The sequence below is a fragment of the Marmota flaviventris genome, chromosome 18 (genome assembly GCF_047511675.1).
Source record: "Marmota flaviventris isolate mMarFla1 chromosome 18, mMarFla1.hap1, whole genome shotgun sequence".
In the NCBI taxonomy this organism is placed as follows: domain Eukaryota; kingdom Metazoa; phylum Chordata; class Mammalia; order Rodentia; family Sciuridae; genus Marmota; species Marmota flaviventris.
The window spans coordinates 2,516,637-2,580,425 of NC_092515.1; the positions used below are offsets into that span (position 1 = coordinate 2,516,637).

Consider the following 63,789-nt stretch of genomic DNA (forward strand, 5'->3'; position numbering starts at 1 on the left):
TGGCCACAGTCCAGCCACACCTGGTCCCGTTAGAGGAACAACAACAATTCTCTTCCCTGAAACTGAAGGTGGACACTATGTCAGTCCCACGGCCCTGATGTCCCTGACTTCTGAGGGCCTCATGCTTCGTGAGGCTCATAAACTGGCCTCTATATCTTGACTTTTCTTACTTCTCAAACTGACATTTTACCCCACAACCAACTCTGCCCACTCCAATAACAACACACACCTGACAAGAGCGCCACATCCTTCCTTCCTCCTAGGGCTGAGGCCACGCCCGGGTCAACACAGGAGCCGAGGGTTAGGAGCCTCCCGTCAGCACAGGTGACTATGGATATCCAGCAGGTCACTGAGGAGGGCTCACTTTTCAGACTTGGGTAGACTCCCTGGACGCCGTGGCCCTCCCCCATCGATGGCCGGCAAAGAGGGAGACACGGCTGCACAAATAGTTAAAGGGTCACTCCTCCTGGGGGGGCCGAGGGTGCTCCTGGCCCTGGGCAGCCCCCATCGGGCCTTACGGGTGACCCCTTAGTCCTCCTTACAGGTCCTTGCACTTTCAGTGGCCTCCTCAATGTCCTGATGGACCTCAGGATGCAGATCTTCCCCAATGGAACGGTCAACGAAATGGTCCTGGTGACTCCAGGGGACCCAACCTGTAAGCGATTGCAGAGTGACCATCTGGTGACTTCTAACCTCCTTAAATGCCACGACCCCTCGGCCGTAATAAAACAAAAGGGGGGGATAACGGGGTGTCCTAGACATTCAGAACTCCATGATGGTTCTGGGACCCCATCTTGACCCCAAACCAAAACTAATAAACTGCCAGGAAAAAACCTCAGACCCCCTGTTCTTGTACACCACCCGCCAAGGCCCCTGAACAGAAAGACCTTTGTGACCCAACCACCTGCACCCAAGGTCCATTCCAGCTCGCTCTTGTTCTTGTCCAAAGATATGCCATCTTCCATTCAGGTGACAGTGGCTGGGTACCACCTGGCGGAGAGCCTGGAGGACTTCCTGTCAATAGACTTTGCTCACTGAGCTTGAGGCCCTGTCTCAGAGATTTCCTTGAGGATTTGTCCCAACAACTGTAGTTCATGGTTTTTTGCTTTTTTTCTGTTTTGAGAGGTTTGTGTGTATGTGAGTGGGTGTGCGTGTGGGGACGTGTGCTCACACTGTGCTGATAGGTAATGCACACACATAGGATGGAATTTCACTTCCCCTAACTGCCCTCCTCTAGGCCTGATGGCTCCTGTCACTGCCTTTAAATCCGGGCCTCCTAGGGTGACGGACTGTGAAGCCCTGCGTGGTCACGAGGCAGCGGGGGATTTGCACATGAGCGTCCCCCCTAGAACTCTCAGCTGGGCCTGGGCCCGACACGCATGGCCTCCCGGGGTCTTACTGCTCTTTCCCTTAGGGTCACTGTCCCTTGTGACAGGAGAGCTCCCATCAGCTCTGCCCCCCCCCCGCATTGAAGGTCGCTGGGATGAGGTCTTCTAGTCCTCCAGGATGGTTCCAGCTCTGGGCTCAGATGCCCCAGCCTGTCCTCTTGGGGGGCTGGACCTCAGATGGGCAGCACCACAGCTGGCAGGAACTCCAGGTATCAGGACAGGGCTGTCACTTAGAGACCCTGTGCCACCTGGTGGCCTTCTAGGACACGATCCCCTGGCAGGGCTGAACTGCACCCTGGGGTGGCCCTCTGCCCCCTGTCCCGGCCTCTGGACACCTCACACCCCTCCTGCTGAGGTCTGAGGATGCTGTGTCCACTCTCACTCCAGCTGCCCCTGCCGTCTCCCTGTGCCTGCCTCCTTCTCTCTCTGGTGCATAAACAGCCTGGGACTAGGGACACCCCAACCCCTGCCCCTCCCACCTGAACTAGGTCACCTGCAACTTCCTGTTCCCAGCGGAGTTCACGCTCACGCACGTGTGGCCAGGACCTCAGCGTATCTTTCCAGGACACAACACCCTCAGCACGTCCTGGTCATCGGCAGCTGTGGGACTCCTGCCCGAGTCTTCCCAATTCTGGAGGAAGACGACTCAGGACAGCAGGACACGTTTCCCCCTGCTGCTGTACGGGGTGAAGAAACCAAAGGAGAGGGAGGTCAGGCCTTGGGTCTGCAGCAGGCCTTCTCCATTCCATGGTGACGGCTTCCCTGGGGAAAGAGGACCGTCCAATGCAGGATGTCCTGAAGCCCAGGACAGAGTAAAGGTCACTAAGTGCCCCTGGCAGGATGGGGAAGAGACCCGGTGTCGGGCTCTGTGTCAGCGCCTCAGCCCACACGTCCACCTGTCCAGAGGCACACATCACCAAGGCTGAGGTCTCCTGTGCCCTAGGCCACCCAGCACCTCAGCAATGCCCTGCAGCCGGTCATCACAGGAAGGATTCCTAGGGGGCAGGAGGTGGGGACGGCCAGGTCCAGCTGCCGGCATTGGTGTCTCTGCCTGCAAGATGTCACTCTTACTGCACAAGGTGGGAGGGAAGAGCTCCCCTCAGCACCATGTCCTCGTGAGGACGCCAGCCCCAGGCACGGGGACACGGTCCTGCCCTCAGTCACTCCCTCAAGTCCCCCCCCTCACCCCCCCCATGGTGACCACTTACCACATGGGTTTGGAGGGACCTTAGATATTAAGACCCATACGTCCTGCCTGTGTCCACTGCTACATCTGGGCCTAGTTCTGTGTGGAGAGAGAGCCCCACAGAAGGTGACACTGCAGGGGACCCCTCCAGGCTGCTCGTCACCCATGCTCAGGACAGCAGCCACACCCGGCAGGGGAGGTGACCCTGGAGCAGCTCACTGCCACATCAGGTGTGCCCATGTCCTCACCCAGGGTGGCATGGCCGCCTGACCCATCCACTGAGGGGCAGCCGGGTCCCTTTAAGTTAGCAGGACATTCTGGGTCCTCACACAGGAGCTGAGGGCTGTCACACCCGTGCTCAGCCCAGGAAGGGGCCGTGCTGCCACCTCCTGGTGGACCTGCTCTGTGCATCAGGACCCCCAGGTGGCGGCAGGTCACCCAGCAACACCCAGCCAGGCCTCCCAGCTGCTCACAGGTTGTGTTTACAGCAATGTTGGTGGCCCGAGGCTACCTCTGTGTGGGGGTTTGGAGAGGGATTTCCTGGTGTCCTCCCCCACCCAGGGGACAGACCTGTAGTGCTGTTGTCTGGGACACAGGACAGTTCCCTGTGACAGCTCTGCCTGCCTTTGTCCTGGTGGGTGGGATTCTATCTTAAATCATTTGACTCTTAAGAGCCCACTCCTGTCACACGGTGACTCTATCTGGATTTGAGTGGGACACTCTCCCCAGGGCTGATTCCTGAGCCCCAGGACCCTTCTCCTCCTGTTAACCAGCCAGCACCAGCACCCTCTCTTGGTCACCTAGGCCAGCCTCACTCTCCACAGAGTGCTGGGACATCACAGCCCCCATTCTCACCCCACAAGGCGGCTGCTGCCTGGCTCCTGGTCTCACGGATGTTGGCATCACAATTTTATTGAAATGCACCAACTAATTGGGAGAACAATTATCACGACCTCTACGTGAAGGCAGCGTAGGTGCCCGGTACACGCTGACGCCAGCCTGGTTGTGGCAGAGTGGGCTCCCCGTCCCTCATGACGTCCCACCCACGGCCTCCCACCCATATCCAAGAGGAAGACTGGCACCAACAGTTGGCTGGCAGGGAGTGTGCACCCTACGGTAACTAGCAAAGGAACAACTTGGGACGCTCTTCATTTCACAGGGCAATGGACCAGCACCATCCGGCTGTCCCTCCAATACCGGGTGCCAATGTCAAGCAACGGTGTCTCTGGGGAATCAAGAGTGACACGTGGTGAAGTTCAGGGCCTCTGGGCCCACGGCGGGTGCCACATGTGAGCGTGGACTCCTCTTGGGAAGTCAGGCATCTTTCGCTCTTCTGTTCAGTTACTACAAACCCATGCTGAGAGAGAGAGGATGAAGACTTCATAGCAGGAGGGGACTGTGGTCATTAATATTTAATGATGTTTCACAGGATCATGGCCCAGAGACTGAGGACAAGAAACATGTGGGGGTCCTGGGCTGTGGGTGCACCCAGTGTCCTGGGGTGAGAGGAGGAGGGGGCAAGGCAGGCTCTACCCCCACCTCCTGGAGGAGGACCCCACGCCTCATTCCAGACGTTCCCTTGGAAGCCACGTCCACCCAGCGTTCAGCCAACCCTCCTGATGCACACCCGACTTCCTCCCTGTCTCTTGGGAGCATCAGGTGTGTTTCCCCAGCTCCGTTTTGCAGGGAGATGCACTGCTCCCTCCATGTTCACCTCCTGCCTGCATCTTGGGTCCCTCTCTGGCTGTGCCGAGTCACAAACAGCAGGATCCCGAGGACCAGCAGGACCAAGCCAGCCAGGCCCATGCGGATGACGTTCTCCACGATGTGGTCCCTGTGGGGTGAGGCTGCAATGGGGACCAAGGGGTCACGGAGGTCAGTGCAGACCCAGGTCACCCCAGGGACCCCTGCAGGTCCACAGATCGCCCACCCATCTTGATGGGACTGACCCCTGAACACAGCCCATAACCCAGTGCCCCTTACTCCCCAGTGCTGGGGTCTGACAGGATGTGGGAGGGGCTGGTGGCACCAGCTGCTTCTAAGAAACAGGAAAACAGCAGGGGGTTGAAGGGTTCAGAGAGCTGAGCCAGCACCCCTGGGTCTGCTCACTGCCTCCACTGCTCATGGCCACTAGGTGGTCCACCCCAGGGTCACAGACACACATGCAGCTTAAATGTGTATGTTCCCAAATGACATGTGCTCCTACAGAGTGTAGATGTTTAAATATTGGTGTATGAGTCGATTCCTATGTTTGTACATGGAATGAGAACAATGTGACTTAGAGATCCATAAATAAACCTTCCATTTTCCCAGAGTCAATCATGCTTCACTGATAAGTAAGAAGATGAGGTCCAGAAATGAAACCAAGAATCAATAAGTAGAACGGTATCAGATTTTAACCTTCCCATGAAGTGAACAGTGAAGAGCACGAAGAGAGCCTACGGAGTACGGGGAGTCTTGCCAGCTGCTCCTTCAGCTGGGCTTCAGCATCCAGAGTGTAGGGAGAACCCCAAAGACTTGAACCAGACAGACACGTGGAGGCCCAAATAACGGAGCAGGCACCTGTGACAGTGAGAAACGCAAAGGGACAGAAGACTATGAATAAAAGGTTGAACGTCTCCAGAAATCATGAAGATCCTATTAAAACTCCACTGAGATTCCCCCTCGCTGCAGACAGAAAGGCCGGTATGAGGAGCGCAGTGATCATCTGTGCTGGGAGGAGGGTAAAGTGCACTCGCACACTGTTGTGGGGCTGAATCAGTACGACCACTTTGTAAAGTCTGTGGAGACGCCTCCAGACTAGAATGGACCCCGTGTGACCAAGTCACGGGATGGAGCAGCCCAGGTGCCCGTCCACAGCTGCATGGACAAAGAAAATGCGCCATCACATACATGAGCTCCCCTCAGCCGTAAGGAAGAGGAAATTCTGTCATTTGCTGGTGAACGGGTGGGAGGGGAGAAGTCATGTGAGTGAACCAGCCTGACTCAGAAAATCAAATCAAAACCTGGTCTCTCCCCCGTGGGAGCTAGAGTTAAAAAGGGGGAGAAGGGGAGACTCATAAACACAGAAGGGAGACCAGTTGCCGTGAGGGACGGCACTGGTGGAGGGCAGGAGGGACAGGAAGAGGGAGGAGGGGGAAGGAATTGGCCACATCATGCAGGTACTCATGACCTGACCCAGGGGGTGTCACCTTGTGCAGATCCATGAAGAATGACTTACAGAGCTCTGAAGGAACAGGAGGGGGAGCAGGGAGCAGCAGGGGGCGGGGGGAGAGGGAGCCCTGGGCCTGAAGTGCAGCGCGGTACCGTCCACCCCTCACCGTCCACCCCTAGGGCCCTGTCAGAGGGAGCTCCAGCAGACCGCCCAGCCAGGATACACACCACAACAGAGTGGGCAAGGCCGACCTCACCTGGAGGGGCATCAGGGAGCATCCTAGGAAGTAACAGCAGACGATGTCAACACCCAGGTCAGTCCCTTTTACCTCCTTGTCAACTATTTTAGAAGATGGGAAGGAACAAAGAACCGACTCATGAATCATTAAAGCAGAAACTTTGTTCAGAGTGGCCGCGGATGGACACATTGTACGAGTAAGACGACAAAGAAGGGCTGGATTTTCCACGTTTGAGGCTGAGGCAATACCAACAAGAAGTCGTCGGTGTTGGACCTTAGGTTCTGTGTAGAAAGAGATCGCAGCTGTTCACAAATGAAAAGAAAGAGGAAGGAAGTGGGTGAAACAGAGGCCCTCCAAATCACAAGGGAAGACGGGAGGGTGGGCGAGAGGAGCCGAGGAACATGACCAGAGGTCAGAGCCGGCCTCAGCACCGTGGTGACCTGGAGTTCATGGAAGGGACTCTCCAGTTAAAAACATGGAGGGTCTAGGTGGACCACAGCAAGGCCCGAGTGTGTGCTGCGTACAGGACACTCGCCTCACCTGAGGACACAGGGGGTGACAGCCAGGGCATGACCGTGGTGTCCCTGCAAACAGGAGCCACGGAAAGCAGGGACTGTCACCTCAGGGTTAGAATTCAGACTTCAAGGTAGAAGGGGTGGAAAGGGACAGAATGACCACTGCCACAGCCCAGGGGTCTCTTCCACAAGATGTGGTTGTGAAAACATCTCCCAACTGCAGAGCACCCTTCCCTGTGAAGGAAACATGGCCGGAGCAAGGTGAGACCCTGAGTGGTGAGAAGAGGGGAGTCCAAGCCCTGTCCCACAGTGGACTGGTCATCCGTGCAGAAAGCAGCCAACAAGCAGGGATTTCACGGAACCTCAGCCAGACGGACGTCTCAGCATTCACAGGATGCTTCACCCAACAGAGTGCACGTTCCTCTCAACTGCGCATGGCTGGTCTCCAGGAAGAGCATGTTGGGCCCCAAGGACAGCCTCAGAGATGGAGGAGACAGAGATCCCAGCACCAGCTGCTGCACACAGTGGGACAACATGAGACCTCAGGTCAGGAGGAACTTGACGTTTTACAAATACAGGAACCAGACAGCAGGCTGCTGAATACCCAGCAGTCAAGGAGGAATTGAAAAAGGGAAATCCAAGTCCTTCGAGAGAAACCCCAAATGGATGCCCAGCCTACGCAGCTGCGCCTTGCATCTCAGGGGCGCTTACAGGACCAGCACCACGGTCAGCCCTCGGCCACGCCATCGGCCACCCACCTCAAGAACCAGAAAAGAGGAGCAACTAAAGCCACAATTAGTAATGGGAGGAAACTGAAATCAGGGAGAGGCAGATGAGTCAGACCACGACAACCTACACACGGGGAAGAGTCAGGGCGTTGGGAAGCACACTGGGCCCACCCCAGTAAGCTACGTAGGGAAACAGCAGACATCAACCCATGCCAATGAGCTGTGAAAAAGGGGACCAGGAGGACCCCCCAGGATGCAAAGCCGAGACGTGCACCTGCAGGACGGGCTCTCTCCCACACACGTGCACCTGCCCAGGCTCAGTCAGGACCAATATGGGAGACGGGGCCGGTCCTTGCTGAGGACACTGATTAGCCATGTGGACATCCCGTTCAGATAACAGGACGGTCGGGATGGCTTCGCTGCTACCTCCCAGACATTTAGAGAGCAGCTAGAATGGCGTCTCCAGCTATTCCAGAAGAGAGGAGAGCAAACACCTCAGGGGCATTCCACGAGGCCAGCGTCACCCTGCTGCAGAGGCCACACAATAAAAGGAGAGTGAGGAGCAGAGGCAGAGTGGACAGTGAGCCCAGGGTCCCCCAGGGAGCAGGTGCAGGACCTTCCCACGTCCCAGGTGGGCAGTGAGATGGGCCACCAGGTGAGCTCAGCTGGGCCCTGCCAAAGGCCACCCTAGCCTGGGTCTGGTGGCCATAGGAGTGGGTGCTGGGGGTGGACACCCTCAGGTTTTGATTCTGAGATGGAGACTCACTCAGGAGGGGAGGGTGGGGTCTCTCTCCTATCCCCAGTCTCCATCCTGCCCCCTCTGAGGGTCACCAGGTCTCCTTCCATCCCTCCTGCTCCTAGTTCTGCCTGACCTTGAGCAGTGGACATGCCACAGTGGGAGGTCCCCACTCTCTACCTCCTCTGAGGGCAGGACCCTCCCCCGGGATCCTCCACTCTCCTCCCCTCTTGTCTTCATGTCACAGAGCTGTCCTGGGCAAGGCCCAGAGGGAATCCTTGAGCTCACAGAGGATGGGGTCAGGGGTCACTCACCTGAGACCACCAGGTCCAGGGGGTCACTGGGCCATGACAGCAGGTAGGGGGATGAGCTGTGAGAGCCATAGCACCTGTAGGTCCCCCCGAGGGCTGGGGTCACAGCTCTCATGGAGAATTCTGCCTGGTACCATGGGGCTCGGTACTCTGCTCTCAGACGCAGGGGGGGATCAGCTGCCCCCTCCTTGCACAGGAGGAAAGTGTCCATCTTGATAAGTGACTGACACAGCAGGGTGACGGTCTCCCCTGAGGACATTGTGGGACCAGGCTGCACTGAGAGGGAGGGTGTGACAGGGGGCTGTCCTAGAGAGAGGAAGGAGGGTGAGGGTGGCCCCAGCCTGTTCTGAGCTGAGACCTCCCCAGGGCCTCTCTCTGAGGACCCTGTGCTCTCTGTCTGTCTCATTGTCTCTGATTCTTCCTGTCCCTGTGTCCCCCTGTCTCTGTCCTCTCTGCCCCTCCCTGTCTGTCTCCCTCCTGAGACCCCACACCTCACCCTGGCCATCACCTCCTGGGGCTCCCCAACAGGGCTGTGCAGCGTCTTGTCCCTGACGGCACCCTCTGGGCTCTTCACTTGTGACCCAGATATACAGGGGGTCACTGGGGGCTGACCACTCAGAGGAGAGGCCTTGTCCACCGTAGCACCTGTACCGACCACCAGGGGATATTGCTGAGAGGCCCAGCCTGAAGTGGGCCTGATAGAGCCGCGCCTTGAGCTGTTGGGAACAGCATTTGGGGGTGCTGTCTCCCTCCCTGGACAGAGTGAATCTGCCATAGGCGACTTCTGAGTGACACTCGAGCCTGTGCTGTTTGTCCTTAAATTCTCAAGACGCAGGCCTGGAAATTGTGTTGTCCCCCAGAGCTGCAGTCTCTACAGGTGGGTGACAGTCCCTGGCCAGGTCAGTAAAGCTCTTTGATTTGAGCTTGGACTAGAGTGTTTTCGGAAGCGGCTCCTCATAAGAGACCCCTCCCTGCCTCCTCGGCTCCAGTCTCCTTCCAGGGGACGCTCTTCCCACCCGTGTCCTGCCTTCCACCTGAGGGACGATGATTGGGTCCACATCTGATTCTGGAGGCAAGCTGGCTTCATTTAAATGTCCATCTATTGTCCCCTGCCTGTGTGACCTTGAGCAGGGCCTTCCTTCCCCGAGAGCTCACGTGTGGAGACACACAGCTCTGCGAGTGCTGAGCACCTCCTGGGTACATAGGACCCTCCCTCCCTGAAGGACGGGGCCCGTGACCCTTGCTCCAGGTGTCTCCCCTCAGACCCACGTGCAGGGCTGTCCCACAGATCCCAGCCAGGGCCGCCAGGCTGGACCCCGCCCTGAGAGGCTCCCAGGAGGGAAGGAAGAAGAGACCCCCCGAGGCCTTGTCTGTGGAGATCCCTCAAGACTCCGTCAGAAGGACCGTAGACCTGGCCAACAGCTCAGAGAAGGGCAGGTGTGGGGTCGACGCAGCGCACACGCATCCTTCCCTGTCTGCGTTGCTGGGATCCCGCCCGGGCTCAGGTGCGCTTGGCGGACCCTCTGCAGAGCCACGGCCCCATCCTGAGCAGGGAGACTGGTGCACACCAACAGGAAGCTGTCCAAAGGGACATCAAGGGGACCACTCCATGCACAGTGGTGTCAGAAAGGAAAATGCGAGGACATTTAACACAGGACGAAAAACAGGTGTCCGCTGAAAGCCTCAGAGTGCCCTGGCAGAACCGAAGAGGACACAGACGTCCAGAGGTGCCCAGGCCCAGGGACTGCAGGAAATGAGGTGGAAAGGCCACAGTTCCCAAAGCCATGGACAGAACGTGCTGTCCCCGCAGGAATGCCAAGATTTTTTGTTTTCACAGAAATAGGAAAACTGTTTAAAATTCTCCTGGAGTCACAAGAATAGCCAGACCCCCTGGAGCAAGGGGAGGGAAGGTGGAGGCCGCGCTGGCGGGCCTGGCCATCGGCAGGGCTGTGCGACAGGAGCTGCTGTGTGACACGGGCACAGAAACAGACCCTCGAGCCCAGAGGTGGGGCCATGCGGTGGGGACGGAGTGACTTTTCCAGCCCTGGGATTGGCCCCAGGGTCCCATGACCACCGAGCCACATCCCGGCCTTTTATGATGGTTTGGAGAGAGGGTCTTGCTAGGACGCTCACATCTCGCTAAGTTGCTGAGGCTGGCTTTGACCTTTGGATGCTCCTGCCTCAGCCTGACATTGATTGACTCTTGACCAAACTGGCAGGAACTCACAGTGGGGGAAGGACCTCTTCATTAATGGTGCTGGGAAAGCTGGACACCCCACGCAGAAGAATGAGCCAAGCCCCCGAGACTCCCCGCACAGATCTCCTTCTCCACACACATCCCAGAGCCACACAGAAGGGCTGGGCCGGCCGCAGTGGCTCCCTGGGGGCTGAGGCAGGCGGACCTCAAGTCTAAGGCCAGACTGGCCACGCAGCAAACTCCGTCTCAAGGTACAGAATAAAGGGGGTGGGGCTGCGGCTCAGTGCAGACCCCCCTGGATTCAGTGCCAAGCATCGAGGGCAAGATCTGCACTGCAGGACTCTTGGGTGAACACGTTGGGAAACTGCGGGACAGGGATCTGGGTGGGGACGCCTTAGAGGTGAGCTCAAGGGCGCAGATGACATGAAAACACACAGGCAGGGTGACATGAGATGAGATCAAGCACAGCAAGGAATCAGCCAGCAGAGGAGGGAGACACCCAGGGTCTGAGAGAAAAATATCTGCCTGCAAACATTTGCAAAGGGGTTAATTTCCAAAATATGTGAAGATCTCAGACAATTTAATAGCAGGAAACCAAATAAGTGAAAATTAGCTGAAGAACCTGAAGAAACATTTTTCAGGGGAAGACGTACAATGATGGATGGCACATGAAAATGCTCAGAGAGGTTTGCTGGCACCTACTGATACCGCAGTCTGGCTGGGCACAAAATCACGAGCCACCACACACCTTGTAGATTCAAACAGCAACTCTATTCCCGAACTCACACCAGCCGTCTACAATCACGTTCTGGGGAAATCCACGTTCTCTGCCCAAATCCACCCCCACTGGGCTTCTGTCTCCCAAAAAATACTGTCTGAATCCCGTGAGAACTCAAGGGGAACTCAGGCAGCAGGATATGCCCTATTCCCAGCAGGAATAATCTTAAACCTGGAACCACCCTAAACCCGGATAGTCCTAAACCGGGAACGCCCTAAACCCGGATCTGCCTTGGTCGTTGAGCAAGGTCACCTACATGCAATGTCACTGCAAAATGTCCTATTTCCACGAGTCCTTCCACTAAGCAACATGGGGTACGCTGGCAAGGAAATTGTCATACCTACTTGGCTAATGGCTCCCAGCATCTCCCCCCTTCTGATTAATTAAACAAAAGCAATGTGGCTTAAGGACCGTGCCTGGTAGGTTGTCCAATTCAACATACGGTTCTTACCCATCATCGGAAAACTGACCTTTAGGCGTCAGCCTCCTGTCTTAGGTTGATACCACTGCAATTGGATCATACCCGTCACTGACTACCGGTCCAGCATACAGCCATACTTGTGGATAGGTCTATGCACCAGTGTGTGGGGGGGGTGAGGTTCTTTGCCTCACCTCTGTTGGCCCCCAAATTTGGCCTTGGTGCCATTGGGGGAGTGAGGTTAATGTGGCTTAAGGACCGTGCCTGGTAGGTTGTCCAATTCAACATATGGTTCTTACCCGTCATCGGAAAACTGATCTTTAGGCGTCAGCCTCCTGTCTTAGGTTGATACCACTGCAATTGGATCATACCCGTCACTGACTACCGGTCCAGCATATAGCCATTGGCCCCCAAATTTTAGAGCATCACAGGCAGAAGGGAGGAGGATACAGAAATGCCACGACACCAAGCCAATTGACGGCTCCTTGGGAAAAATTGCATCACTGGTGACACCATCAGCAAAGATATGCCAGCATTACCACAATTCACTGCACCAAACGATAGTTACATAGTCCAGGCAAGTTCTGCAAGCAGTTCAAAGCGGAGGAATCTATCAATACGTCCATTTCCTCCCCAAATCCGTTTCCTCTCAAAGTAAGTTGACTCCTTGATTGAGCATTACTTGTTGAGTTATATTCATTGATGCATCAGTTTATACAGTTTACTGTGATAGCTATCATAGAAGCTGTAGTTTGGTTTTATCTTTGTCTTCACCGGCACTGGGATGAAGATAGGAATTCTGGCAATGATGCTAAATAGACATTATCCTGAACAGAATTATTAAATATAATGAAAAGGAAAGGTGAAAGTAAACAAACAGATCTGTTAACCTACTTTAAAAACAATCCTTAACAGCTGTTTACCTAATTTAAATTAAACCATTTAAATCACGTGAATAAAAAATAATAATAATAATTCGGATCCATTTTTTCATGAGCGCTCCTCATGTAAGAAATATGGACATACGCACATACAGACATACAACACAAAACACAAGAGTGCACACAAACGTACAACACATAAGAAAATAGTAAAGGCCTTGTAGCTTTACCTAGGTGAAATCTCCATTGCAATGTTTAAAAACTCCACAGTCAAAAAATAAAACTGATCAGAAAAACATTAACCTAGGTTTGTATGAGCTCAAAAAATAAAAATAGAACCTTATGATGTGGCCTGGTTAATCACTGTCGCAGATGTAAGAATGGCCAAGCTGGAGCTCTGGATATCAGCTGTTATGGATTTGAGTCAAATCATCTTCTTTTCGATCTGTAGAAATTGTTTTAGTTAATCTCTCTGGAATCCAAATCGGCTGCTGTTCTCCCTGTGGAAAAACACAAACAGACCCCCGACTCCAGACAATCACTGGGTCAGGACCTTTCCATTGTCCTGTCAGAATATCTTTCCAAAGTACCTTAGGCTTATGTACATTTTTTGGATACATATGCCTTTCTGCAGCACTAAGTCCTGATGAATCCAAATTTAAAAAGTTTAGAGTAAAAAGCGTTATTTTAAGTTTATCTTTGGGGGATATATATCCCCTTCCAATTCCCTCTTTTTGCTTTAATAAGTATATGTCTGTATCTAATAGTTGTCTTAGCTTTTTGCATTTTTTATCTGAAATACCTTTATTTGACATTTTTAACCATTTTATCTTGTTTCTATCTTCTAGTTTTCCTTTAAGGTTAGTACATTCACCCTTAGTTGCTTTTTTTCCTCCTATTTTTATTTTTTTTTATTTTTGGGGTTTAAAATTCTTGTCTTTCTACATCTTTTTTATCTTCCTACATCTTTTCTACCTTTTTTTCTTTTTAACTTTCTATACTTCTGTCTTTAAAGTTTTTCACTTCAAATTTTTAATCTTCTTTATCTAAGTATCTTTTATCCTATTATCTTCCCATTTTTTTTAAGTAATGCCTTTACGATTAACTAGGCTTCGAATGACGCAATCTTTCCTCCGTCATGAAGGCATTTTAACCACCTTCAATTTAGCCTTTTAAAGCCTTTTGCAACTTACTTAGACATTTTACAACTTTTTACTTTACCACACAAAGATTATCTCATCTAGAAACATTTCTTTTTCTTTTAACCTTCCATATTAAAATATATTTCCACATCTTGAATCTTTTTATATCTCTTTTTTCTTTTTTCCGCCATGAAGGTATCTCGACCACCTTCAATTTAACCTTTTAAAGCCTTTTAATTATCATCTGTACTGTACTTTTAAATATACTTTTTCACCACCTACAACTTCACTCTTTTAAACGAGGCTTAGATTCTGTTTAAATCTCTTTAATGTTAGTTCACATGGCTGCCCTTCAACCAAAGGCTTTTTTTTTTTTTAACTCCATTGAGAAGCTTTGTCTCAGTCTGCCATGTACAAATACCTTTTCTTCTTTCTTCCTTTCTCAAGCTTTTAAAGTAAGTCTAGTTTCCTCAAAATCTTTTTAAATGGCATTTTACAACTTTTTACTTTACCACACAGAGATTATCTCATCTAGAAACATTTCTTTTTTTTTTTTAACCTTTATATTAAAATATATTTTCACATCTTGAATCTTTTTATATCTCTTTTGTAGCTGTTAACCCTTTTTATAAATTCACATTTTGAAACAACCCTTATAAAATTTCTGATTTAGACAAATTACTCCACTTTAATAAGGTGAAATACTTTCATGTTTTTATGGTACTATAATAATATAATTGAAACCCAACTGAAACTTCTTATACTCTTTGTATATAAATTACACATGATAGAATCTTAACATTTAGTAACCTTGTTTCAGCAAAGACACAGACCAAAGCAATATTAAACCTTTTTTCCATTCACTGATTTATGAAAACACACATAATGTTTAAATATATTACCTTATGGAACTTAATAAGTAAAGAGTGGTTGATGTTTCAACACTTTAGCATTGTAAATTAATCAGATATCTGTAAAAACCAAGATCTTAGACAAGTGTAATAAACAGAACTAGCCATCTCTTTCTTGTTGAAGAAAAATCCTTCTACAGGATACCATGATGGTCCCAATGATATATTTAACAAATCATCTTTAAAAAGCCATGTGCTACATTTTTGTATTGTATCAACATATGTCCTAACTGTTCTTGGTCTTACTGGGGTGCCTCTTTCCTGTAACAATTTCTCTTCCTCGGAGGCGAACAACTTCAAACCTTGAGTCAACCATTTTCCCCAGTTTGCCTGAGAAATTCTAGGAACAGGCAACTTGAAATAAAAACAAAATAAATCAAAACAATAACACATTGTTTTTTGAATTGGTCACCCATTCTTTCGCTCTTCCTCAGGGATGAGAAATTTCACTTACCTCTAAGCTTCAGAAGTTCCCCGCACGGGACGCCAAATGCCGCAGTCTGGCTGGGCACACAATCACGAGCCACCACACAGCTTGTAGATTCAAACAGCAACTCTTTATTCCCGAACTCACACCAGCCGTCTACAATCACGTTCTGGGGAAATCCACGTTCTCTGCCCAAATCCACCCCCACTGGGCTTCCGTCTCCCAAAAAACATACTGTCTGAATCCCGTGAGAACTCAAGGGGAACTCAGGCAGCAGGATATGCCCTATTCCCAGCAGGAATAATCTTAAACCTGGAACCACCCTAAACCCGGATAGTCCTAAACCAGGAACGCCCTAAACTCGGATCATCCTAAACCGGGAACACCCTAAACCCGGATCCGCCTTGGTCCTTGAGCAAGGTCACCTACATGCAGTGTCACTGCAAAATGTCCTATTTCCACTAGTCCTTCCACTAAGCAACATGGGGTACGCTGGCAAGGAAATTGTCATACTTGGCTAATGGCTCCCAGCATACTGAGATGAACATTTTTCTTTATTCTGCCATTGGATGCTCCTGGTTGATGTTTTGAATATTGTGACCCTTGCCTTCCACCAGCCAAAAACCACCAGCCAGCCCAGCGTGCTCATGAGGGCTCCTTTTGAGTAGGAACAGGTCCTGTTTGTGAGTATCTGTCAGGCTTGCCTCGGGCTCAGGGGACACATCTTCAATGTCTTTGAATTCTGACCTTTCCTTGCCAGGGTTTGAAGTCAGCATTTTCAATGTCAGAGGAAACGTGTCTGGTCTACTTCCTTTTCTGATCTCAGGAGAAGCGTCAGTGTGGGGTGGGTAGCTGTGTGTGTATCTGCTGGTGCCTTCCATAAAGGCAGAGTGACAGGAATCGGTCTCTGCCTTCTCTTCTGCAGACTGGGATGGCCCCAGGTGGGCTGCACCACTGAGCCGCCCCACCAGCCCCGCCTCCCCTCCCCCACTGCTTCTTTCCCTTGCTTTGACACGGGGCCTTGCTAGGTTGCTGAGGGGCCTGGACCGCCAGCTCCTCCCGCCTGGCCTCCTGTGTAGCTAGGTTTCAGGGGGGCACCATGCCACAGGCCCAGCTCAGCCACCTTCTCTGTTTGGACCTTGTGGACGCACAGCGCCTGCCACTGTGCTGCATCATCCCCAGTCCTCAGGACAGCCAGCTGAGGGCCACTCCCACACTCCCTGGGGGCTCAGTGGGCCTGGCCATCTAGCTGTGGTGGCTGCTGACACTGTGACAAAGTGGGCTGAGGACTCCCCCTCACAGCAGGGCTCGCTGTGCTCAGGGCGTGGGGTAGTCCCACCCGCCTCTGTGCGCGTGTCCCTCCTGCACGGTGTAGACTGGGGGTGCTGCCCTTCATCTGCATTTTCCAGGCTGCTGGAAGATGGCACACATGTTCCGTCATTCTGTCTGAGGCTCTGGATAGGCCACTTCCGTGCCCTCACCTGGGCCAGGTGCAGCTGCCCTCTCTCTGCTGGGGTCACTGTGGCTGAGATTGTGAATGTCCGTAGTGTCTTCAAGATCAGGGAGGTCAGTGGACTAGAAAGAGGGACCAAGGGAATGGAGTGGGGAGGGGAGGGCAGGGGGAGGTGCTGGGATCCAAATGGAGAAACCTGTCACACACAGTCATGGATATGCCCAACCAACCCCTGCTGGGTAAGTCATGCACCATCAAAAACACCGAGTGCAGGTTTGCACTTACTCATTTATCACACTACTTTCTCTTTTCCCCCTCAGTAGGAACTGCGGTTACCTGTGTCTTCATTTGGAATAAGTTGACACACTCTCTCTATGTCTCCATAGGATCACAGAGGTCCGTGGTTTGAAGACTACTTCTCTCATTCATCTGCTCATGTCTGTGAATGCCCTGGGTTCAGGGTCATGTCTGTGCTCATGGCTGTGAATGCCCTGGGTTCAGGGTCATGTCTGTGCTCATGGCTGTGAATGTCCTGGGTCAGGGTCATGTCTGTGCTCATGGCTGTGAATGTCCTAGGTTCAAGGTCATTGGTGGTGCTTCATTCCCCTCTGTTCCCACCCTGTCTCCCTTTTCCAGTATTCCTCTCCCCACTCCTGTATCACTGACAACTCCTTAGTTTATTTGGAGGATCACGGTGTCACTTATCTACAGCTGCAGAACAAGGGGCCCCAAGTCCCCAGAGTCCCCTGAGTTTTCCTGAGGTGTCTGTGGAGGCTGGGCCACTAGTGAGTGTCCTTGGGGGCAGCTCCGGGGTGAGTGGGGGCCAGAGCAGCGTACACACTGGGCTCCACTGGGGGCTGCTCTGCCTGGGAGGAGGGAGGGGCAGCGGCCCCCCGTCTGAGTGTCCACCTGCACAGCTGGGCGTAGGTCACGTCCTGGGGACCTTCAGACGCAGCAGCCTGGAGTGGGAGACGGTGAGAGGGAGGGTGTGTGCTTGGCTCAGGGAAGCCAGGGGCCTGGGGAGTACAGGACCCACCTGAGTGTCCGTCTGTCTGTCCTCTGCTTCCTCTGTGCCCAGGAACTGCCCCAACAGCGGGGGGAGAGGGGAGCTCCCGCCCCTCCTGAGTCCTGAGTGCTCCACCTGGGCGTGTGTCACTCCCTGGGGGTCTCCGTCAGATGGGCCCTGCAGCAGGGACACAGTGAGACAGATGAGTCCCCTGAGGTCCACTCGGGCTCTCCTCCAGCCACTTTGCACTGTGGCCAGAGTGACCCCTCAACAATCTCAGATTACGTCACTGCTCATGGGGTCTCCAGGGGCTTCCAGCCTGGAGGCCTGGAGGCTCCTCCTGCAGCTCTGCGCTCTTACCCCACACCCCCAGCCCTGCTCACTGGCTCCAGCCCCACTCCCCCCTTCCTGAAAGAGCCTGCTGCTGCCTCAGGACCTTGGCACCTGCCGCGTCCCCTGCTGCAGCTGCTCTTCAGGCACCCGTGGCCCTGTGCCCCCGGCTCATTAGGGCCCTGATGGTCAGTGGAGGGAGGACAGGGAAATGGCCGCTGGGCTGAGCGGGAACAGGGAGTTCTTGGTGCCTGGGGGGGGGTCTCACCTGACTGTCCAGCTCCACCCCGTCCTCAGGCTGAGGGTCCTTCACAGAAGCATCTGTGGGGACAGAACGGGGTCGTCTCCTGGCCAGAGCTGCTGGGGCCTCTCAGTCCCCCAGGCCCTGCCCTGTCCCAGATGGGGACACAGAGCCAGGGAGCCGTGGTGATGTCCCCAGGTCCCCAGTGTGGGTCAGCCACTCAGCCTGAGCCCCAGGCCCTCCCGCTGCCCCTCCTGCCCCCCCTGGGAGGTGCTGGGACCTGGGCCCCCCTCCCACCCCAGCCCCCTTCCCTCACAGAGGGCTTCTTCCTGGGCAGCAGGGGCAGCCGCTGGACGGGATCTGGGGAGACAAGGGGGTGTCAGGTGGCATTGAGGGACAGTGGGGGGAGCAAGGGGGTGTGAGGTGGCAGTGAGGGTCGGTCGGGGGAGACAAGGGGGTGTCAGGTGGCAGTGAGAGACAGTGGGGGGGACAAGGGGGTGTCAGGTGGCAGTGAGGGACAGTGAGGGGGGGGACAAGGGGGTGTCAGGTGGCAGTGAGGGACAGTGGGGAGAGCAAGGGGGTGTCAGGTGGCAGTGAGGGACGGTGGGGAGAGCAAGGGGGTGTCAGGTGGCAGTGAGGGATGGTGGGGGGGACAAGGGGCTGTCAGGTGGCAGTGAAGGACAGTGGGGGGACCAGGGGATGTCAGGTGGCAATGAGGGATGGTGGGTGGGCTCTGACTCAGGAGCAGGAATCACCTCTTCTGCTGGCCTCTGTCCTGGGGCCCTGGCTCTGTGTCCCCTGCAGGTCCCTGGAAGCCAGCCTCTGTCTGGGCTGCATGAGGGGACAGTCTCAGCCCCAGGGGGAACCGCTGGCCCCCACAGGCCACCGCAGGGGTGTGAAGACCCCCTCCTGTCCCCTGAGAGGGAAAGGGTGCACACCTGCCGACATTGGTCTAGAAGCCGCGAGCAGGGGACTGCTCTTCTCTATTTCCTGGGGAGTGTTTCCAAGTGACCTGTCCCAGCGGGCAGCTTTCCCTGGGGCTGCTGCCCTGAGCCCACCCTCGCCTGGCCCATGGGGAGGCCACCGCCTGCTGAGAGCCAGGTCACCCAGTGCCACTCACCTGCCTTCCTGCGTCTGCTGTGACGCCAGAGGAGGAGGAGGACGAGGAGGACGAACAGCAGGAGGAAGGCCACTGAGACCCCCACCAGAACCGGCAGGTGCCTTCCCAGTCCTGGGCACAGGTGTGGACGAGGAGCCACGCTGCTTACCTGAGCACCTACTGTGTGCCAGCCCTGCTGCTCTTTCCACCTGTCACCTCCAGCCCTGTCACTCAGGCACCATGGCACTGCCACCCACCCCCCAGGCACAGATGGGGAAACTGAGGCTCAGAGGGGGGTCCCCTGCCCAGTCACCCAGCAGGAAGCAGCAGAGCGGGGCCTGAACTGGGGGAGTCTGACTCCCGGTCTCCTTCTCTCCACCAGAGCTCAGCCCTGAGCTGGAGGGAAAGACCCTGACACCCCGATGGCCCTGAGCCCCTCCCCTGCTCAGTGTCACTGTCACTGCACACAGGGGACAGAGCCCTGCAGATTCAGGTCCTGGAGGCTTCCCTGGAGGCCCCTCTCCCAGCAGGGCACAGCCAAGGTCAGCCCTGAGAGGCACTTGAAGGTCAGGGCCAGGCCTCTCCTCTGCCCTGGGAGAAACTGAGGCCCAGAGGGGAGGGGCTGGTCCCCGTCAGCATCTCCAGAGGGGGCTGCTCCCCCTCAGCTCAGCCCTGCCCTGGACCCACCTCCCACCAGAGCCCCTCACTCACCACTCTGGGGTCCTGGGTCCGTGGGGGTGAGGGGCTGGTCCTCAGGGCCTCCTGGGGTGGGTGGGAGGTGAGGGCTGGGCTGCCTGCCCCCCACTTCAGCTGGCTGCTCCTCCCCAGGCTGGGCCCAGTGTCACCTCTGCCTGGACCTCCCCCTCATGCCTCCCAGCCCTGAGACCTCTGGGCCTGGAGTCCCCACCCACCTCTCCACCCCACCCAGCTCTAGGAACACCAGCCAGGCTGAGAATTAGATGACTGGAAGATGGCTTGGAGTCCAGCCCCCAGGAGACTCAGGAAACCCTAGGTTGGTGCCCTGAGACTCACCAGCTGGTGACCTGGGTCCTGAGGGTGGTGAGCTGGGTCCCCCAGAGGGTCCTGGGAATGAGGAGAACAGGAGGGTGAGGGGAGTAGGCTGCCCCTGGGGACTGTCTCTGCCCATCCTCCTACACCTGCCTGGCCTCCCCAGGACCCTCCTGTGTCCACCTGCACCTTCCTGATTCCAGTGGTGGGTGGGTGCACAGGCTGGAGGACCCCGTTGGCCCCTCCTCTCTGAGGGGTGAGTCCCACTGGCCGACCCTCCCTAGGGCCCCTCACTCCCATCCCACCCAGAGCTGTCCTGGGCAGGGCCCTGAGGGAATCATTGAGCTCACAGAGGATGGGGTCAGGGTCACTCACCTGGGACCACCAGGTCCAGGGGGGCACTGGGCCATGACAGCAGGTAGGGGGATGAGCTGTGAGAGCCATAGCACCTGTAGGTCCCCCCGAGGGCTGGGGTCACAGCTCTCATGGAGAATTCTGCCTGGTACCATGGGGCTCGGTACTCTGCTCTCAGACGCAGGCGGGGATCAGTTGCCCCCTCCTTGCACAGGAGGAAAGTGTCCATCTTGATCTGTGACTGACACAGCAGGGTCATGTTCTCCCCTGAGGACACTGTGGGACCAGGCTGCACTGAGAGGGAGGGTGTGACAGGGAGCTGTCCTAGAGAGAGGAAGGAGGGTGAGGGTGGCCCCAGCTTGTTCTGAGCTGAGACCTCCCCAGGGCCTCTCTCTGAGGACCCTGTGCTCTCTGTCTGTCTCATTGTCTCTGATTCTTCCTGTCCCTGTGTCCCCCTGTCTCTGTCCTCTCTGCCCCTCCCTGTCTCTGTCCCTCCTGGGACCCCACCTCACCCTGGCTATCACCTTCCTGGGGCTCCCCAACAGGGCTGTGCAGAGGCTGGGTCCCTGACTGCACCCTCTGGGCTCCTCACCTGAGACCAGGATGTCCAGGGGGTCACTGGGGGCTGACCACTCAGAGGAGAGGCTGTGTCCACCGTAGCACCTGTACCGACCCCCGTGGGAGCTGCTCACAGGGCCCAGCAGGAAGTCGGCCTGAGAGAGCCCAGCCTTGGGCTGCTGGGCAGGGCGCTGGGGGAGGTCCTGTGCCCCCTCCTTGGACAGAGTGAATCTGTCATAGGTGACGTCTGAGTGACACTGGAGGGTCAGGGTCTCTCCAGGGGCCAGGACAGGGCCCTGCTGGGTCAGGAGGGAGGGCTTCCTGGACACCCCTGGAGGAAGAGGATCCTGGGCTGAGGGCTGGACCCTGCCAACCCCCTGCCTCCCCCGTCCTCTCTGCAGGTCACCCTCTCACACCTGGGGACTCTGGTCAGGAGTCCCTGATTCTCTCCCCTTTCTCTCACCTGGGGCCGTCCTAAGGAAGAGGCCCCCAAGTCCCTGCTTAATGTCCCCAACTGTGTCAGGGGAAGATGGAGCTTCCTCACCTGAGACCAGGAGTTCCAGGGGGTCACTGGGTTCTGACCACACCTGGGGTTTGCTCCTGTAATAGCCGTAGCATGTGAATGTCCACCTGTGGCTGGGAGTCAGGAGGCCCATAGGGAACAAGGCCTGATACTGCCCACTGGTGTGTCGCTGTGAGTCCAGGGTCCAGGTGAGGTGGTGTCCTCCTTCCTTGGTGAGAACAAACCTGCCATATCCCTGCCATGAGCCACACTGGAGGGTCACGTTCCCTCCTGAGGTCACCACAGGGCTGGGCAGGGCTGAGAGCCTGGGTTTGCTGTAGGTTCCTAGGAGAGAAGGAGGCAGGTGTTCATGGCTCCCTCCTCCCACACCATCCCCAGCTGGGCTGTGAGAGGGACACCTGGGAGCAGACCCCCTCCCTGAGGGCAGAGCCTGGGGCTGGGGCCCCTGAGTGTCCTCTCACCTGTCACCACCACCAGCTCCAGGGGGTCACTGCACTCTGACCACCCAGCAGGGCTGAGATAGCGGCATTGATACCTCCTTGCATGGTGCTCAGTCATGTATGGGATGGAGAACTTGGCCTTGTTCCTGGGCCCCAGTGGGATCTGTCTGTCCCAGGGCCCTGAGATTCCCTCTTTATCCAGACGGAACTCCTGGGCCTCCAGGGGCCCCTCACACCAGATGGTCACTGGCCTTCCCCAGGAGATCACAGAGCCTGGCTCAGCCCACAGGGTGGGCTTGGGGAGGGTCCCTGCAAGGGAATCAGAGGCTGGGTCCCAGCACAGCCCCTCAGATCCCAGCCCTCAGCCCAGCCCCCTCCAGGCTCCCCAGCCTCAGCCCCCAACTCTGTTCTCCACCCACTGCCCAGGGTGGCTCCTGGTCCCCAGGAGGAGGACCTGGACAGCTGGGGACACTCACCTGCCTGCCCTCGGGTCCCGGGGCCCAGACTCAGCCCTGGAAGAGAGTTCCTGTGAGAGGGAGCCCCTGAGGCCTGAGCAGGCCCTGTCCCCCCACAGCCTCCTGGGCCCTGGGTCTCCTGATGGCCAGGGCCTGGCTGTGGGCTGGGTCCCTCCCAGAACAGGGTGTCCCCTCCCTCCTTCACATCTCACCCAGGCAGAGTAGGGCCGTGAGGGTGGGGGTCATGGTGTGTCCTCCCCGTGGTCCCAGGGTCCAGATGGAGGAGGTCACGGAGCTGGAGGACAGACACACACAGGGTGTGGCCACTTGGAGGCCGGGTTCTGCCTGTCATAGGGATGTCACATCAGCAGCCTACAGGAAGGGGAACTGCCCTCCCAGAGCCTGGCTCTTGTCCCCAGGACTGGGTGGGGAGGGCCTGGGCTCCCTGCAGGCGGCTCAGATGGGTGTGCGGGTCCCCTGAGAGCTGGCTGCTGGCCCGAGCTCCTTTCCACCCAGGAGTGGACACACATTTCTTGCGTTGCACGTCACTGAAAAGGAGAGGTTGGACCCCAGTTTTAGAGCACGGATGCTCCCAGCTCTCAGCTACCAGCACATCAGCTTTCTATTTCTGTGGGGACAAATGGTGGCATTAAGAATACAGATTCCAATGACATGGACAGACCAGGAAGCCTAGGGTCTCTCCCATGTGGAAGCCCGAGAGGGAAAGGGGCGAGGAGTTTCCGGGAAGCTCGTGTTGGGGAAGTCAGTGGGGGAGGGGCCAAGGACTGTGACTGACATTGAGTCACGCTGTGTGCCTGCGGGAATAGTCCCAGCAGCCCCTGTTGTGCACGATGACATTGCTCCAATCACATGTCGGGTTCACTGTCTCACAGCCCAGGTCATCTTGAGTCCCAGGTGGCCCCTGGCTTACGTCAAGCTCTCTGTGGCCCGTGGCCGGCTCTGCTCGAGGTCCTCTCCCGGCTTCTCCACGCCCTGCTCCTGGGCCTCTGCATCCCCTTCCTCCTCAAAGCCCGCAGCCACGCTGACCTCTGCTCCTGCTCCGTCCATCTCTTGTGCTGACCTCTGCCTGCTTCTTCCTCTTATGGGGACTTGGGGTTGTGTGGGGCCCACTTGGGCCATCGGTGCCCATAAGGTAAGGCAGTCACGGTTCTGATAATGGGGAGTGGACACCTTTGGGTGCTTCGCCATTCTGTCCTCCCGTGCCTTCAGGAACCTATTGAGCCACGTGTTGGATGAGCCGCTTCAGCGTGATCGATGGAGGCCTCTGGGCGCTGGTCAGGCAATGCCCAGCTCAGGAGGGGCCTGATGACGGGGCAACGGATGGCCAAGTGGTCAGTCTCTCCTGGGGCCCAGTAGGAATCCAGAAGGTGTTTCCCAGAGAAAGACCAGCGCTCTGCAGATACGGCACTGGCACCGTGCGGCTCTGACACCCCAACGCCTGGGCTGTGGCTCCTCAGCTCCCGCCGACGCCGTGTCTGTCGCAGGTGTCCAGCGCCGTGCCTCTGCCGGGCCCTTGGCAGCGCTTTCTGCAGCTGCACAGTTGCCGAGTCTTCTCTTGCTCTGAGTCCCACCAGTGGGAGCTGAAGCCTCGGCCTTTCAGACACCCAAGGAGGGGCTGGGACAGACCCCCGACACGGCCTGGGCATCGCCAAACTCCAAAGAGGCCAGGCTTCGTCCTTCCTGTAGGAGAGCTGACGGAGCGCGAGTCCCCACCTGGATGGGAAACGTGAAGCGCCTCCGGCAGCTGCGTTCCTAGGAGCTGGGTCAGGAGCAAAAACCGGCAGGGGGTGACGTCTTGCCCACGTCGTCCTCTGAACCACAAAGAATGACTGTGCCCTCCTGGAGGTCCAGCCAGCACGTCATCAGCCTAGTGGACCGTAGGGTGTCCTGGCCACTCCTGTAATCCCAGCGACTCCAGCTGGGGCAAGAGGACCTCAAGTTTGAGGCCAGCCTGGGCCACGTAGAGGGGTCCTAAGCAACTTAGCAGGACCTCGTCTCAAAATAGGAAATCACTGATGGCCGGGGTCTGGCTCAGGGTAGAGGCCCCAGGTCCAAGATGAGACAGAGACGCCCCGTGCAGTAGCGGGAAGTTGTCCTGCGGGGGACGGGGGTCAGGGCTGCAGAGTGACCAACTGAGGTGGGACAGAGGAGATGCTGCTGACCCCGGGAGCCCTTGCTCGAGGACCACAGAAACAGGGCCCCACCTCAGCAGCCGTGGGGCTGGGGCCCGCCACCCCCCAGTGACCGAGTCCCCTCAGAGCAGGCCTCAACGGGAACCACACTGACTGGCAGCCCTGCCCGGCGCAGGGTTCCGGCTTCTGCACACAGGTGAGTGGAGCGGGAGGGGTCCAGCCGTCCCTCATGACAGCAGTGGTCTCTGTCCAGCTGCTCGGCCGGGAGGGGCCTTCCCAGGGCCTCCTCCTGCCTTTCCTTCTGCCCAGTCTCCCACCCCAGGGCTCAGGAAACCAGCACCAGCCACCGAGGAACCTCTTCATCCCGTCCATCCCAGAGTGAGCTCAACACCTGTGTGTAGGTTCAGCACCACGCCAGGCCACACACCTCCTGACCTCCACAGCCTCCACGCTGACCCACAGCCTCCACGCTGACCCACAGCCTCCATACTGACCCCACAACCTCCACGCTGACCCCACAACCTCCACGCTGACCCCACAGCCTCCACGCTGACCCCACAGCCTCCACGCTGACCCCACAGCCTCCACGCTGACCCCACAGCCTCCACGCTGACCCCACAACCTCCATGCTGATCCACAGCCTCCACACTGACCCACAGCCTCCACGCTGACCCCACAGCCTCCACGCTGACCCCACAGCCTCCACGCTGACCCCACAACCTCCACGCTGACCCCACAACCTCCACGCTGACCCCACAGCCTCCACGCTGACCCCACAGCCTCCACGCTGACCCCACAGCCTCCAAGCTGACCCACAGCCTCCACAACCTCCATGCTGACCCACAACCTCCACCATCTCACAGCCTCCATGCTGACCCCACAACTTCCAGACTTCCACAGCCTCCATAGCCTCCACAATGACCAACAGGCTTCAGGGCCACAGTGGACCAGGGCCCCAGAAGTGACCCTGCAGGACATTGAACAAACTGGTGTAGACAGCGGTGAGCACTGTGATGGGGAGTCCACAGGATGCGTCTCTGGGTCACCACTTTACCAGGAAGATCTGCGTCCAGGCTGTTCAAGAAGAGACGAACCCCGCGGTCCCACCGATTCTGTTACCAACACTCAGTGTCCCTCAGGCCTGCAAACGCAATTGCCATGCTGGTCCTTGGGGGGAAGGACAGTTGTCCTCCCATCGTGATGCAGCATGAAAAAGGAGATAAAGGAACCTTCACAGGTAGATTATTAATGATGAACGACCATAACTGGCTAATCGATCACCAGCACTTAGTTTAAGAACACTGGTCAGTGCGTAGCACTCTGACCACAGCCCGGGGAGAGGACAACGCAGGGCCACTTTCCTCGTAGGGAAATAGTGACGGGTGGGTGACTTGCTGTCGGCACTGCAGGGACCTAGCCTGGCCTGACCGCGGCCATCTCCAGTGGCCAGCACCACCACTGCCTGAGCGAGCCTCCCGCTGCCCGCAGGATGGGCCAGCGCAGTTTGCCGGCAGGACTGCTGAGACGCGGGTGGCGCAGTGTGGCCCGACGCTGGGGCCCTCAGCACCAGGCTGCACCTGAGTCTTGGTGTTGGCTTGAGGTAAGCCAGGTGCTGTCCGGCTTGGATGAGCCACTGTCCTGGCCACTGTAGAAGCCCTGCCACTGACCAGGGCACAGGGATCTGCTGGTCTGGCCGCGGCCCAGGACCTCACTTCTGCCTGTGACCCCCACTAATTGCTCTGTGCGGTCCTGGTCTCTGGTCTCACTGCACCTTGTGTCAGTCCTTATAACTGAATCTGGGATTTTGGGGACAAATGATTAATTTCAGATAATTACAAGTGATGAAAGGCCACACCCCCGTGAGGGGACTAATGAGGGGCTATAAATTACAACAGGGGGACCCAGGGCTCCTCCTAAGAGTCCAGGACGCTCACAAGGACGTAACGTCGTGTCCTCCTGTGTCCTGGGCACACTCGGACTTCCCCGCCTGCCCGAGGCCACCCCAGCCTGAGTTTCAACACTGAAGGTTTCTGGGGAAGCCAAGCAGCTCTACCCAGCACATTGGCCTCTGAAGGACACACGTCCCCTTTCTCGGGAACCACTTCTGCCCTCGCAGCCCAGTCCTCCAGCTGCCTTCCAAACGCCCCGGAGCCAAGAGAGCCCTGTCCACGGTGCCCGTCCTGCCTCCCCTCGATGGCAGTGTCCATCTCCACACCTGCCCGGGTCCAGGAATCCCTGGGGGTTGACTGTGTAAAGCAAGAGCGGGAACGGGGACCACGGGGACCTCGGCCCAGGGCCGCTGGTCCAAGCTGGTGCTGATGAGTGGAAGTGGGGGACATGCTGAGGGGAGGTCTGGAGACAGTCACGCAGCGGGGGGATTAGTGCAAGGACACCTCAGGGCTGGGTGCGGGCTGCGTCCTTGGCTGGACCTGTGACCTCCATGTGCTCTGTGGATAGCTGCTCAGTGGACCTCGGGTGCCTTGGGTCTCCCCTGTGTGGGTGCCAGGCACCTCCCGGAAGCCCACCTCTTTAGCGTTAGTTCCAAAAGAAAAGCCTGTTGGCATACTTTGGGGACAGAGGACATTCCCGACAGGGTACGGGCTTGTCCTGTCCAACGCCAGGCCTGGCTCCCTGCTGGTCTGGGCTGGCTTTGTGTTGGAAACGGACATGCTCCTGGGCAGACGCATTTCTCATACGTGTGAACTTAGAATTGTTCTTTCTTGGTTTTTATTGATATTCAACACGAGGCTCAGAGCTCCTCCCTGAGTTTTCTGCCTGCTGGGTAGCTGCGAGCTGTTGGGGTGCAGAGTCAGCTCTGTGACGGCCTCTGAGATTGCTTCACTGTGGAGGGACTTCTGTACCCTCCACTCTGCTGCAAGAAACCCTCCAGCCCACACCCAGGCCGGGCCAGCTTCCTCAGAGCTGTGAACTCAGAGCCTCCTGGTGTTAGGGTCGTCCATGGCTCAGCCTGCTTTGCAGCCCTGAACCTGCCCGTGTCCCCAGCAGAGCAGGGCAGCTGCAGCCCGGGGAGCACAGGGTCTCACACTGCAAGGACCCACGAATGCAAAAATTTGGCTGTAACTGGTTCCGAGTCTTTCAGTATTACACAATTTTCTTCTTCTTTTGCAACCCGTTCTGGCTTCCTGGCATATGAAGAGCAGTGAAAAAATCCTGAAAATGCAGAAATGGAGAGAAGCCATCAAATTCAGAGGATGATAATGACAGAAAACAAGGACCTTATTAAAAATTGTAAATTGGTTTAAATTTTAATTGACAATAGTTTCATAAGTTCATGGGGTAAGGTGTGATGTCTTGATATGCGTTTACAGCACGAATAAATCAGGTTAATTAACAAAATGAGAATCTTAAAGTACAAAATAGCAAGAAAAGCAATAAGCGCAAGCCTTTCCTCCCCAGCAGGGTTTCCGGAGGATTCTTGAAGAGCTGATGGAACCCAATGACAGACCTTGGCGGTCACCCTCCTATCTCTGGGTCTTCCAGAACATTCTCCCATGTGTCTCTCTAGCGTCCAGCTGTCTCCACCTCTGGCCAGTCTTACCTGTGCTCTTGGCCCTTCCTGACCACACCCAGGAGGGTCCCGTTCCCTTCCTACCCCCTCACCCGCCACCTTCAGAAGTGAGAGAGCAGAGCCCAGACGCAAATGCCGCGAGTCCCTTACAGGTGAGAATCTGAAACCAAACCCAAGGCAGGGAGTGGGCAGGGGTCACGGGGCCTTGAGGGGCCACAGGGGGTGAATGGTAGCCAAAGACCAGGGTTTCAGTGAGAAAGAAGGATGTCCCCCTGGGATCCTCGTTCACCGGGAGGATCATTGCTAGTGACACGCGTCTTTCAAAGTCCCAAGTGTAGCTTTGAGCCCTCTCACCTCAGGGAAAGGATCGGCACCAGGCGATGGGTGGGTTGGTCCCCTTGGTTTAACGGTGCTGCGGGGTTCGCAGCATAACTTCACACTGTGCCCCACAAATGTGCATAATTACTCACCAATGAACAGTCAAATAAAACAGAAAAGATATTTCAAAAATGACATGCCATGAAGACACAGGGAATGGCCAAAGGCCAGGGTGGTCTCCACGCTGCTGGCTGCCCGTGCTGGGACTGTGAACGCCGGCTCACCGGGTTCCCTGGGCGGGGCCCGGGTGATCTGGGACTGTGGTGACCTGAGTGTGGCCACCCATTTCCTCGGCTTCTTCTCTTTAGAAGATGAGAGGAGCTCCTGATTTCAGAACTGAAACGTGGGGTGGGCAGGGAAGGGGAAGAGGGATTGAAGCAGATGTCACTTCAAGTTCACCTTCTGGGGCGGCACCGGAGAAGCAGACGATGGCCGAGGAGCAGGAAGTCCAGTTGCAGATGCTGCAGCAGGTCCGCGGAATCGCTGGGCTGAGGGGCTTCTGCTGCTGTCTCTTGGTGGGTCGGCTTGTTTCGTGGTGCTGGGGACGGACCCCAGGGCTGCAGCCTGCCGTGGACACCCTCCCACCCAGCTGTACCCAGCCCAGGTCGGGTATGAAGCACATGCTTCTAGCCCTTGGTTGGGCGTCTCTCTGGGTCACTGCCGACTCATGTGAGCTACCGCTGGCCATTCTCTAGGTCTCAGAATCAGGTGGACGGACGTCCCTGCAAGGCCACCCACGTCTTCTCCACCTCTGTGTGTAAGGACCTTCTCAGAAGTCATTTCAGCCCAGCACAGGGAGAATCAGACCCCGGGAATCGCCCAGGCAATGGGGAACAGGAGTGCCGGTGTGGCCAGCGTCTCCCCCACTGTGCCCCAAAGACCCGACAAGAACCATGTTAGATGAGAAAAAGTTGATTTGGGGCTCACGGTTCAGAGGTCTCAGTCCAAGGTTGGTGGCTCCACAGCTCTGGCCCAAGGTGAGGTAGGGCACCGAGGTGGAAGGGCGTGGAGGAGGAAAGCAGCTCAGGACATGGCACCAGGACACAGAGGGGGCTCTGCTCACCAGGGACAAAAATGTAAATCCCACAGGACAGCCCAGTGACCACCTCCTCCAGCCACACCCACCTGCCCGGGTACCACCCAGAGGATCCTACCAGTGGGTTAGTGCTCTGACCAGGTAAGGCTCTCCCAACCCAATTGCTTCCCCCCTGAACCTTCTGCGTTGTCTCCCACGGGGCTCTGGGGACCCCTCACAGCTAACACCCCAGGTGTGCCGTCTTTACCCCAGGTGTGCCGTCTTTACCCCAGGTGTGCCGTCTTTCTGAAGGAAGACTTGGGGCCACCCTGAACACCCTGAGTGCTGGTGCAGCCTGTCCTCAGCAATGCTCCTGACTCCAGGGGCACTCCCTTCCCCCATCCTGTTCCCTCCTGTGGCCCCCCCAATGCCACCTCTGCGCACAGCCTCGTCGGGGCTCCTGCTTTCCGAGTGACCCGCAGTGAGACAGGACTGGTGACGTCTGGGGTGTGCAATGACATGGTCCCTCCCTAGCTGCTCAGCGTGACCAGTCCAGTGCCTCTTGGGCTTTGTGCATTTAGTCATCCGCTCACTACTCAGCAGCCATGAAGCGTGTCCACCTGTGGCCATCTCAGAAGAAGAAAAGGTAAAGTTAAGCCGGGCAGATACGTCCTCTGCCCTCCTGGAAGGCCTAGTGTCATGGGAAAAGCCAATTAATGAAACGTTGGCACAACTGGCTCTAAACCTGGAGCGGCGCAGTCTCGGGAGGGAAGCGCGTGAAGCAGCAGGGCAGGCCGAGATGAGCGGCCTCTTTGTGGAGGGAAGACGAGGCCTGGGAGAGACCTCGGTGGCCCCTTGGCTTCATCTGCATGGAGCCGTGGTCTGGGGAGAGGGTGGAGCCGCATGAACCAAGGTCTTCAAATGAGTGGACCCCTACCTGGGAGGAAATAAAGGGTCCCAGAAGGGCTTGGCTAACGGAGCCCGGCGTGCCTCACCCTGGGATCAGGTTGCCCAGGTGCTCAGTTCACTGCCTGGTGGGAGGAATGACCACGGGCCGTTGACAGCTGGGACAGGAGCCTTCCGGAGCTCACGCCAGCCCGTCTCCCTTGGCCAGCACTTTGGGTGATGGAAGGAAAGAGGACTCCCAACTCTGACCCCAAGGGGCTTCTCCAGGGCAAGCACGTGCTCCGACTGGACTTGGCAAAGGTTGCCAGGTGGGGAGCTCTCTGATAGGGGGATGCCGGGTGCCGGGGCGTGTGCATTCCCCCTCACTGAGTGGCTTCACTGTGCCGGACGCTGGCGCTCTCTGCTCCATGCTTCCAACGTCTGTGAGGTCTTTCTTCTTCTCCTTCATCTGAAGAAGTCTCACCGACCTCTCAAGCCTGAGCTGAAGCGCGGCTCCCTCCAGGGACCCTCTTGGAACACCCTGCCCGGCAGTGCCCGCCTCCCTCTCTCGACCGCTGCTCCTAGAGCATGTCGTGCGGCCTCTGATCACGGCTGGTTCAGCTTGGCTGTCCAAGGGCATGAACAGCACAGCGCCCTAGAACCCCCAGCGTGTCCCATCTTATTCTATCCCCACAAATAAGGCCCGTGTTCCCTGAAACACAGGGATTTCCTCTCCACAGGGATTTCCTCCCCATAGTTAAAAAATGTTCCTGAACTTGGTAACGGGGAGCGTTTGACTTCCCCTTCAGGAAATGTCTAGGTCTGAATTTACTCTCAGCATGCAGACAGACATGGACACTTACGTCTTTTGTACTTGAAAAGCTCAACATGTCACGTCATGATGATGGTGATGACGACGATGGTGATGATAGGTAGTAATAATAGCGATGGTGATAGTGAGAATGGTGGTAAGCGTGGTCATGGTGGTGGAGGTGATAGTGATAGTGACAGTGACGCTGATTATGAGAGTGGTGGTGATGGTGGTGATGGTGGTAATGATCGTGGTGATGATGGTGATGGTGGTGATGGTGGTGATGGTGGTAATGATCGTGGTGGTGATGGTGATGGTGGTGATGGTGGTGATGGTGGTGATGGTGGTGGTGATGGTGATGGTGGTGATGGTGGTGATGGTGATGGTGATGGTGGTGATGATGGTGATGGTGGTGATGGTGATGGTGATGGTGGTGATGGTAGTGATTGTGGTGATGGTGGTGATGGTGGTGATGGTGATGGTGATGGTGGTGATGATGGTGATGGTGGTGATGGTGATGGTGATGGTGGTGATGGTAGTGATTGTGGTGATGGTGGTGATGGTGGTGATGGTGATGGTGATGGTGGTGATGGTGATGGTGGTGATGGTAGTGATTGTGGTGATGGTGGTGATGGTGGTGGTGATGGTGATGGTGGTGATGATGGTGATGGTGGTGATGATGGTGATGGTGGTGATGATGATGGTGATGGTGGTGATGGTGGTGATGGTGATGATGATGGTGATGGTGGTGATGGTGGTGGTAATTATGATGGTGATGGTGGTGATGCTGGTGGTGATGGTGATGGTGGTGATGGTAGTGATGATGGTGCTGATGGTGCTGATGGTGATGGTGGTGATGGTGGTGATGGTGATGGTGGTGATGGTGGTGATGGTGATGGTGGTGATGGTGGTGATGGTGATAGTGGTGATGGTGGTGGTGATGGTGGTGATGGTGATGGTGGTGATGGTAGTGATGATAGTGATGATGGTGCTGATGGTGATGGTGGTGATGGTGGTGATGGTAGTGATTGTGGTGATGATGGTGCTGATGGTGATGGTGGTGATGGTAGTGATTGTGGTGATGATGGTGATGGTGGTGATGGTGATGGTGGTGATGGTGGTGATGGTGATGGTGGTGATGGTGGTGATGGTAGTGATGATAGTGATGATGGTGCTGATGGTGATGGTGGTGATGGTAGTGATTGTGGTGATGATGGTGCTGATGGTGATGGTGGTGATGGTGATGGTGGTGATGGTAGTGATTGTGGTGATGATGGTGATGGTGATGGTGGTGATGGTGATGGTGGTGATGGTGATAGTGGTGATGATGGTGGTGATGGTAGTGGTGGCAGTGATGGCAACAATGGTGGTAGCTATTAGTCTGGATCAAGGCATGCCAGACTCTGCTCACCCCTCATCCTTCTCCTTCTCCTTCTCCTTCTCCTTCATACCAGGGATTGAACCAGGGGCACTCAGCCATGGAGCCACATCCTCAGCCCTTTTTATTTAGAGACAGGGTCTTGCCAAATTGCTTAGGGCCTTGCTAAGTTGCTGGGACTGGCTTTGAACCTGCCATCCTCCTGAGCTGCTGGGATTATAGGTGTGCACCACTGCACCTGTCTCATCCATGTTTTATAAAGAATTTCTGGAAACAGTCCTGCATGTGTTTATTCCCTCACGTGTTGCCACGGATGCTTTCCCTGCACGGTGACAGAGTTGAGTAGTTGTGCCTTCAAAGCCTGAAGCATTTACTACTCGGCCCTTTCCAGACAAAAGTGCTGCCTCTCCTTAGGGACTGAGACCTGTTCCCCTTGGGGCCCCAGCAGCCTCATGAGGTGGGCACTACTTGAGCTGCACAGCGTAAGGGTCTTTCTCTGAATCCCACAGAGTGCCCCGGGTGGATCTTGGGTCAGAAACATGTGCCACACTGTAGAGGGGGGTGCATGGCCCTGCAGTGCTGAGCTGCCTAGGAGGGCCTCGCAGTCAGATGTCCTTCCCAGCAGGCCATGCCCCTGGCACTAAGGGTCTGCCTGGGGCTGCTCTGGGCCTGGCCTGGGTCATCTGCTGTCTCCCTTTCAGGGTCCAGTGGAGTTGGGCCAAGACCTCCCTATGGCTTCCCCTGATATGGAGAAGCTAACGTGGACAGAGCCCCCTACAAGATTGACCCTAAATAACACTGCAACTGGAATGTGAGTGTCACCAGAGCCAGACAGAAAGGACAAGGCCTGGTTCCAGAGTGGGTCCCCTAACACTCTCTACGTGGCCACCACCACGGTCACTGCATGTGCAGCTGTGCAGCTTCACGGGGTCCACTGTGAGGACTCAACCCCTCACAGACAGGGCCTGACCCTCAGGATGACACGCACTTTCTCCTCCTCTAACGCTTACCGTTTCCTTGTGTTGGGGACCTGCAAACTGCTTTTCTGATCCTTTGTAAATCACCACAGTTGCACTCTGCAGTCCCCGCATGGGCTGGAGCACGTCAGAACCCAGGCCCCTTGTGCAGCGGCATTTTAATGTCTTCATCAGTGACCTAGAGTCATGCGTGACGGGGTTCCCTTGATATCGTCACACATGCAGGGAATCTCATTGGCTCCACCTGAGTCCCCAGCACTTCCTCTCCCTACCCTCCTCCCACCCCCAGATCCCCTTCCTCTGCTCACTGGTCTCCCTTCTGTTATTATTTGTTGGATTTTAAATCGGTGCTTCATCCCTACACACAGTGGGGTCCACTGTGGGGTAATCACTGCCTCACAGGGAGGTGGGTAAGATCATTTCACCATCCCCCTCCCTCCCTCTAACTCCCCATCCCCCTCCCTCCCTCTAACTCCCCATCCCCCTCCCTCCCTCTAACTCCCCATCCCCCTCCCTCCCTCTAACTCCCCATCCCCCTCCCTCCCTCTAACTCCCCATCCCCCTCCCTCCCTCTAACTCCCCATCCCCCTCCCTCCCTCTAACTCACCATCTCCCTCCCTCCCTCTAACTCACCATCCTCCTCCCTCCCTCTAACTCCCCATCCCCCTCCCTCCCTCTAACTCACCATCCCCCTCCCTCCCTCTAACTCCCCATCCTCCTCCCTCCCTCTAACTCACCATCCCCCTCCCTCCCTCTAACTCACCATCTCCCTCCCTCCCTCTAACTCTCCCTCTGCCTCCCTCCCTCTAATTCCGTTTTCTATTTCACTGATCTCCTATCTATTTTCATCTGATCTTCCCTTTTTCTCCTTGTTTCACGCAACTGTATTTTCAGTGACTCATTTCCTTTGTTTATCCATGTTTTTGCACAATTTTATGCCTTCCTAGATACACATATGGTCTCTCTCTGTCTCTGTCTCTCTCTCTCTGTCTCTCTATGTCTCTCTCTCTCTCTGTCTCTCTCTTCTTTGGTACTGGGGATTGATCTCAGGGGCACTGGACCACTGAGCCATATCCCCACCCTGTTTTGGATCTTATTTAGAGACAGGGTCTCCCTGAGTTGCTTAGGGCCTCACCATTGCTGTTGGGGGGTCTCCCAGCCCTGGGGGTGTGACCTGTATGGGGATCTTGGGGCCCCAACTCCTCGTCTTCCTCCTTCATTTTGGGAGGAGGTGAAAGCGTCCTGGACACCCTCCTATCGCCTCGGCTGCCCCATCACTGACCCAAGGACCAGGACCTGCAGCACTGTGAGCCTAGTCCAGCTTCTCTGCAGGGAGAGCATCCAGGCCTTGCTCCAGTTGGGGGTGCTGACTCACGTGGGCGCAGGGCTGTGGACGTCCCCCTTGAGATCGGAGCCCCACAGGTAGGGATACCGCGAGGGACAGCCACAGTGCCTGTGTGTCCACCTGTGGCTGAGGCTCAGGGCCCATGGAGAAGAGGGCCTGGACGGGCCCCCAGCTGTCGCTGTGTCCAGGGTCCAGGGAGCTTGGATTCTCTTCCCTGGTCAGAAGGAACCTGCCACGTCCCAGCTGTGACCTACGACCTTGCCAGGAGGTACTGCTGCTCCTATGGCAGCAGGAGGGGGGTCCCATGCAGCCCCTAGTGCTGGTGCCCAGGGTGGTGACGTGCCCTGCCCCCCCCCACCGTCCTGTGGGTGCGGTGGCTGTGACCCCTGCAACCAGGCCCCGTGAACTCAAAAGAGAACCTCGTCTGCCCTGGGGAGCAGAGGAGCACCCCTTCTGGGCTCAGAGATGCCCTCTTCATGTGGGTAGTACCTGCCAGCCTGGAGGGACCCCTGGCACAGATGGTGACCAGCCTGGCCCTGACCAACCACAGAGCCAGGCCCAGCCCAGGCGAGGGGTCTCAGGGGAGGCCATTCCAACCTCCTCTGTGCCTCTGTCCCCAGCTGCCAGCCCTGGGCTCTCCCACCCACTCCCCATGACCAACTCCAGCTGCCCCGGGGAGGCCCACATCATTCCCAGTGGAGAGAAGGAACCTGGGGACGCACTCACCTGCCCACACTCCCAGCCTGGGGCCCAGACCCAGGCCCTGCTGAGAGCTCCCAGCCCGGGTGTTCCCAGGGTCAGGCCCACTGGTGCTCACACCCTATGTCCTCCCGGCCTCACCAGGGCAGGAAGGGCCAGGGCCACGGGGGCCATGCTGCCTCCTCCCGCTGAGCTGGGCTGAGCAGGGGGACAGAGCCACAGGGGGACAGGCAGCAGCAGGCTGCGGGCAGCTGGACAAGCCCCTGGGCTGTCCCTCCAGCAGAGTCTCAGGAAGGGGACGGCTCTGTCAGGCTCCCCAGGGCACCTGCTTCCCTGGGGACACCGAGCCTCCACCTGAGGTCTTATCTGACCCCAGGCCTCTCCTGCTCGGCATGAATGCCTCTCAAAGATGGTGGAGACCCAGGTTCCAATCCCAGGTCAGCCTCTCACAATCGGGGTGTGACCACCAATGACCCTTCCCTTCTCGGGGCCTCCCTACACGGGGTTTCTTCCGGTCCTTCAGCCAGCCCGCCCATAGGTGTTCCCTGAACCACTGGAACGTTCCAGGCTCTGAGTCTCTCCCAGCAAACCAGAGAGACGTGGTCGCCTCAGGAGCAGAGCTGAGACCTGAGACTCAGTGATCCCGGACTTCAGCAGCTTCCTGTAGGCTGACTGCGGGACTCATGCGCCCTCCCCTCCCTCCTGGCACACACCCAGCAGGTGCAGGAACTGTAAGAGAACATGGAATTCACATCCTTACTCCACCTGTTCATTCTTGTTTACATTTAAAAATCCATTGTTTTGCTGGGTCTGATGTAATCCCAGGTACTTGGGAGGCTGAGGCTGGAGGATCAGAAGTTCGAGGCCATCCTGGGCAATTTACTGAGACCCTGTCTCAAAAAAAAAAAAAAAAAAAAAAAAGTTAGCTCTGGGAAGTAGCTTTGCGGAGGAGCGCTTGCCTTGCCTGCATGAGGCCCTGAGTTCAATTCCTAGTGCTGCAAAAATAAAAAGGCAGAGAAAGAAAAAGGAAAGAAGAACCAATCATCTCCCAGGACCCTGAGAAAATGAGGGTGGACCGTCCCCTGGCCATTCGGGAATCCTAAGGAGAAGGTGGAGTAGATTACTTTACAGAGCTTTGAGCTCTGACTACAGTCTTCACTTGAGGAGGTTGTAAGTCCCCAGGTCCCCGGTTCCCAGACCACACAGTGGTGGGTCTCATCCGCAGGGTCCTCTGGGTGGGCCCTGGTGGTGCCAGGGAGGTGAAGGCCAAGGCCCTGCTGTCGGGGCAGGAGGTGTGGCGAGGGCTGGGAGGGTCCTTGAGGTTGAAGTACCAATGCCGACTTGGTCACCAAGTACAGATGTGCAGATGCCCGGGGCAGAGCCCCACGTCATGTCTGAAAAGCGAGTCTGGACAGCGGCAGGCCCACACTGGCAGGTGGGTGGACGCCCAGACCTACACAGGGCTCCCCTCCCAGACTTCTGTTGAGAAGGTGATGGTGGAGTGAGATTGGAGAGAAGAGGTCTGTGATTTCTTGTCGTCTTATGCTGTTGACAGGCTTGCGTTCCAGCCCCTGACTGAACTGAACCCAGGATGAATCAAAACTAAGCAAAACAGGGGGAAAAAAACCCCACAAATCATCCCTTGAGAATGAAATATAACTAAAATTATTTTAAAAGAAAAAAGAGGCTGATACGTGGTTCGGAGGTGAACTCTAGCCTAGCGTGTGGGAGGTCCTGGGTTCCATCCCCCAAACAGAGAAGGAATGAAACTTGCAGCATTAGACCCCAGAGAGCGCACACTGAAGAGCGATCGGACAGCCGTAATGTGCAGTGCAGGGCCTGTTGGCACCCACCACTCACAGACTTGACAAGCCACCTGAGGGCAGGCTGCCGCTGAGAGGTGAGAATGTGTGGGCATGAACCAGGCCCTGGGCTGCACCCCAGGGCAGGAGGGAAGATCCCTGCTCCCCAGAGCTGGTTCCAGTGTTCGGGAAGAGCTCACCGAGGGGAAGCTCCAGGTCATCCATCTGAACCATCCCTCAGGCCACCAATCTGCTGGGGAATTGATGACCCCCCTGGTGGCAGCCACAGGGAGAGCTTGCACTTCTAGGAGAGAATGATCAAAACACGCGCCACACCCCACACCTGGTCCTCTGCTCTCCTTGAAGAGAGCTTCACAGGGAGGCCTAGTAGTCGGCTTCACCCCAACAAACCCCTGCCTGCACGAGTTCACTCCACTCAGGACCCCCCTTTCCCTCCCTGTTCCTCCGGTCCCCCCCCACCCCACCGACTCCCCTTCCTCTACCAGGCTTCCTTTGCTTGTCTGTTAGTTTCTACTGGATGGTTCTTTCTCCTCTGCATAAAGGTGACGTCCCTGGGGTCTATGTATGTGCCACCCTTTCCCATCCCTGAACTCTGTCTCTCCATCTCATCTTCTCACCCCATCTTCCCTTCACCTTTGTTACCTCTCCCTCCCCCCCTTCTCTCTCTTACCATGTTGACTTCCTGAGTTTAGCTCATTTCACTTCACACGATACCCTCCGTTTCCATCCAGTTACCAGCAAATGCCGTCATTTCAGTATTTTTTGTGAATGAGTACAACTCCACTGTGGAGTGTGTGTGTGTGTGTGTGTGTGTGTGTGTGTGTGTGTCTTAAGACAATCATCCATCGATGGGCATCTGGGTTGATCCCAAGATGTGGCTACTGAAATGCTGCTGTAACCGTCGACATGTCCGTATTGCTGCAGTGTGCCTATTTGAGATCTTTTGGAAAAATTGGGAGAGCTGGGCCATATGATGATTCCACCCCTAGCCTTTTTTTTGGGGGGGTGGAGGGTACCAGGGATTGAACTCAGGGGCACTCCACCACTGAGCCACACCCCCAGCCCTATTTTGTGTTTTATTTAGACACAGGGTCTCACGGAGCGGCTTGGTGCCTCGTTTTTTGCTGAGGCTGGCTTTGAACTGGGGATCCTCCTGCCTCAGCCTGGGATTGCAGGTGTGCACCGCTGCACCCAGCCACCCCTAGTCTTTGAGGACTCTCCAAACTGCTTTCCGGAGTGGCTGAGCTCATCTGCAGTCTAGTGTCAAGTGGTCCTTTGTCCCCAGCCCCACCAGCGTTTATCATTGTTTGTGGCCTTGATCATTGCCAGGAATGTCTTTTCACTTAGGGAACTCAGCCACTCTACAGATCACAGCTGAATGTCATCTAGTCCACCTACAATGCCACACAGCATCACCTCTCTCTGGCTCCAAGACACTGACATCAACTCAAAAGCAGCCCCCATTAAGCAGTGACTCCCAGCCCCTCCCCAGGCACTAAGCAATCACCAAACTGCTCGCTGCCTGTTTGGATTGGCTCTTCTGGGCGCCTCAGTAAATGACATCCTACAGGACAGGCTGCCGGCCCCTGGCTCTCTGCCTTCATACATGCAGCTGTACACTTTGAAATGAAGGAACCCTGTCCTTGACCCTCTGCACTGTCCCTGAGATGTAGTGCCCCCGGCAAGGGGAAATCCCAGTAGGCTGGAGGGCAGGGACCCCACCTTGTCTCCCCAGTGTAGTCCCTCACTGGATGAAAGGAAGCTGAGAATGCTCAGGAGGGACCCAGAGCAGCTGGGCACCTCTTCTCTGCTCCCCAGTCTGCAATGCAAGAAGCTGACTAGGGAGGGAGGGAGAGGGAGAGGGAGAGAGAGGGAGGGAGGGAGAGGGAGAGAGAGGGAGAAGGAGGGAGATAGAGGGAGGGAGAGAGAGGGAGGGAGGGGGAGAGGGAGAGGGAGAGGGAGAGAGAGAGGGAGGGAGACAGAGGGAGGCAGGGAGGGAGAGGGAGAGGGAGAGGGGGAGGGAGGGAGAGAGAGGGAGGCAGGGAGGGAGAGAGAGAGGGAGAGGGAGAGGGAGGGAGAGGGAGAGGGAGGGGGGAGGGAGGGAGAGGGAGAGGGAGAGGGGGAGGGAGAGGGGGAGGGAGGGAGGGAGGGAGGGAGAGGGAGAGGGAGAGAGAGGGAGAGGGAGGGAGATAGAGGGAGGGAGAGAGAGGGAGGGAGGGGGAGAGAGAGGGAGAGGGAGAGGGAGAGGGAGAGAGAGAGGGAGGGAGAGAGGGAGAGGGAGGGAGAGGGAGGGAGACAGGGAGGAAGAGAGGGAGAGGGATGGAGAGGGAGAGGGAGGGAGCGACTGTTCTCCTTGGTCCTGAGGAAAGGGAGAGAGGCAGGTAGCACTCAGACCCACCCCCAGCAGGAGTGCAGGACACACACCCTCCAGGCTCCCCTCAGCCTGAGGGGACCCCAGTGCTGCACATCCACCCCCCAGGCTTGCGTCACACACACCCAGGGCTCCTCATGCTCAACCAGGTCCTGAGCCAAATGTGTGTCAGGGCCCAGGTGCTGGGTGTCCAGCGTGGAGGCCACCCTGGGACACAGGAGCTGACACCGAGGGAGGCTGGGAAGTGTCCACGCAGCTCCCTGGTGCAGGTGGAGGACGTGTTCAGACCCTGCAGAGTGTCCAGATCCAGAGTGCACAGTCCATGGTGGCCTCTGGGTCCCTGGGGCTCACAGGGCTGAGTCCTGGGGGCATCTCCCCTGGGCCCTGGGGTCAGGCTCTCTGGGGGAGGCTCTCTTCTCTCTGTGACCTGAGCCAGCTGTGCCAAGCTTCTCCCAGAAGCACCCCCAGGGCCACCAAGACCAGCCCAGCCAGGCCCAGGGGACACAGTTCAGCTCCATGGAGTTCTGGGGGGTGGAGGCTGGAAGCAGAAGGACACGGCTGACTGTCAGGACAGGTCACTGGCAGGTGGCCAAGACCCACCCCAGGGCTCTGAAATAGGAGCCACTCCCCACTTTCCAGGCCAGAACTGTCCCCGTGGGCACTAGCCCATGCAGAGTCCCAGGTGACCTACTGTGGGGGAGCTCACTCCTGTGGGTGGGGGCTGATGTCACGTGGGACTCCTAGGAGTCAGAGGCTGGTGAAGGGCTGGGCAGCCTCTCCCCTAGGCTGACCTTGGCCTCCTGAGCCCTTCTCCTGACTGTCCATCATTGGGGTCACCCTGCCCCACCTCCCCTGCTCCCTGTGTCCCTCCCAGGTCTCCCGGTGAACAGGAGGGCCCTGGGGACAGGTGACTGGAGCACACACAGCTGCCTTTGATCAAACTCAGCTCCAAGTCTAAGGCCAAGGCCACCCTGGAGAAAATGGGGGACGAGCAGCCTCTGCCACATGAGGATGAGAGGAGAGCTCAGGGCCTGGTGGTGCCCACAGCCCACTGTGACAACCAGCCAGGGGAGGGCAGAGGTGTGACCCTGGGCTGCACCAGGGCTGTCTCTGCTCTGCCAGTTCATCCAGCCCGACGTCTGCTGGACCTTTGAGTGTCCCCATCCCTCCTCTCAGCCCAAACCCCAGCATCTGAGGCCTTGGGAAAGGGGTTAGGGCAGGTGACCCCTGTGTGTGCGTCCCTAGGGCAGGATGGATGGACTCTGCTTGCCCTTCACTGGGTGACCCTCCTCCCCAACACCCAGGGTCTCCTGGGGACACAGTGCTGAGCTACAGTGAGCAGGACCCAGAGTGCATGGGGCTGGGGTCCCAGGTGCATCCCCAGCCCAGTGCACCCTGGAGCTGACCCCCTGAGCTGGTGATTGACAGAGCTCTGGGTCTGCAGGTCCTAATGGAGTCTCAGTGCACAGGACCGTGACACGTCACCTCACAGACACTGGGGAAGCCCTGACAGGACCAGGGTCCCCACAGCATGGGGACATGGAGGGGATGACCGAGGGTCCACATAGGGTCTCCTCCTCCTGGAAGGTTCCAGGCAAACAGCAGAGGGGGCAGGTGAGACTGATCCACCCAGACAGCTGGACCAACAGGACAGAGAGTGGGGGACACTCCACCCCGTCACATGGACAGGGAGGCAGAGGTGACCATGATGGTCTGGGGTCAGGATGGGGTGGGCGTCAGCATGACCACTCCACACCTTGTCACCTGCCAGGAGCCACGTCCCTGCCCTGGGGCCACATCCTGAGAGGTGCAGGGTATGTCAAGGCTCCTTCCCGCCAGGTGCCTGCCACACCCGTGGAGATCACGGTGGTCTCTACAGAGCTGACCTGCTTTACACCAGTACCTGTGTGCCTGCCTGGAGCACAGGTAGAGAGTCACACACCTGAGGTCTCTGGGGCTCCTGTGGACCGTCCCTCACCCCCCACAGTGTCCCCCTAACTCCTGCCTGGGCCCTCTCCTGTACCCTGGATTATGGGTGACCTTTGCAGACCCCCAGGGTGGACAAGGAGATCTGGGTCACCAGGATGTCACCTGAGCTGATCCTGTTGTGCACTCACCAGCAGGTCCTGGTCATGGGCAGACAGGGTGGGGAGCCTCACCCAGGACACAGGGTCAGGAGGTCCAGGCACTGACCTCACCTAGGGGCCACTGTGTCACCAGTAAGTACCCAGGATACTGGGGACCTGTCAGAGCCTCAGGACAAACTAGTGAGTGCCCCAAGAACTGACTGGGGCCCCACCCCTGGACACTGTGCATGTGGCCCACCCCTGGATACTGTGCATGTGGCCCACCCCTGGACACTGTGCATCTGGCCCCCAGGATGTCTGGGTTACAGAGAATTCACAGAGAAGGGAGAGAAGACTTGGCCTTAAATGGAGAATGTCCCCTGTCCCTCTCTGGGATGGGGTGACCTTTCTGGACCCTAACAACAGACTGAGCACAGAGGACATGGACCATCACATCCCAAAGCTTCCCCAGTGCCCCTTCCAGTCATGATCAGTGCCATCCCTGGGCCAGGTGACCTGCCCAGTGGGAGGGGACTACACCAGATGTCACGCTCAGCCACTCAGGCTCTGGCCCCGTGGGAAGGACAGTGAACCCTCCATCTGAGTGAAGAGACACTGTTCTGGAAGGGGTCTGCCCCCAGCCATCTCTGGGGACCCCTCCCCACCCAGCAGCAAGGCCAGCTCCATGCCCACCCCATTCTGGACCTGTGTCCAGGTCATACAAAGTGGCCCGTGAGACCAGGATTCCAGGGACCTCAGGGCATGAGGGCTGAGGGGACACTGTGCAGAGGGAGGGGCCTGGGGTCAGGTGGGGGCAGGAGGATGTGGACAGGACGGCAGCTGGGACAGGGTCCAGGAGCTGGGGACCAACCTGATGGCTGAGCTGGGACTGGGGTGGTGACCTGGGTGACGTCCTCCCTGCTCAGCACCAGCCTCAAGTCCTCACTTCTCTGCGGACCTCCTGGAGGGGCCCCTTGGGCTCTCTGGGGCTTCAGAATCAGGGAGACACTTCCTTGCAAGACTTGGGGGCAGATGTGAGAGCATTTATGGGGACAGGTGCCCGGACTCTGGGTGGTTGGATGTGGGTGGACATTAGGGGGAGCCAAGGACAGCTCTCTGTCGTCTGGCCCGGAACCCAGGACGTTCACTGAGGAAATGTGGGGCTGGGACCTGAGGCCAGTGTGTGGGGCGACGCCTGGCCAGAGGGCAGGCCCTGAGCGGGAGGCGGCTGCTGCCTGGCAGGGGCCCGCAGCCGTCGGGAGAGGCCTGAGGCGGTGTTCATGTGGTGTAGGCTGGGGCTGGGCTCCTCCCAGGGTGGACACCACCGCCCTCCAGAGTGGCCTGGGTGGACGGTGAGGACCTGTGGGCATGACTCACCCTCCTGCGCGTGGCTCCTCTGTCCCAGGCAGAGCACTGGAAAAAGACCCCGTGAGAAAGTCACCCACAGTGCAGGGTCCTCGAGGGGCATCAAGGGTCAGCTTGACCAGGGAAGGACTCAGCTGCCTGGATCCCACCTCCCGACCCACACTGCTCTCTGCTGGTGGTTTCCTTGCTCAGTAGCAGGTCCAGACAGGCTCTGGGCCTTTTCTAACTTCCCCCACGTGACCACGGCAGGTCGTGGGTTCCGGAAGGTGTTCCCAGTGAGTATTTCACAGCTAGACTGCACACGTGTCCAGGTTAGCCCACGTGGCCACTGTCCGCAGGACGGGTACACAGACCGACAGCACTCAGCTGGCAGAAGCAGGCAGACCCACACAGCGCCTGATACACAGCGAGGTTCCTGACTGACGGACATGACGACGGCTGGAGAGTGGGTGGTGGATGGACTGACGGGTGGGTGACGGATAGATGGACAGACGGATGGGGGCAACTGGACTTGGGATGAAACCTAGAAGCCCACACGGGGTCACCGGGGGCTGGAAACCTCCTGTCAGGGATTCTGGTCCTGACGGGCTCCTGGTTCCCCTAAGACACTCTCACACTAACTGCTAGGACCCCTCGTGGGAAGGAGGTGACCAGCTCCTGACGACCTAGCATCATCTCATCTGTAGGCGCCCGCGCAGGGCTGTTTGTACACGGCGAGGACATTCGCTCCAATTCCACCCTGTTCCCCAGGGCAGTGACCCTGGTCAGCTCTGGGCCCTGGTCCCGTCTGCCCCTGCTCTCTTGCTGGGGCCCTGGACCTGAGCCCTGCTCTGCCACCTGGCCCCCAGGCAGGCTCCATCCCTGGGGAGCACTAAGGGATGTGTGGGACAGGGCAGGTGGTGGCACGTTGGCCTCCTGATGCCCAGCTGGCCCCTTCTGATCTGACGGCTCCCAGGCCAACAGAGGCCCGTGCACCCAGACCACTGGGCAGGCCTTGATGGGTGGTTCTGGGACTGGTGGACTGTAGCCCCCGGTGGTTCTGGGTGTGGCTGGATTCTTGTCTGGGACTCTGATGGGCTTCCCGGGGCCCATGTAGGCCCAAGGGCTCCGAGGCTCAGGAAGGGGATCTGAGACCCTGTCCCTGACCTCTGTGGCTCGCCCCACCCCCCGCTCCTGGAAGCTGGCGCCTCCCCCAGGACCCAGGACGTGGCTCTCTGTGTGTCCTTGGCTCCCAGTGCTGCTGTCCAGCCCCAGGGAGCTGCTGCGTGTCAGGGACACCTCTTCTCTTCACCTTCTCCCAGGTCCTGTGCCGCCCTCTGGGGAAGCCTCCATTGGGCTCTGAGTCTCTGGTGGGTCTCCTAAGCGGCCTCCTCCATCACTGCCAGCTCACCTTCCCCACAGGTTAAAACGAGCTCTTCCAGGTCACGATGGCCACTCTCTAGGGCTAGTCCACCTCTGGCCCCTCTCCCCATCTCCTTCCTGGGCGTCCTGCTGGAGGGAGCCGGCAGCCCAGGCAGTTCTGGGTCTTCCTGTGGTCCTCTGGTCAGACTGACTGAGGTCTCCCTTGCTCGCCAGGTGGAGGGGCCTCCTGCATCTGTGGGGGTCAGGGCCCCCTCCCCTCCCTGCTCCCTGGGCCTGGCAACACTCTGGTGGGCTGAGCGTCCACTTAGTCCCCATGAGCATCTGCTCCTGCCCCATCTGGTCAGGTGGGATCTCTCCTGGACTGGCCTGCAGGGGATCCCTGGCATGGGTCCCCAGACAGGCCTCTGTGAACGTGGAGGTGCGTCCCAAGTCAAAGTGGCCTCCCGCACTGCTGCCACTCTGTGATCACTCTGTGTGCTAGGGCTGCCTCCAGCAGGGGCCAGGAGCAGCTGGGAGCCTGGAGGTCACGCACTGCTGCCCAAGAGCTGGCTCCTGTGTCCTGCATGTGTGAGGATCAGGGAGGAAGGCCAGTCCCGTCCCTGCTGTTCTGTCCCCTCGCTGGCCCTGCTCCTCCCACTGCCCTCAGGAAGAAAATGCCGCGTGTCTCACTTTTCCCTAGGCGGTGCTGCCTTGTGGGCCCGTGAGTTGGGTCGCAGGGCCCGGTGGGCACCTGTGCCCCCCACTGCCGCCCCCTCACCCTGCGATGCCAGGGCCGTCCTCTGCTAAGAGCCTCCAGCCACCTGTCCACCTCTGCACCAGCAGGATTCTTGGGGAAATGCTGGGACGAAGTTGAAAATACCCAGGGACAGATGCAGAGAGGAGCTGGACCCGTCCAACAGAAAGTGGGTCTCGCCGTCGCAGCAGGGAACCAGATACGGGGGCTCAGGGGCAGCAGGCAGATCCCCGCAGAAAGCCAACCGCAGGGAGCCGAAAATGAAAGAGCAGTCCAAGGAGGGTCATGGGAGGCGGACAGCAGGCTCGGAGCCGGACGAGGACCCGGTCGGTCCAGCTCGCGACGCGACTGCCTAGGTCCCTAGGTCCCGGCAAAGCAGAGAATGGGGGCTGGGGACAGTGGGACAGGGGGAGTGTCCTGATGTTGGCGTTGAACCAAGATAGCCATCCCCCCCCATGGAAGAGCCTGCTGAGTTTTCCTTCGTTTTTTAATAAATAAATACACACATTTATATATATATATATATATATATATATATATATATATATACACACACACACACACACACACACACACACACACACACATTTTTAGGTGTGTGTAGCATCAGGACGAGTATTTGAATGTATATAATACAATATGATATATTTACAAGCCTGCCCCGTGTCTGTGTGCATTAAGTATAAAGGCACACACGCAGGGAAACGCAGGCCGTGTTTCCTGTTTTCAACCTTTCCTTACTGACATCATTTTGGACCTATATCAATGTGGTGTTCTGTTATATGTTCTATCTGCAGTTCTGCCCGGCCGGTGTCCTGCTACCGTCACACGTGTCTGATTTCCTGGAAAGGCTTATTACTAGTTTACACACACACACACACACACACACACACACACAGGGTTTCTGGCCTTTGGTGTTAATCAGGATGGGACTCTCCCGCCCCCTAGTGGCCATTGGGGTGATCTTCCTGTTTGAATCTGAGGAGAGATGCTCCTCACCGTGTGTGGGTGGCCGAGTTACTGACAGGTCCCATCCCACGGGGTTTTTCCTGGGTTTGTGGATGCGTTGTGCAATGTGCCTGTGTGTGTGCATGGGAGCATGTGGGACTCTACCACGTAACACAGTCCAAGTGTTGAGGATGGGGTGGAGAAAGGGAGCCCCGGTCCACTGTAGGGGAAATGTTGGTGCCTCTGGGGGGGGGGGGGGAGCAGCATGGGGCTCCTGAGGACTGGCCTTCCGTGTGACGCAGCAATCCCACGTCCAAGCACTCACCCAGAGTCCTCGAGGTCAGGCTCTGGAGACGTCCGCACTACGGTCATCACACCGCGACGCACAGCAGCCAGGATATAGAAAGGCTGTCCGTCAGCAGATGGAAGGACAGAGAGAACTTGGCACAGGCCACCAGGAATGTCATCCAGCCTCCAAAGGAAGGGAAGTCCTGCCATCTGCAATAACACGGATGTCCCCGAGAACAGTACGTGGAGCCAATGAGCCAGGCACAGAAGGAACCAAACCCCAAGGTGGGGTCGCTCATCCAGAGAAAAGGGTGGAACAGGGGGACCAGAGGAGGTGTGGACAAGGAGGTGGAGCCAAAGGCTGCAAAGTCTCCATTTTCCAGATGAATGAGTTCTGGTGAGCTCAGGTATCACGGGGAGGCCACCTGGGGTTGGCACGTGTAGGTCCCCGTGCGTTCCCACCACAGGCGGGCCCAGATGGCAGCTGTGGAGTAGACAGGTGTCAGCCATCTTCCTGTGGGATCACTTCACAGGTGCACACATGTCAAGTCGTCAGTTGAGCACGTTGAACACACACATTTTACAAACCCCAAAGCGAAGAGCGGCAGGTACCTGTTGTTTGGGAGGACGGATGGATTCCTCTCTGAACCGTAAGTTGTGGTTTATCAAGAGAGCACTACCTCTTGTACTGCTGGTTTTGATTTCCCAGTCCTGAAGGACACTTCTGTCACTATTACAAGGGCTGTAATTATCTGCACATGGAGGTTATTAGAAATAAGACCACAATGTTGAAATACACCATTTTTAGAAAATTAAATGTATTTCTAGTGAATAGAATCAAGAAGGTCAGAAAGAAAATCATACAACCTTGAATGTGTATCTTGTCAACCTCCAAACTACCATTTCAGTCTCCGGAAACGGTCCCATTGTCTAACTGCTAAATACTGTAATTTGGTAATTGCTAAATAGAATAAAATGAATTGTATTAATATTTATGAGTTTTGGAAATACACAAATTCTAAGCAAAACAGTAACTTACACATTTTTATTTCCAGACAGAGTTTTATATTTTGAATGTTGGCTAAAACAACCTGTGGGCGAGGTGCACGGGCACCCAACTGTGATCCCAGCTATTCAGGAAGCTGGGGGAGGAGGAGCAAGTTTGAGGCCAGCCTGAGCAACATGAGATCCTGTGTCAAAATCCAAAGGGCTGGGGCTGAGCTCAGGGGTAGACCACTCCTGGGTTACATCCCCAGTACCAAGGAGGAAGGGGAGGAGGAGGAGGAGGGCAATCATTCATGGACAAATTAGAATCTTCCCCATTCTTTTGTCAAAAGAGTGTTTGGAGGTATGATCAGAGGCTGAAATGGCCCATCTTACTTCCTGGGGACACTGATTGTCCCTGGTGGTATGTGGCAGCAGAGATGTGCAAAATGTCACCCTGGCTGCTCCTAATCTGTCACTCCCGTGAGGCGAGGATCTGGGTGACCGTGCCCATGATAACTTGGAGTGTTTTGTCAACTAGTGAGCATGGCTGGTTTGTCACTGGATAAAGTGAAGAAAGATACAGAGCAGGTTTTCGTCCTTGGGAAATCAGAGAGTCCAGTTCCCGGTTCAGATTCACATCATGACCTGAGGCTCGTCCGTCTGTCCTCAGGAGATTTGTCTTCCATAGCCATAGGGCTGAGATGGCTGAACACCAAACCCAGAATCTCACCTTTCAAGATGCTGGATTTCAAAGCAAATTGAATTCCCGGTTTCACGGGGTGTCTACTGCTCAACTGAGGGCACTAAAGAGAAGGAGTGGGACCCAGAAAGTTGGAGTGGGGACATGTGGGAAGACTGTGATGAAGCGGAGGACACTGAGCCCCAGTTCCGCTGAGCCTTCTTGGCCACTAGAAGCAGCCTCTGCGTCCCCACCACAGGAGGTGACGCTGCATGTCTAAGGAGACTGTGGTGGCCCCGCTGAGGCTGCCTTGCGGACCGTGCTCTCCTCCTCAGGACCCACCCTCTTTGCTTCTAGACCCAGGTTATGATTTGGATCTAGGATACCCCCAAAGCTCACGTGTGCAGGTTCAGTCCCCAGGGGGTGCTGTTGGAGGTGAAGGAGACTTCAGAGTGGGGCACAGTTAGAGGGATGGCCACTGAGGGCATTGCCTGGGGGGTACAGCTTCTCCCCGGTCCCCTCCTTTCTCTCTGCTTCCTGGCCCCTTGAGGTGAACGGTTCTGCTCTCCCGTCCCTCTCCGCCGTGATGTTCTGCCTCACCTTAGGTCCAGAGCAGTGGACTCAGCTCTCCTTGGCCCGAGACCTCTGAAGCCATGGGCCAAAACAAACCTTTCCTCCTGTAAGTGGTTCACCTTGAGTGTTTTGTCACAGTGACAAAGTGCTGGCCAACATACCCCATAACTAGACTCTAAGTCTCAGGCAGCCCCTGAAGGTGAGGGTGCACAGTGGGACCCAGGAGGACGTGTGGTGACTAGACTTTTCTAACTTAGAGGAACTCGGGAGACCTGTGCCTGTGGTCACAGAGGGTGCGTGTATGGGATAATACGGAGAGAGCGTAAAGCTGGGTCAGCCAGAGTTACTGATGTGGGCCCCCAACCCGGAAATTCTGCATTTTGTGTTGCAGCTCAAGGAGGCAGAAGTGGCTTTCCCATTTTGATTGGTTGGAACATGGAGCGAAAGGCGGCCCTCGGTAAAGGATCTCCAAGTGCAGACCTGCCTCGTTGCTGCGAGGAGACACGGCGGGAGATTGGGATGTTAGGGTGGATTTATTACGCAAGACCTACTCACCGCTGGAGGAGTCCAGAAAGTGTTTCTTTCACCAGTTCTGTGAGAAATAAATTTGAGGGGAGCCCTGATGTCTCTGCAGAGCTCCGAGATGGCTCTTCCCTGGAGGCCAGAGCTCACAGCAGGAACAGCTGTCACGGAACGGCAACATACGGAAATAGGAGAGCTGGCATGCACCATGACGAGGACACGCAGGGCCCTCAGACACCAAAGGCAAGGTGGCCATGGATACTATAACAGACAGCAGAGCCAAAGCAGTGACCAGAATGCCTTGACCCGTGGAGTCCTGTGCTGTTGGCTAGTTAAGGTGGTGACCCTAGTAGTGAGATACTTAGGAAGCCCACTAAGTTCTTACTGGATCTGTATCAGCATTAAAGTTCTAGGTGAAGAGAACAAAAATGTAATTCATAAAGTCAGATAATCACAGCCCCTCAATCAATTCCTAGATTTTAGTCAGATGTCCTGAAGGGAAGGCTGGATCCCCTCTAGGAAAGGCCCTGCATCGTGCAAACACAGAGACTGTGACAGGCTCAGGGACACATACCTGTTATCCCAGCTACTTGGGAGGCTGAGGCAGGAGGATCTCAAGTTTGAAGCCAACCTCAGCAACTTTGCAAGGCTCTAAACAATTTAGTGAGATCCTGTCTCAAAATAAAAAAATAAAAGGGCGGGGGATGTGGCTCAGTGACTAAGCACCCCTGGATTCCATCTCTAGTACCCCCTCCAGGAAATGGAGAGTGAGGTGTCAGGGACAGATAAGGATGTTATGGGCCCTTTGGCAGCACCCTACAGGCGAATTGCAGCCCAGGCCTTTAGGACTATGGAGAAAGTCCCTGTTGTCCTATGTGGACAAACACACACCTTTTGAGACACCACTTTTGGCCTGAAGACCACCTGAAGACCACCTGAGCTGAGTTGCCGTGCACCCTGAACTGCCCGTCATGAACTGGGGGTCATCTGACCCACTAAGCCATCAGGTGAGGTGTGCGCAGCAGCCCGCCGTCAGCAAGTGGAAGTGGTACATAGTGATCGGGCACAAGCGGTTGCATGAAGCAGCCCAAAAGCCCATGGTCCCCACTCCTGCCACCTCTCTCCTGTCTGCACCCACCTCCCTCTATGATCAGACAGGAAGAGAAGGCCCACGCTGGGTTTACAGATGGCTCTGCGTGGTGTGTGGGCAGCACCTGAAGGTGGACAGCTGCAGCATTGCTGCTCCTCTCTGGACAGCCCCGAAGGACAGCCATCAGGGGACATTTCCCAACAGGCAGGGTTTGGGCAGTGCACCTGGTTGTGCACTCTGCTTGGAAGGAGAAATGGCCAGACACGCAACCCTGCACTGGTTTGGCCGAGTGGTCAGGGACTTGGAAGGAGCCTGATTGGAACAATGGTGGTAAAGGAGTTTGTGTAAGAGCTTGTGTAGATGGGCAAAGAAAGTAAAGCCGTTGGTGTCCCAGGTAAGTGCTCACCAATGGGCGACCTCTGCAGAGAGGAATTTCACACCAACCTCTTTCCCCAGCCACCTCGTCCATGGTGGCAGAGATGAAGGTGTTCGTGGGCTCAGCAACACAGCTGAGCTGGCTCCAGCCACTCCGAGTGACCAGCCAGTGGCAGCTCCATTCCCTGGTGTGAGCAGCCAGCGACCTGGGGGCAGGTGGATTCCACTGGGCCGCCTCCGCCATTCCCTGGAATAGGCGCCTGCTCTGCGTGCAGATTTACCTTCCTGGCCTGCACCCCACGCTCCTGAACGGCCCAGAGCCGTCCTCCTGGGCTCGCCGACTCCACCACGGAGTGCTCAGCATCCTTCCCATCAAGGAACTCACTTCACAGTGAGAGGAGTGGGGCCAGGAGCTGACGCTCCTCGTGAATTCAGTGGCCTCGCCTTGTCCCCCGCAGCCCAGAAGCAGCTGGTGTGGCAGGACTGTGGACATGCCTCCCGAAGGTCCCCTCCCAAGTCAGCGGGGGCGGGCTCCCCGGAGGCTGCCTGGGCTCTGAGGCAGCAGCTCAACCTGACACTGTGTCTCCCACAGCCGCATCCCCAGGTCCAGGATCCAAGGGGGGGCACTGGAGCGCTGCCCCTCGCCAGCCACTAGTGGAGTTTGCGTTCTGTTCCCCTGACCCCGTGGTGTGTAGGTCAGAGGTCAGCGCTAAAGGGAGGGGCCTCTGCCCAAGGATGCCAACCGACTGGGAGTTCAGATGCCACCTCCACTCGGGGCTCCTGCTGCCTGTGGACCAACAGCTCAGGGGAGAGTTGGGACGTTGCCTGGGCGCTGTCCTGACTACTGAGTGGGGGGTGGCCACTACTCCACAGAGCAGGGGAGGAGAGCGGGAGACCTCCTTACTGTGATCACGCCTGTGGTTACGGTCCGCGGAGAACTCCCCATCCCAACCTATGCAGGGCTGCTACCGTCCCAGGCCCCTCAGCAGCAAGAGCTGGTCACAGCACCCCATCAAGAGCCATACCAGGGGACGCTCAAGGCAATGCCACCGTGGACACAGGGCCACTTCGTGAACAAGGGCTGTTGCATGAGGATTTATTTCTCATTTTGTCATGAACGTATTATATTGGGACCATGTGCACCCAACATCAGCTGCTCGGTGTCTTTTCCCTTCGTTTTCTTCCCCTTTTACCTCCGCACCATGTGGCACGCCCTGTTTGGTGTTATCACGGTGTCTAAGCTTTCTTAACTTCACTTCACAGCTTTAGGTTACAGAATACCAAGGAGGAGAGTGAACATCACCCGAGAACTTTGAAGCCTCTTCTGGGGACAGAGCTGGTCCCCAGAACCGTACGCTGTGTCACGTGGAAGGAGGGCTTTGTGAGGGTCTTTATTTGATTGAGTGTGGTGTAAGGAGATGTGTGGGAGATGTGTGGGGCTCGTGCTGGTTGGTTTTACTGTCAGCTCGTGGGCCACAGTGAGCAGATGTGTGGTCAAATATCATTCTGGATGTTTCTGGACAAGATTAACATTTAAATGGGTGGATTTCGGGGGAAGCAGATTGCCCTCCATAATGTAGGCAAACCTCATCCAATCAGTTGAAGACCTCAGTAGAAGTAGATACTGACTTCCTCCCAGCAAGAGGGCGTTCCGCCAGCACCCACTCGTCCCTGGGCACAGCCTGCTGGACCCTCCCTTGGATGTTTGACTTATCAGTGTTGTGTGAACCAGTTACATATGTACATGTGTATTTAAGCATGCATGTGACAGGTAGATAAGTGACAGGTAGGTAGCTAGATAGATAATAAAGTTGGTTTTGTTTCTTTGGAGAATGGTAATATAATTGGTGCAGGTATTCTTTTCTGAGCTCTGGAAATGTTCTGAAACTGGATTGAGGTGATGATTGCCCATGATTTTGAATGTACCAAATGTCACTGAACTGCACACTTTTAAGTGGCTAAGGGTTAATTTTCCCTTATGCTAATGTCACCACAGCAATGACGTTGTATTTCTAAAGCGAACGGCAAAGGCCCGGCAGGATGTGAGCAGGATCTTTTTGCATTCACAGGGCACACTCATTCACGCTGAGAGAAGACACTCTCCCCAGACCAACCAAATGTCCACACTAAGAGTGTGCCGTGCTTGCCTGCCCTCTGCCTGTCCAAGAGCGGACGAGTTGGCCCCACGGGGAGCACAGCAACATTCCCTGGTCTATCTGGAATTCGTCTACGTCTTGACTCCCCCACCTCCTGCCGAAATCTGGCTTCTTTCCTCTGGATGTGCCCAGCACTCCTGCCCTGTGTCTAGACACCCTCCTTGTCCTCTTTGGGACCCAGACCCAGAGAGAGGATCTGGTGGCCGCTGCCCACAGCCCTGATTGGGCTGTTGCCGCCCAACTCTGGTTTCAGCACCATGGTCAGAGTCTGAGGCGACACAGTCCGCCATCTTCCACTCTGTGGGTTGTTAGGTGTGCGTAGGTTATCTTTTGTCCTCCTACGCAGGGTCTTTCTGAAGGAGTTTGATATATGATATTCAGTTAAAGGATGAGGGTAAATTGGAAAAGGGCAACAAGATGCCAGTTTCTAATAGGAATTCAAACTCTCTTCTCCCTCATGGACTCTGAGCAGTAGCAGAATCCAGAAGCTCAGGATGTCCACTTTGTCTCCATCCATTGTCTGTTGCTAATGACACAAGATCCACAGACTGGGTGGGATTTATAATGAAAAGAGGTTCATTCTGGCTCGTGGTTCTCATCCAAGGTGGAGGGCATGCGTCTGGGGATGGCCCTTCTTGCTGGCAGGTCCTGAGGCAGCACAGGGCATCCCAGCACAAGAGGCTGGGGCCACCCTAGAGACTCAGTCCAGCTGGTGGCCACAAGAGACATACTCTGGAGAGCCCATGAACCCATTAGCACACGAGTGGGTCAAGCCAATCGTGAGGCAGAGCCCTCACTGCCTCCTGAAGGTCTCACCTGGCCCCACCTCTGAACATCTCATGATGGAGATCAAGTTCCAACGCGAGTGTTGGAGGGGACAAACCACACTCAAACTGCAGCCCTCGCCCAGGACAAACACTGGAGCGCCCAGGGTGTCGCGTAGCATTCAGGACACTAGTTATAGTGTTTTGACCAAAAGACAACAGGCTTGGGGGGCCACGCCAAAGTGGCCCCCAAACCTGGATCTGCCTCTTGCTACCTCTGTGTCCTTGGGAAAGTAGCTTCAACTCCGAGGCTCACTTTGCTTTTCTTTAAATTGGAAATAGCAATATGTCTGCTTCCCAAGGGTTCTCAGAGGCTCAGAGATCACCACTTTCTGCCCCTCACAGGAAGCCAGGTTGCTGCTGAGCGTGCTGGCACACGCCTGCAATCCCAGCAACTCAGGACGCTGGCGCAAGAGGATTTCAAGTTCGCGGCCAGCCTCAGCAACTTAGTGGATTTAATTCTTAGTAGCAAAATGAAGGTTCTGGAGCCGGGCGGCCTGGGAGTTGATCTTTGCCTGCCTCTGTTAACCGTGTGACTTAGGAAAGCCACATCACTGTTTTGTCATCTATAAAATGAAAATCCTGCTTCACTCGGAAGCTCTGGATGGGGAGCAGGTTAATACGTGTGGAGTGAAATTCCAAACCGTAGCTGGCCATCCCTGGAGCTCGGGTCCATTACTGCCATGAAGAGGAAGTGCCCAGAGGGAGCCTGGCCAGCTGCATGTCCTAATGGCCCCCGCTCTTCATGAATGATATCTAGGCTGCAGGGAGAGTCCTTCCGCATCCGTCACTCCCCCGGCACTCCACCTCAGGTTCAGAGACTCCCCCTCGGCCTTGAGGGATACCCATCTTGGCTTACTCCGATTAGTGTTCATGGAACATTCCCGGGACGCTGTGGTGCCGCATCCCGAGCAGGAGGTGGTCAGGAGTGAGTGAGGCTCAGCCCCTGCCCCTGCAAGTTCTGACACAGAGACCCACAATTCAATGGCAGAACTGGGCCACCGGAGCCTGGGAGAGGGAGCACAGCAGGGATCCACATTTTTTCCTGATGGTGAGGACAGGCTTCTCAGGAAAGGGGACTTCTCAGATCACGCCTGAGGGAGGAACAACTGATCCAGAGAAGGAGGGAGGGGAGGAGGGTGGGCGATGTGAATAGAGCCAGGACCTGGAGCACTCGGATGCTCTGAGCGTGGAGCGTCGGGTGGGCAACACCCAACAGGAGGGAGGGGGGGGATGCCCGTGTGAGCGGCTGGGCTGTGAGTAGCATCAAGGGCTTCATCACGAGCCTTGGAAGGGCTGAGCGTAGAAACAGGACAGACACCCAGGAGTGTCCAGGAAAGAAAGCAATTCAGTGTGGACGGATTCTAAAAGGGAGAGGGGAGGGAGGGAAGGAGACTCAGACGGTCAGCCTGGCGCACGGCCCACCAGTGTCAAACACCTGGCAGGTATCAGGGAGCTCTGGAGGAGTTCTGAGCAGGTGGTTGGGTGGCTGCAGACGAAAGCTGACCTGGAGCTCACGGGCAGGGGTCTCAGAAAGGGGCCGGAGCCATGGTCCAGGCGAGCGAGGCTGGGCCTCAGTAAGCAGAGGGAGGCTAAGCAGGAGAGGAGGATGGGTAGGGAGGCTAAGCAGGAGAGGAGGATGGGTAGGGAGGCTCCAAAATGAGATGGCACAGAACCAGGTGACTGTGCCCAGGGGAAAAGGGCACAGAGACAACTGTGGCTCTCAGAAGTCTAGATGATGGTGGGCAGGATCAGCAGGACTATCCAAGAGGCAGTCCAGACTGGGGACAGGGGGACAGACACTGGCTTCACTGTGGAGCTGGCCAGCAGGAGGGGCTTGTGGGACACTCCTCAAGGGAAGGGCCAAAGAGCAGTTGGAGTGGACAGGGATGCAGTCCCAGCACAGTCAGTGGGAAGAGGGAAGGGAAGAGTCCAAGGGAGGAAACACTAATCGGGCTCAGGTTCCCCAAGCGCCGGCGGAGGACACCCACCAGTCCTCATCCACACTGTGGACCCTGGGGTGTCTAGGAACTCCACCCCTTTTGAATCTGCACCTCTCACGGTGAGAGCAGAAGCTCAGGGTCCCTGAATAAAAGGCGTGGACACGGGGCCTAGCAATCGGAGTGCACCCCCAAGGCACTAACTTGGGGGTAAATGGCATGGAGAATTAGACACCACAAAGGACCCCTTAGGACAAAGGCAGAGATGCAGACAGGGGGTTTCCATGAGCCGTGGTGGAAGAGCCAAGCTCATTCTAACTCGTTAAAAATTTATTTTGTGAACTGGGGCTGGGGCTCAGTGGTAGAGCGCTTGCCTAGCACGTGTGAGGCACTGGGTTTGAGCCTCAGCACCACATAAAAATAAACAAATAAAATAAAGTTATTATGTCCGTCTACAACTAAAAAAAATATTTTAGTCACCTGCACAAAAATCAACTCAACGTGGATCAAAGACTTAGGCACTAGAACAGAGACCCTGCACCTAATGGAAGAACAAATAGGCCCAAATCCTCACCACGTCAGCCTAGGCCCTGACTTCCTTAACAAGACTCCAAAAGTGCAAGGAGTAAAATCAAAATTCAATAAATGGGATGGATTCAAATTAAAAAGCTTCTTCTCAGCAAAGGAAACAATTGATAATGTGAGGAGGGAGCCTACAGATTGGGAGAAAATCTTCACCACGTGCACCTCCAATAAAGCATTAATCTCTAGGACCTATAAAGAACTCCAAAAACTTAACACCAAACAAATAAATGACCCAATCAATAAATGGGCTAAGGAACTGGACAGACACTTCACAGAAGAAGTACAAGTGATCAACAAATATAGGAAAAAGTGTTCAACATCTCCAGCAATTAGAGAACTGCAAATCAAAACTACACTAAGATTTCATCTCACCCCTGTCAGAATGGCAGTCATCAAGAACACAGGCAACAATAAATATTGGCGAGAATGTGGGAAAAGGCACACTCATACACTGCTGGTGGGACTGCAAATTGGTGCAGCTGACATGGAAAGCAGTATGGAGATTCCTTGGAAAACTCGGAATGGAACCACCATTTGGCCCAGCTATCCCACTCCTTGGTTTATACCCACAGGGCTTAAAATCAGCATCCTACAGTGACACAGCCACATCAATGTTTATAGCAGCCCAATTCACAATAGCTAGACTATGGAACAAACCTAGGTGCCCCTCAATAGATGAATGGATAAAGAAAATGTGGTATATATACTCAATGGAATATCACTCAGCTTTAATGAAGAGTGAAATTATGGCATTTGCCAGTGAATGGTTGGAGTTGGAGAATATCATGCTAAGTGAAATAAGCCAATCCCCCAAAACCAAAGGCCGAATGTTTTCTCTAATATGCGGATGCTGCTTCCCAATAAGGTGAGGAGCACTAGAGAAGAGCAGTGTTACCTTAGATTAGGTAGAGGAAGTGATGGGAGGGGCGGGAGGGGATGTGGGGATAGAGAAGATAGTAGAAGGAAACAGACATCATTACTGTATGTATATATGTGACTACATGAGCGATATGATTCTGCAACAAGTACACTCAGAAAAATGAGAAATTATATCCCATCTATGTATATCAAAGTGCATAAATGCATTCTACTGTCATGTATAACTAATTAGAACAAAAAATTTTAATTTTACTTAGAATTGAACCCAGGACCTCATGCATGCCAGGCAAACACTTTACCACGAGTTATACAACCAACCCAGAAGGGTCACATTTAAACATCCACGACTGAGCCATGGCACTGCAAATTGTGTCCTCTGAGATGCCACCCGGTGTCAGCAGAGAGAATATCAACATCTCAGCCTGTGGGGGCAGCAGAGAGAGGAAGAGGAAGGTGAGGAAGGAGGAGGGGAGGGGGGAGAGGGAGGAGGAAGAGGAGGAGGAGGGGGAGAGAGGAAGGGAGAAGAGAGGTTCTACTGTAACCTGGTTGCAGCTTCTCCTCCCAGAGCTTCCTCCACATCTGAGTCTCTGGTCCCCCAGAGATGCTGAGAGTCCCCCAAATCCTTTCAAAAGTTTATTGACCCATTCAAAGCCACATCGAGAGACCACTTTCCACCCATTAGGGTGGCCACCATCAAAAGAACAGAAAATAACAAGTGCTGGCAAAGATATGGAAAAATTGTGTCCTATTGGTGGGAATGCCAAATCATCCATCCATTCATTCATGATGAGTTCCTCAAAAAATTAAAAATGAAATTACCATGATTGAGCAATCCCACTTCTGGATGCATCCCCAAGAGACCTGGAAGCAAACGATACACCTGTGTTCACTGCACCATTCAATAAATTTCCACATAGCCCAAAGGTGGCAATGACCCAAATGTCCACCAAGAGGCAAGGAATGAGCGGCTGGGGTGGACACAGCCAATGAAATGTTGTTCAGCCTTTAAGAAGAGGGAGATTCCTGTACAGGATGCAATATATATAAACCTTGAGGACACCAAGCCAAACAAGCAGGCCACTCACAAAGGGGCAAGTAGTGCAGGATCCCAGTCACATGCCGGATCTGACTTTCCACCCAAGCAGAAAGTGGGTCAGGGCTGGGAGTAGGAGGGGGCTTAGTGTCCTGCAGGCATGGAGTTTTGGTTGACAAGATGAAAACACTCTAGAGATCGGTCGCACAATAATGTGAACACACCGATCGACACTGCACCGTGAAAATGCTCATAGTGATAAATTTAATGTTGTGGGCTTACCACAGAACTTAAAAAGTCTATTTCCTGTCTAAGTGAGGAATGGAGGGCTCCCTTGCTCACCAAACCTTCTCCAAACAGGAGACGCTGTCTCTCCCTGGTGGCAGAGCTAATCCTAGAATCCCGCCTGCTGGGGTTCGGGGTCCCCTACCGGGGTGGGGCTTAGCTCTGAGGCAGGAGGTCCACTTATAGTACCTGGGACGTGGGTGAGGTTTCCAGAGAGAGGCGCGTGGAGGGGAGAAGTGGGGACCCAGCGTGGGTCAGCCCCCTGATGACGCAGGTCTCCTATCTTGGGTGCTGCAGCTCATTTAAACCTTGCTAGAATTCTTCAGAATTGGGGGGCTAGCACGTCCCCTAGTTCACAAACTAGGAGACAGAGACTAAGATGAAAAGCCACCTGCCTGGGGTCACATCTCCCAGAAGGGGTGGAGCTGGGACTCAAAGCCGGCATGCTGCATCTGAGCATCTGAGCACAATCCCGCACTCAGGCGGGAAGGACCTTAGGGAAGGAGCCCCTCAGGGACCCGCAGGCCACAAGGTTGGGGGGCTCATCCTTCAGGCCCTTCAGGCCCTCCCCGGCTTTCCCAGATCTCCTATTTGCTGCCAACATATCCCCTACCCGGACACTGTCCAGTGCTCCAAGGACTCTCTCTGGTGGGGCTGGGCTGGAGGGAAGCCAGACAAAGCTGGTCCAAGCTTCGGGGCATGATGGGGTGGCTCCCGGACTTGTCACAGTGGCAAGGACTGAGCCCACACTCTTGGCAGACGCCTGGGAGGCCCACTCCCTAGCCCCCCCCCCCCACGAAGGTGAACTTTGTCCCCTCTCTCGCTCCCTCCTCCCCTCTCCTCTCTGCACCTGGGTAGGAATCTTGCAAAGTCCTTTTGGTGGCTAGAAATCCTGCCCTCCCCCTGGGTGGCTCAGCCTCCTGCACACCTGCCCCTGAGATGCTGTGGAAGTGCGCTGGCGGCCACTGCGGCCTTGGGTAAGGCCCGGCTTGGAGGACTCCGGTCCTCACCATATCCAGGAGATAGTAAGCAATGCCCATCAGATACACCCCACAATGCTCCTGGGGGACCCCAACTTCCCCTTCCTCCCCACCAGCTGCCCCCAAGTTCGCTGGCCAGAAACCTGCCCTCTGGGGCTCCTGTCCTCTCTCCTGCCCACTTCTAGGGAGGCCTCCCCTGGCCCTGGCCAAACCCTCCTCAAGTTCTCCACACCTGGGCTGGCCAAGACTGGTGCCACTGGACACCAGTGACCACTCCAATTTGAATCAATTAAAATTAAATTGAATTGCCAGGCATGTCCACTGGTAATCTCAGCCACTCGGGAGGCTGAGGCAAGGTCAAAGCCAGCCTGGACAAGTTAGTGAGAGCCTCTGTCAAAAGTGCAGAATAAAAAGGGCTGGGGTACAGCTCCGTGGCTGAGCACTTCCCTGGCATACAGGAGACCCTGGGTGCAATTCCCGGGACTGGAAAAAGATGAAATTTAAATAAAAAATTCAGTTCCTCAGCCCCACTAGCCACATCTGAAGGGCGCTTGGCTACCGAGTTTGGACAGTGCCAGTGATATGACAATCCAGAAACTTCTGTGGGACAGGATCCAGTTCTTCCTTGCTCCCCGGCGCCTCTCTGCATCGACCACCCGTGCGTCTCCCCTGTTAGGGGCAGCTGGCTGGCCTGCCAAGTCCACCGATGCTGGGAGCCATTAGCCAAGTAGGTATGACAATTTCCTTGCCAGCGTACCCCATGTTGCTTAGTGGAAGGACTCGTGGAAATAGGACATTTTGCAGTGACATTGCATGTATGTGACCTTGCTCAAGGACCAGAGCGGATCGGGGGTTTAGGGTGTTCCCGGTTTAGGACAATCCAGGTTTAAGGTTATTCCTGCTGGGAATAGGGCGTATCCTGCTGCCTGAGTTCCCCTTGAGTTCTCACGGGATTCAGACAGTATTTTTTGGGAGACAGAAGCCCAGTGGGGGTGGATTTGGGCAGAGAACGTGGATTTCCCCAGAACGTGATTGTAGACGGCTGGTGTGAGTTCGGGAATAAAGAGTTGCTGTTTGAATCTACAAGGTGTGTGGTGGCTCGTGATTTTGTGCCCAGCCAGACTGCGGCACACCCACACAAATTAGTTGCATTAGCTAAGTTGCTAGCAGCAAACAACGCCCTCTGTGTCTCAGTTTCCCCAGATGCAAAATGAGGAGGACAACGACATCAGCTCCCACCCCTTCCCCACCTCTGTGGAAGGTTTTAATAAGACATAAATAAGCATTACCGGCTATTGTTACTTTGTTACGTACTTTTGTTACACCGAAGCAAGCTTCTCTCTTTAAGTCTGCACTAATGATGAATGATTCCCAAAACGAATGGGAAAATGGGGTGACCCAAAGGTACCCCGTAGGATCCCGTTTGTGTATTCAAAGTGCACAGAATGTTTCCTGAGTGCAATCTACATTGGAGCTCCTCAGCCAAGGGGTCTTTACACCCTAGGGGGGGTACTGGGCACTGCCTGTGGTCTGAATGTGTGTCCCGGATCCCTATGCTGAAGTTCTCTTATGTGGGGACATTAAGTCATGAAGGCTCCCCTCATGAATGGAATCTGTACTTTCATAAGAGACTCCAGAGGCACCCTCACCTCTTCCACTGCATGAGGACACAGCCAGAGGGTGAGGTTGTGTCAGGAACAGCCCCCCTGCCAGACCCCAATCTGCTGGGGTTGGACCTTGGACTTCCTAACTTTTATCAGAACTGTGACAGACAATGCCATTGTTTATAATAATGTAATGTTTATATTAATATAATCCCATTGCTTATAGTAACATAAACAAAAGCCCACCTAGTCTGTGGGCTTTTGTTTTAGCACCCAAATGCACTAAGACAGTCAGGAAACATCTTGGGTTGTTCAAACTGGGAGTGTGGGAGGTGTGTGGGGAGAGAGCTGCCGGGGTCCCTAGACAGAGCCCAGCAATGCTCCTCAGCACCCCGCCGTGCCCAGGATGGACCTTTAACACAGGAATGGATCAGCCCCAGCCCCAAACAGCCGGGAGCCCGGGGGGTGGATGCCCCAGCGGGGAAATGTGCACCCCAGACCAAGCGTAGGGGATGCTGAGCTGGGGACTGGTTTGGAGGAGCTCTCGGAAGCCTTCTTAAAATTTCTGTCTCTCCCCCCGCTGCCCCGCCCTCTCCCAGGAGAGGATGTGCTCATGTATCCCTGTGCCATGACAAGTTACATTTTTTTAAAAAAAGGAAACAAAATAACAGCAAATGTATCCAGTCCAACCAAAGAAACAAAGACCTGCCTTTGAGTGCCCTCCTCCCTGAGGGTTCTTGCCTCCCCTCTCAGGGGGCTCCTGCGTCTGCCCTCTCTCCTCAGCACTTCCTTATCTCCCCACTGAACCCCAAGATTTGCTGTACTTGGCCTGCTTTGGAGATGCTGATTCCTCCCCAGGCTTCTGGGACGCAGCTCTCCTCCTTCTCTGGCTGCTGCCAGGACTTGTCCAAGGTCCCTTTCCTCTTCTTATCTCGCCAGGGTTGCTGGTCTCCGCTGCTCTGGCCCGGGCCTCGCCCTCCTGCATTTCGAAGCAGGACCAGCTAATTAATTTGTGGGGTCCACTGCAAAGGACAAGGTGGGGGTCCATGTTGAAAGGATCAGGAAGAATGTCAAGTGGGTGAGCATTAAATCCAGAACAGGGCCCTTCTGAGCCCGGGACCCTGGGTGACCTCACAGGGCTCATGTCCAGGAAGTGCCCATGTACATCGGGATAACTTCTGATGGTCCCTGCAGAAGGCAGGACACTTCCCCCAAAGATGCCCTTGCATTAGTCCCACGTCACATCCCATTGGCAGGTGGGATCTGGGTTATGGACCTGACATTAGGGATATTATCCTGGGGTGATGGTTGGTTCCATTGTCCACTTGATGACCCTCCAGTCACCAGTGTAGCCATGGATAGGTGCCTGTGGATGTGGTTAACACCCACAATTCATTGACTCTAAGTAACAGGGGGACCCTTGAGAGATGTTGGTGGGACTCATGGTTGAGCAAAGCAGAGCTTCCCCTGCCTCCGACTGTCACCGTGCCCGGCTTAGTGTACCTGAACAACAGGCCGCAGGCAGCAGGGCAGTGCTCGGGATGCTGGAGAGCACTCAGCAAACCCCAGACACCTGAGGCTGCCTGAGGCATGCTTCCATTGACACAGGTCCTCACAGGCTCACCAGAACAGGTGACCCACGCAGTCAGAACCTGACCACTGGTCTCTGGAGCTGGGGGGGGAGGGAGTGGCTGCTCAGCAGGGTTTCCTTGGCATGAGGGAATGTTTTGGATCTAGACAGAGATGGAGGCTGTTCAAGGGTGTGAAAGTACCAAATGCCACTGTAATTCACCACTGAGCTGGTGAATTTTATGTCATATGAATTTGACATTAATAAAAATCGCTAATTTAGGTTCATGTTTTTATCTCCATTACTGAGTTTTTGGTGACCACCTCTGTCCCTAAGACTTTGCTCAGGGTACTGAGCCCAGGCCTGCTCCCGTCCCTCCCCACTCAGGTCCACAGGGAGCTAATGCCTGCACCTAACCCTGCCCGGACCCAGGCTCAGCTCCCAGCTGCCTTCAGCCTGGCCTCTCAGGGCAAACTGAAATCCACCTTGTGGGAGTCCCTGTGTGTCGCCCGGTCTCTGGCCTCCCTGTCTCTTTCCTGACCCTCCCCACCGCTCAAGGGCTAGCCTCACAGACCTGCGTGATCCCTGGGAGGTCCCCAGGGTCCCCGGCTCAGAAGGGTCTGGGGCTGGAATTGATGCTGACCCATTGGAAATTCTTCCTGATCATTTTGATCATGGGCCCCATCTTGTCCTTTGTACTAGACCTCACAAATTAAGAGGCTGGTCCTGCATGAAAATGCAGGAAGGGCAGAGGTCTGGGACAGAGCAGGTGACCCACGCAGTCAGAACCTGCTCTAAAATCAACTCCTCTCCTTTCCCCCAACTTCAGCCCAGCCTACCTCTCCACTGGGGCAGTCTCCCACCCTGTCCTCCACCTGGGCCTCCACTTCCCCCTCCAGTGGCCCAGCCTCTCACACGGGCCTCCCTGCTTCCCTCTGAGCCTGCTTCCTCCCAGGAACCTCTGCTCTCCCAACTCTCTTCACCATAAACAGATGCTCACAGTGATGGAATGATCTTTCTATGGAGGGTGGCTTCAGTCAGGGACAGTTGTCTAGGGGGTGCCCCACAGCAGGGCTCAAACTGTCCCTCTGCAGACCCTTTCAT

At 55.9% G+C, this 63,789-nt stretch overlaps 1 protein-coding gene and 2 long non-coding RNA genes across 15 annotated transcripts; 2 read left to right on the plus strand and 1 right to left on the minus strand.

Annotated features, from left to right (window-relative positions):
- Positions 1–4,143: 4,143 nt before the first annotated feature.
- LOC114079846 (leukocyte immunoglobulin-like receptor subfamily A member 6) lies at positions 4,144–22,825 on the minus strand. 12 transcript variants are annotated; one of them, XM_071604731.1, is made up of 14 exons: positions 22,690–22,824; positions 22,499–22,534; positions 22,044–22,331; positions 21,604–21,906; positions 21,094–21,390; positions 20,523–20,825; positions 20,183–20,222; positions 19,851–19,924; positions 19,161–19,271; positions 18,796–18,871; positions 18,357–18,400; positions 18,068–18,120; positions 17,500–17,646; positions 17,122–17,422 (listed from the first exon to the last, which is right to left on the minus strand). In XM_071604731.1, the coding sequence occupies exons 1-14, from the start codon at positions 22,721–22,723 to the stop codon at positions 17,246–17,248; spliced, it is 1,983 nt and encodes a 660-aa protein (XP_071460832.1). In that variant the 5' UTR covers positions 22,724–22,824; the 3' UTR covers positions 17,122–17,245. The 12 variants fall into 12 exon arrangements, with proteins under 12 accessions (XP_071460833.1, XP_071460831.1, XP_071460832.1 ...); XM_071604721.1 differs by having other exon boundaries at positions 19,851–19,901; positions 20,172–20,222; positions 22,690–22,823; XM_071604722.1 differs by lacking the exon at positions 20,183–20,222 and having other exon boundaries at positions 19,851–19,901; positions 22,690–22,823.
- A 1,644-nt stretch (positions 22,826–24,469) lies between these two features.
- Positions 24,470–25,882, plus strand: LOC139702736 (uncharacterized). Its single transcript, XR_011705326.1, has 2 exons — positions 24,470–24,826; positions 25,494–25,882. It is a non-coding gene; the product is annotated as an uncharacterized lncRNA (long non-coding RNA).
- Positions 25,883–28,946: 3,064 nt separating this feature from the next.
- Positions 28,947–31,495, plus strand: LOC114084293 (uncharacterized). Of its 2 annotated transcripts, none has more exons than XR_011705323.1 (4): positions 28,947–29,141; positions 29,233–29,514; positions 29,627–29,714; positions 29,846–31,495. It is a non-coding gene; the product is annotated as an uncharacterized lncRNA (long non-coding RNA). The 2 variants fall into 2 exon arrangements; XR_011705324.1 differs by having other exon boundaries at positions 29,233–29,294.
- The last annotated feature ends 32,294 nt before the right edge of the window (positions 31,496–63,789 follow it).

Coding starts and splice junctions, on each gene's coding strand:
- LOC114079846 (XM_071604731.1), bottom strand. CDS start 22,723: ATGACCCCCACCCTCACGGCCCTACTCTGCCTGG. Junction 21,907..22,043: donor GGAGCTGGTGGTGGTGACAG/GTGAGAGGACAC, acceptor CTTCTCTCCTAG/GAACCTACAGCAAACCCAGG. Junction 19,272..19,850: donor GGACCCAGGACCCCAGAGTG/GTGAGTGAGGGG, acceptor ACCTGTGCCCAG/GACTGGGAAGGCACCTGCCG.